Source organism: Phragmites australis, chromosome 2 (assembly GCF_958298935.1).
Source record: "Phragmites australis chromosome 2, lpPhrAust1.1, whole genome shotgun sequence".
NCBI lineage: Eukaryota > Viridiplantae > Streptophyta > Magnoliopsida > Poales > Poaceae > Phragmites > Phragmites australis.
Window position 1 is genome coordinate 2,170,275 of NC_084922.1, and position 69,136 is coordinate 2,239,410.

Below are 69,136 nucleotides of genomic sequence, written 5' to 3' on the forward strand. Positions count from 1 at the left end.
AGTTGTAATCAATCCATAAGAAGTACAGTTGATTTTTCTTGTGGCACAAAACACACGAAATCATCACATGCCAAAATTCTATTGGCTAAGAAATTTTACTAAACTTGTTACATGCCAAATAGTTTTGTTTTAAAAAATTGATTGATGTGCCAAGTAGAACAAAAGAAAAAACCTGACTGTACAAACAAAGAATTAAATCAGTTTCTTTTTTGCTGTTTGTTAAAAAAAACTGACTACAATAATTAAGAAAAGCAGTCGATTTTCCTTGGGTTCTATTGATCCAGAATCTGACTGCAATCCGAAAGATAAATAGCTAAATGTCAGGTAGTTTGTCCCAATTTAAATCCATACCTTTTGCGAGGAATTTAAATCCCTACTTAAAATGGGAGAAACGGATTAATTTGAAAATTCGTATAGACAAGGTGTATCTGGTGAGCATCGATCTGACGTGACATGGAAAACAGGATGCTTTAGTCCTATTTCAGAAAAGAAAAAAGAAAATGGACTTAACTGCTGGAGTACATTCGTCGGGACTCAATGGCCTACATTTTGCCGTGCTCTCAGATCATGTGCCATTCCAATATCGCTTACAGATCTGCCGGCTGCCGCTATCCTACAGCACTGGAAGAAGCTTCTGGTACCAAAGTAGATCTCTGCATCAGAAAAACCGATGGCATGTTTATTTAGCTTTAGAACTCGTGAAAGTGTCATCCCACTAAATTTTATTACTATGTAATATAAGATTTTATAGTATAACTTGAATTATAAGAACCGATTTTCAAATGACAATTTATTTTTGTTTTTACTTTTAAGTTAGAATCCATAATGAAAATAAAAAAACAAACACAAACACGGCCTGAGACTCGTCGTCTTCGTCAACTCCAATTCTGTGATTCTCTGACGTGTTTTGTCAGTAGAAACGTCTATTAAGCGCATGCAAATCCTTGTAGCTGGTACTCGTTCGTCGTTCCAGAAGTAGCTGCTAGTAGGATGGAGGTGGCCCCATTCACACCAAACTTTTGGATTAGTTCACATTCCTGCAGCTCAAAGTCTGACCTCGAGTTTTGGAAAGCAATGACGTGCACTAAACAAAGCCGATTAGCGACCCTAAGCATGCGCACCTGTCCCGATTTGGATCTCGTCGAGCTAGAGTTCTCCTGGTGCGACTACGTGGGCGAATGCGCGACAAGCTTAGGGTCAAAGCAGGTAAAAGAAGCAAACAGTGTAAGATTTTTTATGCTAAAAAGATTGTTGATGTCAAACTCGATCTTTGATGTGGAATAGAGTAATTGAAGGTTATTGTTGTTTGCTTGTCAATTTTATTTAGTCAAAATTAATGTACACGCGTTTCAGTGGACGAAAATTTCTTGATTCTTACCATATATTGGTTGCCTGATGCAAAAATGTAAACAAAACAAAGCTTGAGAAAATTTGGTGTAGCTAATACCTGTCATGAAACTGAAACATTGGGTAACAGTACATATATATAACACGGACAAGATTTTTAAAGTATTTTTTTCATGCGTTTTTAACTGCACTGTATTTTTTTCACACTTTGGTGTTTCTATCATTTTGTAGCAGTTGTCAGACTTTCTGAAATACTCTACGTAGTTGCAAAAGTCATACTGCTTATGTACTGGTAGTATATCATTACTGAGACTGTCTGGAGTACTTCATGTACCTGCAAAAGCCATTTTGCTAACGCTTGTGCAATTAACATCCATACATATATAGAGTAACTCCTAGTCTCTTTCGAACAATAGCTAATTTTGACTGAAGAGTTCAACTATTTAATTTCTGAACTTCTTATCAACTGCCATGTCTGCTCATAGCATGATCTCTGCATTATATGACAAATCACCATTTGGTTTGACTTTCGCTTGTGCATGGCGCACAATTGTGGGAATAAATCAGCATTTTGAATCAGCATGCTTGCGTGCACATCCCCTTATCCGTGATTGCTCGAAATCGCTATGTAAACTTCGCAATGATATTCATGAACAAGGCAGTGTTGGTGAATATCATTTCAAAGTGTTAGAAACTTAGCTATCAACAAGCAACAGATCAATCTACCGATCATAGACGACGTCAAATGCATGATTTAACATTACATTACATAACTAATTTATAGAATTATTTCACACATATCCAACACAGAAAATACTCTCTTCACACATCCGGATAGTCGGTACATAAGTCTGCAGTGAGTGCAGAGCTCCTTAACAGTTTTAAAATGTCAAAAGAACAATCTAGTGAGGAAAATCAAATTGGAAGGATTTCCTTGTGCAAGTACAAATTAAGTGATCGATACATCAATAAATATCAATTCTCACAAAGCACTTATAACACCAATCTCCTACCTGTTACACAACCGCTGCAAAAAAAAATAAAAAATAAAAATAGTACACAAAATTTACATTTGTTTTGAATTTCCCCCCTTTTGATACGTACGCAAAGCAGTGTCATGTATGGATGCTTCCCAATACCACCCACAAGACCACAGCACTGCAAAAAGAATGTTTTGATGTATCACTGTATACGTATAAAATCCCTCTCACACGTACGTACATTTCTACATGTAATTGTACGGGCGGCAATAAGCCACAGACGACGGGCGAACGTGCATGCATGCGCACGCGTGCACGCGTGAAATGCGCGCCACGATCAGAGCTCATAGGCTCCGCGAGAGCTCGTCGGATTGGAGGCGTGGCCGCTCGACGTCGCAGACGAGGTCGCGCAGGCTGGGCTTGAGCTGCGACCGGAAGAATTCCTCGTACTCGGCGGCGCAGCCGGCCTTGCGCCGCACCTCCACCACCACTAGCTCCGGCGTGAGCTCGTAGATCTCCGCGGCCACCACCAGAGAACCGTGCTCGCCCTCCCGCGTCCCCTCCATGCTGATCGACCCGTCGTCCCTCTCGCGCACCGCCATGCCTGCCGCCGTCGCGGCCCCCTCCAGCGTCGCCAGGATCCGTTCCACCGGCGCCGCCGACACGAACCGCGTTGCCGCCGGGTGGTGCTGCTTCTCCGGGTCACCGGTCCCTGCCGCCTCGCCGTCCACGAACAAGCCTGAGAGATCGAACCCCCTCGAGAACGAGATGATGTCGAACGCGTTCAGGCTCGATCTCCGCCTACTACTCCCGCCAAGCCCGTTGGGCCCTTCCAGCTGCAGCAGCGACGGCGCCGACCCGCACGACGTCAGCCCGGACGCCTTTTTAATTAGTTGCGCGGGAGCGTTCCCGCCGTCCGTCCGCGGCGTGCCGGGCTCGGGCGGCGAGGTGGACGCGTCGATGCCTTCGTCGTCCAGTTCAAAGCAGGTGAAGGAGCGGTCGTCCTCGATGCGGAAGGAGAAGCGGCGGAAGCCGATCTTGAACCACTCGTTATCCATGATCTCGTCGGCGGTGGCGCGGCGCTGCGGGTTGGTGTCGAGGACGCGGCGGAGGAGGCGCGTGAGCTCGGGGGAGAACCACCTGGGGCAGCGGAATTCGCCCCTGTGGATCTTGCGGTACATGCCGACGAGGTTGCGGTCCTGGAAGGGGAGGTAGCCGGCCATGAGGACGAAGAGCACGACGCCGCAGGACCATAGGTCGGCCTTGGCGGCGGCGTAGCCGCGACGGGAGAGCACCTCCGGCGCGACGTACGCCGGCGTGCCGCAGAAGGTGTGGAAGAGCCCGTCGTGGCGCATCTGTTCGGCGACGGCGGAGAGCCCGAAGTCGGAGACCTTGAGGTCGCCGGCGTCGTCGACGAGGAGGTTCTCGGGCTTGATGTCCCGGTGGTACACCCCGCGCGCGTGGCAGAAGGCGACGGAGGACACCAGCTGCTGGAAGTAGCGCCGCGCGTCTTCCTCCCGCAGGCGACCCTGCGCGACGCGCTCGAACAGCTCGCCGCCGCGCACGTACTCCATGACGAAGTAGATGCGCAGCTTGGTGGCCATGACCTCGTAGAGTTGCACGATGTGCGGGTGGCGCACCCGCCGGAGCACGGCGATCTCGCGCTTGATATGCGCCGTCAGCCCGGACTTGAAGATCTTCTCCTTCTCCATCACCTTGATCGCCACCTCCTCGCCCGTGAGCACGTTGCGCGCGTGGTACACCTTGGCGAAGTTGCCCTGCCCCAGCAGCTTCCCCACCTCGTACCGCCCCAGCAGCAGCGTCGGCTTCTTCACCTCCCGGCCACCGCTGCCGCCGTTGTTGCCTCCCTTGCTTGCCATGCGCACCATTGACCAGCAAGAACTTCACTGGCTAGGCTAGCTACTTCAGCAAGGAGATGCTCTGGGGATGAGAGAATGGATCGGAGGAAGCAGAGAGAATAGAATTGAGGAATGAGAGGTTGCATATATAGAGAGTGCATGCTAGGGAGTATGCTTTAAGAAAAGTTAGACTTTTTGATGATATTCATTTTTGTACTTATTTTCATGATATTGAATTTTTCTTGAGAATAATTATGTATTTCTGGTACAGTTGTATGTCATGGGCTAGCACTAATTCAGACATGAATGATTTGGATTTATCTACATCCGTTCGATGTGGATTGCAACTTTATCTTGGCCGTTGGTTCTGGGTAAGGATACTTTGTGCTGCGTGGTCGGTGATCTGATGGAAGCTGGCGGGTACTTGTTTTTCTGCAATTTTATTTCTGTCATGACACGGACAAATTAGTTGGATAATGATTTTGCATCTAATTTTGTTTGACAATTCTATGCTTGCTCTATGCTTAGTTGGAATGCGTATTACGGAAAAAGTCGGTGCATTGTGACAGTTGAGCATTTCACAGGTAATTTGTTGCTATCCTCCACGCAGGAAAAAGTTGGTGGGGAGCTACTTAAATTATTCTATATTCTAGTCCAAAATGTCTGGATTCAGATTTAGATGCCATTACCACCTGTATGTCCTTGTGCCATCCAATTCTTTCAAGGACTACAATTTTATTACAAGATAAAAATAGTTAAGCAGAAAATGTGAGTTCTTATCAATGAAAACTAAGCAGAAATATCTGACTCTTGGGTTCTTATATTTCTACTCACGTTTTTGAAAGAACTCAAGAAAAGAGGTCGTGTGTAGCAGGGGAAAGCAGTGTTCAACAATGGATCTCAGAAGTTGTTAATTTTTTTCCACAGTTTAACAAGGAGTGCCCTTTTCATTTTCCCAAGGTCACTGGTCTCCTATACCTTCCAAAACACAAGGGGGCACTTTTTGTTGAGCCCAAACAAAGATGTGTAACCCCTATAGAGTTCATAGAATCACATCAATACTTTTTCCACAGTGTTATTGTTGCCTTTTTATTTTCTTTGAAAGCTGCATGCATTGCACGATGAAATGTTCGTGGCGAATGGGAAAAGAAAATAATTCTGATTGCTGCGATGACTATTTCTTGGAATAGAAAATACCAAAGAAACCTTCAACAATTGGGTAAACAATTTGTAAATGGTATACATAATAAGGATTAAGGAGGAATGTGATGCCCAGGATACAGTGTTACACGTTGGATCCAACGCACAAACGGTGCAGTGGAAGCAAAAGGATTTTTCTTACGGTATTTTAGCACCTTTTTGTCAACTGTAAGCTACAGGTAAGACATCAGAATTTGGAGGGCAGATTATTGACTGTAATAGTTATATAATCACTTGCGTGCAGTATAACGTTATTGTCATTAATTTTAAAACAAGCTGATATATGCTTAAGAGATACAGAAAACCGATACACCAAACGTACCTTTTGGACCTATATATACATCATCACAATGCATGATGCCATGATGGACCCATGCAAAACATAGTGATAGTCTGGCTCTTCACAGCTTCCATCCATGCATGAAGAAAAAATCACGCAGATGCAACACAGCAGAAGCTACTTATCATATCTTCCTAGTATGCATGCATGATACAGGAATGACATATACATGTTTGCAACAATATATCTAAGGAAAACAGATCTTATACACGTCATTTTGCAAATCTACAGACCAGCCTCTGGCCTCTTACATGCAGTGACAAACTGGCAATAGCAAAACACCATAAACCAAACATGCCATGTAACCGAAAGCCGTGTTGTCACTGGATAACTGCTGTAATGAGAAATTGAGAATCCAGAAGTTCAGAACCAGTGATTTATCCGATGAATTAATTCACGGTTTCATATACATCATGTAAATTCACAGAAAGCCAGGCAAAGTATGCTAAATGTGAGTTACATTCCACATAAAATTCAGTAATACTTGGATACTGTCAACGAGAGAGTCAGAAACGCTTCGGAGTTGGTTCAGCAGATAGAGGACACGAATGGCTCTAGAACCACGATACGCTGCACCATCAACACAACCATCAGCTATGACAAAACGCAACAAACTAGTAGGCAACAGAAACAAAACAACATTGGAATCTCATCTAAAATAAATGTAAGCACACGTATTAAGTATGCATGATGGACATCACACGACCAACAAAATACATAGTTGGAGAAAATGTTCATGAAGTTTGGCTCCATTCAGTGACACGAATTGAATCCACTTATAGTATTTTCTCTTGGTAGTGTTCCTACCAACAACAGCATACGTCAGCAACAGAAGTTACCCAGAAATGCTCCAAATTACAACAAATGATATGACTATTTGGCATCAAAGGATCAAATCACCATGGCAACATATAGACTAAAGAAATAAAAACTTCAGATTTTGTCTATAAGAACCAATTGCTGGCTTATAAAGCAGCTGGATTATTATAATTATGTCTTAGGCAGCACGAGTATGACCAACCAACCGGATCTTAAAGGCCTATACTCTTCTCGAACTTCTGGAGCTGATTCAAGAATATCCAAGTCAACTGCAAACAAAATCGAATTAGGTAAGTATGATAAAAACATGCAATAGGGAAGTTGCCAATTTAGCAGATAAATGCTTGCAATATTTGCATTACCATGACATGTGGTGCAATCCTGATGCAGTAGACGGGAAACCCAGTGTAGAACTTAAATGGGCCTCCACTCTTCAAGGTCTTCATGGCGCAGTCAAGAGACCCAGTGTACGGATACTTCCCAGTGGCATCTGGCTGCATCTTCTGAATCTGTGTCTTCACATAATCAAAAGGCAAACTGCAAGCAGATGCAAAGAATCCTGATACAGCACTTGCCCCTACAAGCAAATTCAAGATCTGTGAGGAAAGCAATGCTAAACATAAAAAGAAGTACCTTACTATCACACAAATAAAAGAAGCTAAGCAGCACAGTCTAATATGAACTCCCTCAACTAAAAGCTATTTGGGCAGTACAACTTAATAGTAAGTGATGCAAATATGTCAGTTGGAGCATAAACCAGTAAAACGGAAAGCTACTTTCAGCAGGCTCAGCGTAATACAGCCAATTTCAACAGGCCAATAAAGTATTCAAACCGGGGAGCACAACTGATGCTTATTGCTTGAACTAACAGTAAAAGTGAAAACAGCGGGTCTACATTGTCAAGTTCTTAGTTCATGCGCTCAATTCTTTGGTCCCCTATGCCACTCTGCTTCATGTCTCAAAATGCACGAACAGTTTTCACCACAGAATGCTATAAACAGAATATCATATGAGATCAGGACAATAACAACAACAACAACAAAGCCTTTGTCCCAAGCAAGTTGGGGTAGGGTAGAGACAAAACCCACAAAAGGATATGAGATCTGGACACAAAAGGAATATAATCTTACCAAGTACTGTAGAGATTTCTCCAGCGCCAAACTTGTCCCTAAACAACTCAACACTCTGATCATAGGAGGCAAGCATGCCCATGTTTAGGGACATAGCTCTCACTACAGTTGGACCTGCACCCTTCCAAAGTGCCAGAACACCTTCGTCAGCAACAATACGGTAAAGCGCATGAAAAGCATTCTTGTAGTTACGCCGTTGGGCTGCTGGCAAGGATGAATCAGCCTGCATCCTAATGAGTGCCAAATCTGCAGGACTACCAACACATGCTCCAATTGCTCCAGCAGTGAGACCAATAACAGCTTTTTTCACTAGAGGCAATGGCTTTCCCTCATTTGCTTCAACTGCTTTATTTGTTAGAACCCTGAGAAAATACACCATCGAGATATAAGATATCAGGCTGGATTCAGTGCCAAACATCATCTGTGGTGAAAGCAGACCATATTATAAGTGAGAAATATTTCTGGTAAAAAAAATATAGTTGAGAAATAGTAAGTGATTTCCCGGTCTCGCTTTAGGATCATAGTTAAAAACTACACCTGGCTTATCCTGCTTCACACATAGTAATGTAGAGAAACATTATCTGTTGATGTTATATGGTAGCTTCAATGGTCATGTATTACTCCAACTTCAGGAATGATGGACATGTTACCTTCACATGGGCATTCCTTCTTGTAAATAAAAACTTTTAAAGACAACTTTGTAAATGTTGTGAGAGAAAACTTTAAAGAGCACATGTAAATTCAGCATTAATCCTAAAAGTTATTAGTCATGCTGAAGTGTGCACAGCTTGTTATATATGCTTTGACTGAACACCCCCCGGTAGCAGTATGCATGCAACAATTCAAAATTTTCAAAACATATTTACTGAAACCACAAGTTTCCGACACAAATTACTGAAGCCAATACTCAGTGATCGTCTTGTATGTTCATTTGGAGATTGGTTGTAAAATATGTAAACACCTGAAGGATCCAAGACGAGCAGTCGTGTATGTGGCCTGCCTTAGCAAACCAGCTGATAATCCCTGCGTGAAAGAAATGTATAAGAATCCAAACTGACAAGCCAACTCATGATTGCAACTCAATTCCAAAACTACTGAACATAATTCCTGCGGAGAGAAATAGCTGTGCCCTTCTACATTGGCAGCATGATAGCTTTTAAATTGGCTATTTGTTAATCCATTACTCCATTTTGAGGGACTGTAGAAGTAAAAGATTATCTATTGCCACGAAACAAAATACAATATAATGAATATCATCCTAAAAAGCACTTTACTATAACCATCAGTTTTGTATGCCCAACAACTCACGAAACCAAGCCATCACATTATGCTCTCGGAAACACAGGTTCGCCATTGGATTTTAGTTCATGCTACATTGCTACATCTACATGATCAGGTATTAAATACAGTCACTATAATCCGTGAGGTAGAACACCTAAAAGAACAAACCTTGTAAAAGGAACCAATTCCCTCATTAGCAAGCATCTTCTTGGTGACAGTAGCCGCAGAGCCCTCGCCCAACTGGATCTTAACCTGAAATATAACCAAAACATACCTTAATCCCGGACCAACAATGCATACCTTAGAGCCTATACTTGGATAAGTACCTGGCCTCGGACCGGTATTGAAAATCCCCAAGCCTTATGTGGACTGAAAATAAGGACCCATGCACTAAGAATCGCAAGGCCTCGCCAAGAGCAAGCCTTAAAAACCTCAGACTCGGAGACAACAGTCACTAGACAATTTCCCACAAGAAGGTCAAATGAGCTACTTGCTACAATCCTAAGCCATGAAAAAAAAATCCCATGACTGCATGTTCCCGAAGGTAAACTAAACAGTCGAACGAATGATATCTGCTGTAATATACTCATGAATGCAAAAACCACTTCTAAACCTTGTTGGATTTGTCCCTTTCACAGTTCATTAGCAATAGACTACTAAGACCTTAAATCCACACAGTAAGTGTATCACATCCTCAGGCGTCACTTGGTACTTTCCAAATTCCCAACACTTCCAAACCTCAACACACTATTTCCACCGACCTAAACAAACAGAGCGAGCACAATTGTCCTCCGACGCAATCCATCAACAGCTCTCCTCATCAAAATCCCATTCGAACCACCACTCGTCAGGAACCAACCCATAGCAGCTCAACAATCTGCTCGCTCGTAGCCCATTCACCGTGCACCTCGTGAGGCCAATCCCTCTGGATTCTAGAACCTGCCTATATTCGTGTACCAGTTCGCGCCCAAACCTCCTAAGCCCCCGGCGCGATGCCGAACGGGGAATGCCCTGGGAGAGAGCGGAGCGCGTGCCGGTGCGCACCTTGACCATGTCGATGGGCTGGATGACGCAGGTGGCGAGCATGCCGGAGGCGCCGCCGTTGGCGAAGGGCTTCACCGTCTTCCACGCGGCCGCCTGCGGCTGCTGCTGCTGCTTCGCCTCCGCCATCTCCTCCTCTCCTCTCGGCTCCCGAGCTCTCCCAGACCGAGGAGTCCTGTGGAGAGCGGAGCGCTTGGGCGCGCAGAGAAGGGGTGGTGGACTGGTGCCCGGGAAGGAGGCGATAGAGACCTGCGCAATCCCACGCGCCGGTTGAAGCTCCCTCCATCCATCCACGGAATTTTTTATTTTTTAATAAAAAATGCAAATATATACCAGACTCGTTTTAAAATATTGCAAATATTCCAACGGGCAAGAGGTCAACTGAATTTTAAGGAAGGAAATTTTATGAGATATTTTACCAAAAGATCTCTATAATATTTGGATTCATGTCGTTCTTTTCTAATTTAACGATTGTCACGTGTAACTGAGAGAAAATAGAGAGACACGTGACATATATAAGAAAAGTTCTTTCTGTAAAACCGGATCTCGTAGAATTTTCTTCCATACTTTACCGTGGCCAACTCGGCCGTTAAAATGAGGTTAACACGGCATGTCACCTGTTAGAAGTGTGTCGCCTGAGTATACATTTGTAATATTTTAAAACGGACTTATAAATCTATAATTTTTTAATTTAAAAAATATTTACTCTTCATCGACACAAGGCTTCTGGCTTCTTCGCAGTCCTGGGCCGATGGAGGTGGGCCAGCTGGGTATCCGCATTGGAGTACCAAGATCGGTCGTGTCGTTCCTTCTTGCCTCCCAGAGGAAGAGGATGTGCTCGGCGAAAAAGAAAAGGAATTTTTGCTTTGCAGAAAAGTATTTTTTTGGCTCTCAGGATTCGGATTTAAAAGATGGTATCTTGTCATTTGCACCCTTCCGAGGTTTCGTCTACTGTTGCTACGCTATGCTATGCTAAAATGTGAAATCTAGCTAATTGCAGTACATGTATATATTCTATCTTTTGCATGTGAGTAGAGGAGTAGATGCACAAAAGTGAAAATGACTAGCAGAAATACTCGTAGCCAGGCATTTAGGCATTTCAACTATATTATCAACAATCTGCCTGAAAGCAACACATTGCTGGCAAGACTCAAATGAGGACAACTTGAGAAATCACTTCTCTTTCCCATACCTCGTGTCTTGTGATATGATACGTGGAAGCATGAGATCTGAATCCAGAGCCTGAGCCAGAAATACTTGGATGATATGTTTTCCAGGATAGAAGGTTCAGAACTGAGCAACTGATATATACATCGAAGCACCAAATGATGAGCAGCATCAGAATCAAGAACTTCGTGCACTGAACAATTCAGGAAGACGGGAGGGGAATATGCCACAGTTTTTTCGCAGAGACATGATCTCACACCAATAAACTTGTCAGCTTATTATTGGGAGAAGAGAGTTTGGACCATTGATAATGGGCAAGGCCAGAGAAACGGGCCATGGTGATGGAGGTTTAGCATGTTCTCTTGGATCGCTTTTTCTGATGTCACTGCCACAAAGACGAGTGATCGAAATCATGAGTGGGCTAGGCCGCGCTACACAACAATCCCGAGTTCAACAATTGGGCCGGAGCTAGATATTGCGAGTTTTTTATTTTTATATTTTTTAGTTAAAATTTAAATAAATAGATTCCCAGCAAAAATATTTACAAAACTAGACGTCCGCAGCCCTCCGAGAGGGCGGTTACGGGTCCTAACTGCTCCCTCAGAGGGCGGCTAGGGTCTTCCCGCTCGGCCCACGAGCTTACCGCCCCTGAGGGGGCGGGTAGAGCTCCTTACCGCCCTCTCAGGGGGCGGTAAGGGCTCCGCCCACCCCGCCACGCCGCACCAGCCCCCCGCGCCCTCTCGGCTATAAATAGCCCAAAAAATAGAAAAAAAAACTCATAAAATTCGGAAAAAAATGAAATTTGAGAAGAGAGGGAAGTAGAGAGGAGAGGAGAGGGGAGGAAGAGAGGTCGGCGAAGTTCTGCTGCATTTGGGCTGTGGATTTGAAGAAAAAATTCAGGTAATTTTTTTCCTTTTTATTTTTTTAATTAGTTCAGTAGTAGTATATGAAATAGATTTTAGACATTTATGACCTAAGGTTTAGAAAATTGTCAAATTTAGTTAGAAAATGGTACGATAGCAGTTAAATATAGAATATTATTTTTAGTATATTATTTTTAGTATATTATTTTCAGTATGTTATTTGTAGTATATAGTTTTTAGTATATTATTTGTACCTGCGGACGTATGAGGCAACATTAGATAATAATTTGCGAACAAAGGGTAGCATTTAAAAACTATTTTATCCGATAATCAGAAATATAGTTTGTTGTCTTAACATGGGTTATATTTGCGGGTGTTTTCAGGAATGGCAGATAAATTAATTTTTCAGATATATTATGGTGAGGGTGAAATTAGGTACGGTCTCAACGGTGTAGATCTCTCTGGATTTCGTCATGTCATGAAGGGACTTAGTAAGGCTAATGAGAGGACTATTGTGGGTGTATGCAAATAGTTCATGCGGTTTTTCCAACTGGATCCGCAGCAATATGAGCTGAAGTTGAAAGGTGTTCTGAGCCGTACTAGTCAGGGATACTTTGGTGAGCTTGTTCCCATCGAAGCCACATCAACTTGGAGGCAGTATGTAGATATATGCTGTGAACGTGGCCTGCCGCTTGTTTTATTAGCTGAGGCGTACTTGAAAGATCAAAATGAGGTGAACTCTGCAGAAGCAGTAGTAGGACCAAGTGAGGCAGTGGAAGATGAGTCAGAGGCGGCTAATGTAGGGTCCAGGGAGGAAGTTGGTGATGTTCCAGAGCTGCAGCCGATGGGTGTAGTTGATGAAGGGGAGCACATCCCTAGCATCATTGAAGATATGGATTTGGAGGCTGAAGAGTTGGAGGAAGGCCTTGCCGATGGGGATTCGTCTGATGAGGAGGCTAATGCTCCAGTTCCTGCAGAGTGGCGGGATCAAGAATTTTCGAAGTTGGTGGTTAGCGAGGCTGACCAAACACCATGGCAGTACCATGAGAATGAGGTGTCACAGGGTGCTATGTACCCTACAAAAGAGGCAGTTATTGATGCAGTGAAATTCTGTTCGTTGTCTCTTCGTAGGCAATTCAAGGTTGTTAAATCAAGTAAAAGAGAGTATGATGTGAAGTGCTTGGTTCCTTAGTGCCCTTGGCGGGTGCACGCATTCAGAGGGAAATAGGCAGACTACTGGCAATGCTCAATAGTTAAGGAACACAATTGTCACATTGAGGAAATAGAGTTCGCCCACCGGAACCTGTCTTCTGCTTTCATTGCAAATGTTATGTATGGAGAGATTGTGGACAACCTAAGGTATGAGCCACGATCAATAATCCGTGCTGTTGAGCAAAGGTTCCAGTACACAATAAACTATGCGAAGGCTATTGAGATGAGGTTCGGTACATATGAAGATTCGTATCACAATCTACCTCGTCAATTAGCCACAATTTGTGCAAGAAATCCAGGCAGCTACTATGATATCAAACATTACCCCTCTACTGATGTGGAGTACAGCGAAAAAAGAGTGTTGCAGCGTGCTTTCTTTGCATTCGGTGCAACTATCAAAGTATTTAGATATTGCCGACCCATCATATGCCTAGATGGAACATTCCTGACTGGAAAGTACAAATGGCAGATTTTGTCTGCAATAGGGGTCGACGGTAACAACCAAGTCCTACCACTAGGGTTTGCGTTCGTGAAGAGTGAGAACGGGGACAGCTGGTATTGGTTCCTAGAGCGGGTGAAGCATGCAATTGTTCTTGACCGACCAGATGTGTGTCTCATTCATGATAGACATGCAGGATTGTTGCATGTTTTGCTGGATATGCAAAACGGTAGCGTGCGACGGGGTGTACCAGTACAGTGGCCAGATCTCAAAAGCAGGTGGTGCATGCGCCATATGGGTGCGAACTTCTACAGACAGTTTAAAAACAAAGAATTAATGAAGCTCTTCAAGAAGTTGTGCAGTCAGAACCAGCAACGTAAGTTCAACGCATTATGGGCAAGACTTGATGAACTGACTCTTAAACAAACTGCGGAGGCTGCACCTAACGGTGAGGAACCAATAGCTCTCGGTCCTCTCCCAACCGATACTCCGCAGATTGTAAGGAGATCGGGCTCATCTATTAGGAGCTTTTCACAGTGGATACGCAATGAGCCGAATGAAAAATGGGCTCTGCTGTACGACAGTGGTGGTGCCAGGTACGGAGTAATGACTACAAACCTTGCAGAGGTTTATAACTGGGTTATGCGTGGAATAAGGTCCCTACCACTAGTTGGAATTGTAGAAGACATTTTGCATGGGACCTGCAAGTACTTTATTGATCGGTATGCAACTGCTAAGGTTGTAATGGAGGACAATCGTATGCTTTACGGGCGGATACTATGTGAGTATATGGAGAAGGCAAATAGGAAGACCCACATGCATCGCGAAAATCAAGAGGGCACTGCAGAGCACATGTTCAGTGTCCTGTGTCGGGATAAGGGTCGGAGGGGGGGTAGACGTGAGCGGCATGTTCAAGAGTGTGTGCTAAGGAGTGGGACATGCATATGTAGTTGTCAGAAGCCACAATTACTCCACAAACCTTATACACACGTCATAGCTGCGTGCGCGGAGCACCATATGCTTCCAAGGCAATATGTGTCACAATATTTCATGAAAGATCAAGTACTGAACACTTGGAACCAGGAGCTGTATGGTTACGGCATTGTTGACACTTTTACAAGTAACCCAGGACCTGCAAGAATATATGTGCCTGATTTGGGAAAGATGAAGAACGCACCGGGCCGAAGACAAACTCGTCAGATTCGCAACGATATGGATGAATCCGAGGCTGGCCCCAGGATTAAGCGATGCAGTCAGTGCAATGAAGTAGGTCACACTTACAAATATTGTCACAAAACTGCAAGCGGTGATGCACCTGTTGTCTAGGTGAGCTTCATGTGTGTTCAGCTAGTTTTGTATCATTTTAATATGTGTTAATTTCGTATATAGTTAATTTGCATTCAAAGTATATTGTTGTTGTATTTATTTATCAATGTATTAATGTACATGTCTTTCAAATGCAGAGATGGCTCACCCTTCGACCCCGGAGCTTTTGGACCCTGCCGTGGACAAGAAGCATCGCAGCTTCTTATCCGTCGAGCACCAGACGGAGCTAGGAGTGTTTCGCCCACGAGGCCCCAGAGAGCTGCTGACGGTAGACGAGCGATGGACCCACAGGTACTAAGAAAAATTGATACGAAATTGTCATATCACTGCTGTTGTTACATATTATTGATGTATTGCAATACTTATAGGTTGGCAGCGGCCGGACTCCTACCGCTTTGCCGGTTGGTCGAGGCTCGACCGACGGAGAACGCCGAGGTTGCAACCCTTCGTTTCTACTTCGATCGATCGCTGATAGCAGCACTGGTCGACCGTTGGAGGCCGGAGACACATACGTTCCACCTACCGTGCGGAGAGATGACCCCGACCCTGCAGGACGTGTCCTACCTCTTAGGCCTTCCTTGCGCGAGAGCTGCGGTTGGGGTCATCGATATGCAGGCTGACTGGATCAACGATATGCATGAGCGATTTGGGCCGGTGGAGCGAAAGGTGAACACACCCCCCTACGTGCCTGAGTTCTTATCCGATGCACGAGGGCCAACGAAGAAGTGGATCCTACAGTTCCAGGTACGGTAACATGGAACCTATCGAATACTAACAAAGTATGTCGTAATGATCCTTTCTGACACCAGTCATATTTGCAGCCGGCATACACCCACCCACACGACAACGCATACGCGGTCTCGAGACATTTGGAGGCCTACCTCCTTTGGTTGTTTGGGTGGGTGATGTTCACTAGTGGCCAAGACCACCTGGTAACGAGGACACTTGTGCCGTACGCCCGGTCGATAGCGGACGCTGATGCGGAGGACGTACCGCAGTTCAGCTGGGTATCCGCTGTTCTTGCTGCGACGTACCGGGCGCTCTGCGACGCATGCACGAAGAAGGAGGCACTAGCCACTTTCGCCGGGTGTCCACTTCTTCTTCAGCTATGGTCGTACGAGCATTTCGCTATAGGTAGGCCGGTGGTGGATCGCTCCCCGTACCCAGAGGAATGGTACGACGAGACAGACGAGGACGCGCCCACAATGGTCTCGCTGTGGTGTCGTCGACGGGTACGTATTTTACATTAACAGTTTCGTTCGTACTATGTTAGTCGCTGAATATTTGTATTGATGTTTGTCACTCAGCCACACTGGGCCCACGAGCAGTCTCGCAGCGCGTACCAGCATTTTCGTACCCAGTTCGACAGGCTACGTCCCAACAATGTGGTATGGAGCCATACAGCGTTCGGTCCGTGCATACACGGGCAGGGTTGGGTTTGTCACCCTTGTGCACCCGCGACGAGGAGTACTGGCTCACCAAGGCGCCCCTTGTCTTCGACATCTACGTCGAAGAGTACTCACCGCACCGCGTCATGCGACAGTTTGGCCGTCACCAGGCATTCCCGCTCGTCCCCATCCGTACCGTCCCCTTGCAAGTCCACAGGTACACTTGCAAAATTATAGTTTGAGTAACCTTCAGTTCAGTTTGACTTACATTTGCCGTGGTATGAATGCAGGTACACGCGGAAAGGCCAGCCAGCTGGCAATCTCTGGGCGGACCGCTTGGCCCCTTACTTGGCAACATGGGCCCAAGCGCTACAGGACGTCGTTGATGAGACGCATCCCCACACCGAGGGGAACTTCAGGGAGTACCTATGGTGGTACGTACCACATACGCGGGCACGTGTCACCTACACCCCTGAGGATGTCCGGGCCCACATCGCATTGACAACGGAGACATACCCGGTGCATTGGGACGAGGACACCGCTTTAGCAGTAAGTAACTTTTTGAAGTCCGTACTCCATATTGAACATAACCGTATACTTTAATTGTTCACTTTTGTTCGTATCCACAGATAGATATCATTTATGACGTAAATAGAGATGTAGCTGCTGCCATGGACCGCGTCCGGCAAGGGCATCACCTAAGTGCGTCGGATGTTGTGAGCTTCATTAGACGGGTTTTCGACAAGACGACGCGCGCCTTGAAGCTCACCTCCTGCCGATCTACCACAGATGTAGCAGGGCCGCCTCCCAGGACGAGTGGTGTGCACGTCGAGTCATCTCGGCCGTCAGACGTGCACCGACGTTCTTCAGTGTCGGCACCCACACTACCCCTTCTATCATGTCTTGGAGGGTCCGAGCAACATGGTACGAATTATACTTTTGAATAATATTGACCAATATCCTTTACTTATTGTTATTAAACATTAATTAGGTCCGTTTGCACAAGTCTCGACGCAGCCTCGCAGATGGAGCCCTGTGCGTCCACAGTCAGGTACTCCGGGAACTCTTCTTCCTAATTTCTAATACATTCAGCAGAATAAGTTAGTACTATGCTCAGGTTACTTCGGTGACGAGGCCGGTCCGTCTTCGGCGGCCCCAGGCCCTACCCCCCCGGCAACGTACTACGGCACGTCAGCGTGGCCTTCTTCTGCTGCACCGTCGTACCACGCAGGTACAATTATACATTTTTTACTACTTTCAAAACCATATTGCTCGTATCTAATGTGATTATTTGTTCACAGGCCCCTCCAGCCAGTACACATGGACGCCTGCCGAGCCTTCACAATCCTCGTACCCTAGTCAGGAGGATGAGCCTGGCCCCGACACCGGATACGACATCGTCCGTGACTTCTTCGGGGGCACACCTGACTACGACGTCCTTCAGCGGTCCCAGGTTTCCAGTGCACCACTTCGGACATAGCCCACGCACGATGAGCCCTCGACACCGGTGGTCCCTACTAGGCCTACTAGACACGTCGGCCCACCCGACCCCCTCACCTACTCCAGGGGTCACGTGAGGGTTAACCAGCGGCATCGGGACCACGATGGGGCGCAAGGGCGACGGCAACGAGGGAGGCATGAGTAGCATTTTACATTTTTTGTAACTAACATATGCATATTCGCTTCGTGATGTACTCCTATGTATTAAGATACGTTCACTTTGTATGGTCGACTTAGCATTTCGTAAATGCATTTCATATTCAGACACGTTCAATGAAGAAGTGACCACAGCACTAAACTTTAACCATGACTTGACAACACATGCCTCCTGCCGCAGGCTTTAAACAAGACGTGACAACACTACCCAGCTTTTTCAAATCAGTAAATGACAACACGGGTACCAATAAATATGGAATCTCTGACCATAGGCAATGACAAAACTTTCCCATTCTTCAAGATGGAATCCGATGCTTCTCCCACCAGCTACGCCCATGCCCTCACTCCTTTCTTCAAGAGCGAATCCAATGCTCCTGCCTCCCCCAACTATAAATAGCCGAACCTCCTAACGGTGAAGCATTGCTCATTTCTCATATCTCTCAAGTGCAATATCTTCCTCAGCTCCATCGAGCCCACCAAAGAAACATTGGGGGACTACCATACCTGAAGGTCTCAAACTACCAATGTGCTTCTGTGGTGATCTTTGTAAGCTCCGCGAGTCACAGGACATCTCATACACCTATGGACTATGCTTCTTCATGTGTGCCAACTACGAGTATGACAAGTCTCGCCATGCAACAACTGGTTATCGACCGGTACGGTAACAGATATCCGCCTCATCTCTTCCGATTACGCACCCTCTTTTACTAACCGCTCATCTTGTTCCATTTGTTCAGTCCCCTCCACCGCTCTGTGATTTTATTCAGTGGCTCGACAATGAGCAAAATGACTCAGAGAAGCTGTGGGTCGACATGAACATGAGGTGGAGAAGGGAAGCCTACGCACGTCGGGAGTACGAACAACAGCAAGAGGAACTTCGTTTCAAGCGGGAGGAAGAAGAGCGTATGAGGAAGGCGGCGCACGACCGTACCGTGGCTCAGGCTCGAGAGGCTGAGAGGGAAAGGAAGCGGGAGAGAGCCCGCCATGCTAAGGCGGCAGGTCCCGATGCCCTCCGAAAGGGAAAGTATCCTAGATGCACGCAGTAGAGAGTACCTAATGTAACCCGACATACTTTCCTTTCCTAAGGCATGTTATGATTAGGATCGGCGCACTAATAAGTAGGTCTTAGTGCGAACCGTACATGCCACCTTTGTTTCCTCATCGTATCGTCGCGGTTACAGTGTCTTATAATGTTTTCACTATGTGTTCAATATTATGTTTGTCCTCGTTCCCACCTCATACCCACGTAAAATGCTGCAACTACTAATTATTGATTTTTTTCTCCCGTTATTACATAACCTACTCCAAATTTAATTTCTTAATTTTCTTACACCCCTTCCTTTTTTATTTCTTTAATTACAAAAATAATACAATTTTAGAGGATACAATGGAAAAAAAAATTAATTTTACAGGAAAAAATGGCCCTAACCGCCATCTGAGAGGGCGGCTAAGGCTAACCGCCCCCTCAGGGCCTAACCGTCCCCTCAGAGGGCGGTTAGCCCCTCTTGCCACCCTCTGAGGGGGCGGTTAGGCCTACCGCCCTCTCAGGGGGCAGTTAGGACCCGTAGCTGCCTTCTCAGAGGGCTGCGGGCGTCTAGTTTTGCAAATTTTTTCACCGGGAATCTATTTATTTAAATTTTAACTAAAAAAATATAAAAATCCATGGATTGGACATCTTCTCCAAGCTTCAATGCAGCCCAAGCAAACCAGATTCCCTTCCTCTTCAAGAGAAAGAAAGAAAGAAGTCAAATCGTTCACCCGCTGTCAGTGTCTGCTTATAATGTAATGTTTGTTCTCAATTATGGAGTGCCGACCCAGGGGAGGGGCCAGAGCTGCAGGCATATTCAGCTTTACTTTCACAGCATCTCATGACAGACGAATGAAAACCTGCTTTTATCCTCAAGCATGCATCGTTACAGTTGAAATGCTATCAGGGTGCTGCCTACTGCTGTAAAATCAGTGTGTTCAGCTCAGTTTAACAGTTTAACCGGAGGCGACGCGGTGTCAGGTCAGGCACACGCCTCATCTCACAAGTCGGAAATGGCAAATCCAAAGCACTCCGAATCAAGCCGACTCACTCCTGTGTGCTGCGGTAGATGACTAGATGCATCCGAGGTGAAGGGAAGAGAAGACGCTACGAGTACGAGTAGTGCCTGGAAGACTGGAAGTAACTACTGCACCGGCAAGTGAGATAGACGCATGCCATGTACGACGACGTGATCCACGCTACAGCGTCGCATCTCTCGCATAATCGAACATGCCGTTTCACGGGGGCCCGGCCGGCACGGCACGGCACGAGGAGCTGCTGTGGACGCCAGGACAGGCAGGGCTCGCATGCCCCGCCTCTCCTTTTCGTCCACCATTTGGCTGCCCCTCGCCTCTGCAGTCTGCAGCCCGCACAGTGCGCGCGAGCAGTACGCTCCTGTCTGCTCCGCGCGCCGATCTAGCGCAGCTGGATGGCTGCATAATGCATGCATCAGTTTCAAGGTCAAAAAGCCTGAGCCTTGACATCGCAATCAGATGGCCAGATGAGCTGTTCCCTTGGATAGAAAGCAGGAGAAGAAAATCCAGCGCAACATCAGCGATTCCGATCTGCGTGTTCTTTCCTCGTGAAAATGACCTCACGTCACGTACTTCTAATTATGCGTCTGTGAAACGTACACCAAGTCACCAACAAGGAAAGAACAGACAGATCGGAATGGTGCTGCGTGCAGCTCAGTTCACTCGCCGGCAGTTGAGCCGGACCTCGCCGCTCTTCCCGGCGGGCGGGCTCAGGTTGCCCAGCCTCACCATCGCCGCGGCGAAGTCGGCCGCGAAGGCCGTCGCGTTGGCAGCGTACGCGCGCACGAGCGCGTCCGTGGTGCCGTTGCCCGCGGCGCCGTACAGCTCCTGGTCGGACCGCAGCAGCACGCGTCGGGCGATGAGGTCCCGGAAGTAGCCGTTGTCGAAGGCGTTCGGCGCCTGCGGATCCAGCGGCGCGAGGTTGCCGTCGCCGCCCGTGGCCGGGCAGACGCTGGCGCGGAGATCCGTGGCGAAAGTGGCGTTCACGGTGGTGTCGTTGTAGATGTGCGAGCGGAAGACGACGCACCGGGCCTGACCCACGGTGTGCGCGCCGGACAGCGCAGTGAGGTCGCGCGCGTCGAGACCCTTGGCGCTGAACCTGGACAGGAGCGACGAGAGACTCGCGTCCGGCGGCGGCAGGTTAGTGTTCGCTGCGTCCTGGCTGGTCAAACGCGCGTCACGCCGCCCCAGCGGCACCGTCCAGTTCGGCCCGCCAAGCTGCATGCATGCACACGCGCACCAATGACATCGATAACTTTACTCTCAGTGGAGCCTTATTTGTTGGGAAAGAGGAGCAACCGAGACAGTAACTGACCAGGCTGACGGCGTCGCGGGCGGCGAGGGCGAGAATGTCGGCGCAGGAGACGGTGGCCTTGCAGGAGGCCTCGACCTGCGCCTTGATGGCGTCGATGACCTCGTAGCCGCGCAGCGAGTTAGCGTTGGGCCCCGCGTTCTTCTCCCCTGTGAAGTTGCCGGGCACGTCGTCCAGCAAAACGGAGGCGTCGCACCCCTGCGAACGCAAGCGCACTCGATCACACGTCAACGCAGGTGTAATCCGCACGTGAACTCGTCAGTTCCATCCAAGCTCAGCTCGATGCCTCGGTCGTAACAATGTTACAACAAGAAGATCGTTGCTCATCTACGTACATTGACGAAGCAGTCGTGGAAGAACAAGCGGAGGATAGAGGCCCCCATGCGCGGCTCCCTCCGGACCGCCCGCGCCATGCCGCGCCGCACGACGGACGGCAGCGCGGGGCACGTCGCGTTGTAGAACGCCGGGGACAGCTGCGCGCCGGCCACGGCCGCGAGGACCGCGACGACGGCCGCCGAGAACCACAGCGCTCGAGACAGCCCCATCACGAACCAGGCAAAGATAGATCGAGTGAAGTGTTAGATGAAGTGCTCGGCTAGCTGCTCACGCGCACGGACGTGTATATGGGCGCGCGCATCGCAGTTGCTTGCGTGCAAGTGGAGTGAGGCGATCGAGATAGGACCGTGTCACTGTGTCTGCGTCCCTGGGTGTGTCTGCGACGCACTCATTATCTACTCGCAAGGTGACAAACGGGTTAGTGTCCGGACTCCAGACCAACTATCGAGGGAAAAGCTCAGACCTACAAATGAGCTCACGTAGCAAAACAACATATGTAAGGTCTAAGGATCTTTTTTAATATTTATACTCTACTAAGGGTGAAGAGGAATTTTCACATCCCCTCATAGATATAAAGTAGCTAAGAGCATCTCCATCCGGCCCCCTTTCCCACTCCTTATCCTATTTTTTTAGGAAAAACAGTGCAAAAACCTCTCCAACCGACTCCCTTTCTCACCCCTCATCTTTGAGGGACCCCAAAAATTGCATCTTCGAACCTCATCTGTAGGAAGTGTGTACCGAGCCCCTATCCATCAACGACCGAGCTTCCCGCGCCGCCACGGACATCTCCTCCGCCATCCACGCCAGGTACACCTTCACCCCCCTCCCCTGTCCCACCGCCTGGCACGCCGACGCCTCCTCCGCTTGCCCGGCAGCCGGCTCCTCCGTTTTGGCCGACGCAGCCGCCTCCTCCGCGTGCCCCACGCCGCCGGACCCTGTGGCCGCCCGCGCCGCTGGCCCCCTTCGCCGCTCGCGCCGCTGGCCCCCTGGCTGCGCCGCTGGACCCCTTGGCCGCCCGTGCCGCTGGCCCCCTTCGCCGGCTCCCCAAGCCGCCTCAGACATCTCCTCCGCCATCCACGCCAGGTACACCTTCGCCCCCCTCCCCTGTCCCATCGTTTGGCACGCCGACGCCTCCTCCGCTTGCCCGGCAGCCGGCTCCTCCGTTTTGGCCGACGCAGCCGCCTCCTCCGCATGCCCCACGCCGCCGGACCCCTTGGCCGCCCGCGCCGCTGGCCCCCTTCGCCGCTCGCGTCGCTGCCCCACCGCCCGCGCTGCCGGCCCAGCACCTCCGGTGCCCCGCCCAGCAGATCTGAGCGAGAGAGGGACTCGGAGAGGGAGGGAGTCCGGCACAGAAGGAGTCCGGCTGGAGAGAGGGAGGGAGTACGGCCGGGGAGTGGGAGAGAGGAGGAGGGAGGCGACTGGGAGAGTGAGGCGACGGGGAGATATTTGGAGCCGGCTGCAGAGAGGTTTGGAGTGGGCCGGCTGTAGAGAGAAATGGTAGAAATTGATTATGTGTAAATTTTGCAATGCTAGAAATTGATTATATGTATACAATTTGTGTTATGCAGGTGTAGGTTACAACAATGGATAGTTTTTTGGATTTGATGAGTGATCGAAACATTGAAGACAATGGACCGTATTGGGATGATAGTCAATTTGCAAGCCCACTTGAGGAGCAACAAACGCCACATGTAGAAGCTGGTGCATCCCAAAAAGCAAAAAAGGCTAGATCAAAAAATTTCAGTGTAAAAGAAGACAACATGTTGGTGTCGGCATGGCTAGAAGTTAGTTTGGATGCTATACAAGGGAATGAACAATCACGTGCTACGTATTGGCAAAGAATTACTGATTATTTTCATGAGCACAAGGACTTTGCATCTGATCGTATTTCCAATTCTCTACAGCATCGTTGGTCTGTCATACTAGAAGGTGTTAACCGATTTTGTGGATGTTATGTTCAGATTCAAAACAGGAGGCAAAGCGGGGTGACAGAACAAGATAAGGTATAATGTTCTCTTCTTTATTTGATTGCCATTTCATATGGTGGTGCAAGTCTAATAAGGTGTACTTACATGTGTAGGTAATGCATGCATGTGAATTGTATAAGTCAAAAGATCCGAAAGGCAGATCGTTCAGATTGTTGCATTGTTGGAATATCTTGCAGCACGAGCAAAAGTGGAAGGATAGGTGCGGCGAGAAAAAACAGAAGACATCCACCACTGGAAGTCCATTGTCCAGTCCTGGGACCAATGAGAGTCATCTAGAGGTTGATGGGGAGGGTCATACTTCAGAGCCCGTGGTTAGGCCAGTAGGTAGGAAGGCGGAGAAAGAGCGACAGCGGCGAGGTAAAAATCCCATTTCTTCTGGAGATAATCTTTACATGGAAGCGATGGAAAACTTGTGGGCTAAGAAGAAAGAGGCAGAAGCCTTGAAAGAGGTTGCAAAAAAAGAGCGCAATGATGAAAGACTTGCACTTGAGAAGAAAAGGATTGAACTGAAGGAACAAGATATTGAGTTAAGGAGAAGGATTGAAGATGATAAGGTGATGAATATGGATCTTAGTGCTATGAGTGAGCGACAACGACATTACTATACGCGCTTGCAGGATGAGATCATCGCTCGGCTGTTTGGCACAGGCTCGGGTTGAGCTACTTCATATATAGAACTTTAAGTATTTTGTTGGCACTTTAAGTATGTTGTATAAACTTTAAGTATGTTGTATGAACTTTAAGTATGTTGTACAAACTCTATGTTAGTTTTATGGACTATCTATGTTAGTTGTACGGACTATCTATGTTAGTTGTTGTGTGATGAAAAATCTGCATATATTACCATACGTTATTACAACTGCATACATAATAGGTACTGACTACATTATTACAAGTGCATACATAATTAAAACAGTACATGGCAGGTACCAACTATATTGGTACAACTACACACTACGCCCCTCCATATTTTTTCCACAGGTGCTCGACTAGATCATCACGAAGCTGTGAGTGAGTTTCCTTGTTAGTAATGGCTAGATGAGTTCGAAGAAACGCTTGCAGTTCAGCCGTAGGACGATGAGAAGCTGTCACAACTTCTCCCATCCCATCGAAATGGTGGTCACCTTCTGCATCTCGCTCATCTTCAACGATCATATTATGCATGATGATACAAGCTGTCATGATTTGTCCTAGTATGTCTTGATCCCAAAATCTTGCTGGCCCACGAACAATGGCAAAACGAGATTGCAGAACTCCAAATGCTCGTTCCACCTCCTTCCTCACCGCTGCTTGTACTTTCGTAAAATATTTCCTCTTATTCCCTTGTGGAGATGGTATTGGCTTAACAAATGTGGCCCATTGAGGATATATGCCATCTGCAAGGTAATACCCCATTGTATAATTATGACCATTAATGGTGTAGTTCACTTCTGGAGCGTGCCCTTCAGCTAGATTTGCAAATAGGTGAGAACGGTGCAGAACATTAATATCATTGTGAGATCCTGGTAAACCAAAGAAGGCATGCCAAATCCAAAGATCATGTGAAGCAACGGCTTCTAGAATAATGGTGGGCTCGTGCACATGACCGGTAAACTGACATTGCCATGCTGCAGGGCAATTCTTCCACTTCCAATGCATGCAATCTATGCTCCCAAGCATACCGGGAAAACCCTTTTGCTCTCCAATTGCAAGTAATCTAGCTGTATCATTATCATTTGGGGATCTCAGGTACTCATCACCGAAGATTTCAACAATAGCTTTCACAAACCTTTTAAGACTCTCTACAGCAGTACTTTCTGCAATCCGAATATAATCATCAGTAGCATCTGCTGCTACTCCATAAGTTAGCATCCTAAATGCTGCGGTTATCTTCTGCAAAGGAGATAACCCAAGACGTCTGATTCTATCTCTTTTCTGCACAAAATAATCATCATGTTGTTCTACAGCTTGCAGTATGCGAAGAAATAGAGAACGAGACATTCTAAACCTGAAGAAAGTAATAAGAATCAGCCGAACCCCAGAGGATGCACAAAAATAATGAACAAACAAAAACAGATACAAACCTGCGACGAAAGAAAGTTTGACCGTAGGTAGGAGCATCTGAAAAGTAGTCTTCGTATAGCCTCCAATGCCCGGCTTCTCTATTGCGGTTGATATACTGACGTCCAGGCACAGAACCCACAGGTCGTGCAGCATTCAAAAGCGCATATTGAGTGTGTGCTTGATGTAGTGTAGCAAGAATGAATTCGTCGTCATCATCCTCCGACGACGACGATGAATCTACCAGAAAACGATGACTCATTTCGATCAGAGAGGGAACTACAAAGGAGTGTGACTTGTGAATGGCAACCGGGGACTGGCCGGGTTTACATAGAGTTGGAAGTAGCTGTTAGAAAAAACTAGCCGTTTGAAAAAAGTAGCCGTTGAAAAATAAATAGCTGTTGGACAAAAGAGTAGCCGTTGGGAAAAATAGCCGTTGAAAAAAAAACCGTTGAAAAAAAGTAACCGTTGCAAAAATAGCTGTTGGGAAAAAAACCGTTAGAAATATAGCCGTTAGAATTAATTTGGTAGTTAAAGGATAATATTAAAATATGGGTGAGTGAAATATAAGGGGTCAGATTTAGGGGGTCGGTTGGAGCGCACAGAGAAATAGGGGGTCAGTCTGGATAGGAAGAACCCCTATATGAAGATATAAGGGGTCAATTTTAGGGGGCCGGATGGAGATGCTCTAAGTGGTCAAGAGTGGAGGTTGATTTTTTTCAACTCCATTCTTTATTTTTATCTGGAATGAACTCCTTTCATACTTTAGCTTAGAAATAATTTTAAGAGTTGGCGTCGATCATAAGGCCCTCTCCAACAGGATCGATAAATTTGAGGATTTTAGTGCTACAGTACTTTACGGGGGTACTGTATCACTATAAATTTGTCTCTGCCAGTGATACAGTACTGCTACAGTGTTAGAGATAGAGGATGCTGTAATAGTGATAGGGGATGCTATAATAGTATTTTGAGGATGAAAATTTAAGATAGTTGTTAGAGATGATCTAAGATCTAACCGGAGGGGCCATCGGCAGACAGCGAGGGAGAGTGGATGTGCGGCCGTGGAATCTAGCGCCGGACCGAGCGCGCACACGGCGGTCGAGGTGAGATGGGCAAAGCCAGCTCGGGAAGTCAGTCACGGACCAATGGGCCGCGGAACGTCGCATGGCACCAACCAACAGCAGGCATCGATCAGTCAGGCCGTGCAAGTTGCAGCACTGCCCGGGCATGTGCGGCTTGTGGATACGCACAGCTACAGCGTATGCCTTAGAAGGGGAAAAAAATGGTAAAAAAAACCAGGTAAACTTGGTTTACCGGTATTACAGGTGGGTCCTGACAAAATATTAAGTTGATTAAAATATTTTGATTAAATTTGAATTTAGGAGCGTATAAAATGAACCAAGCAAGTAAAGAAGAAGAAACAACCTTATGATGTAATGGCAAAGCACCGTTTCCCTAATAGACTTGATTAGGTATTTGAGTCCTGCTAAACACGTTTTTTTTAGGAATTACATCTTGACATGTGGATCATACAATCAAGCGGTAGAAAATATTAGGAACAAACTTTGAATTCGAGACCTCGTATTTCGTTTATAACTAGGCTAAGTAACATCTTATGTCCGTATGGTGTTTCTTTGTTTTATCTCAAAGTTGAATTTGATTATTTTATGTTCAATTTTTTAATTTGATTGAATTGGATTTGATAAATTTGATATATCCAGCAAATCATGTTTACAGCGACCTCCCGTAAATTTTATTTACTAATAAAAAATCTCTTTACAAGTCAGAACAGTGCAGCTCAGGCCTTAGCGCACCGTGTGTGACGGGAATCGGCGCGCGATGCGCCAGTTGCGCCGTGCATAGTGCTCTCTGTTTCTTGCCGTTTTTCTATCGGTTCGTGCGCACCGCAGCAACAGGTCTTTCAAAGTGCAGGGTTTGTAGCTCAAAATATAACTAACCCCAAGAGAGTCTCCGACAAATGGCTAAACCGGTCCGGCCATGCATCTGTCCTCATTTGGGGTCTCATAATCAGCATGATACGTGGTTTCGTGCGTGCATGACTTGGAACGTACTGGATATAGTATACTACATGTGGCCTATGGGCAATGGCTGCTTGTAAGTAATCTCCAATCTCAAATATTAGTCTATTACAGCATCTACAATATAACACTTTGACGAATCATATTTATAAAACTATATTTTTTCAATTAAAAAGAGTTATATGTTATGAATGTATTTTTCACGATGAATTTGGTCATAGCAACCTTATATTGTTAATCTATATGATTTTTTAGTTATTCATGGTTAAAAATAGTTTTTTATTTAGAATAAACTTAAATAGATTTGTATTTGGAATGGAAGGGAGTACAGTGGAGCGCAAACTGCTGCTAGATGCTCCTAAAGGGCAGACCACGATTAGCATTAGTCAATCGGAACGTGCATGCATGTTTGCTGCGCCTTTGGCATGGCTTGAAGTCTACGGCAGATGATGTGCCATCAAGTGGTATCTTTGCCTGAGAAGATTGACCACTATCCTACGTGAAGCTTGCAGAGAAATTCCGTAATTAACTCTGTTGCTTCTCAATCGCCAAGATCTATAGATATATACCCGTGCAATTATGGAGTTCTCGTGGCCTTTCGGCAGAGCAATTCACATTCTAGCCTAGAGTACCAGATAATACGTGTCCAGGACAGTAGACAGCAGTGCTAACAGATAATCACTACTTAAGAAACTATCAAAAATAGATAAGTCATTAGTGATGGCTACTCAATACACATCACTAATACATTATTAGTGACGAGTTAAATAACAACATGTTGCTAATGTGTGGCTCAGGTTAGGACTCGGCTAAGACCCGTTACTAATAAGGGGTCATTAGTAACAGCGAGCGAACAACTCGTCACTAAAGATAGTAGTGACAGGTCATCTTAAAATTTATCACTAATAATGGAGTCATTAGTGACGGGTAGAGAGAGCGCACTCATTAGTGACAGATGACCTTAAAGCTCGTAATTAATGATGTAGTTATTAGTGACGGATAGAGAGAACACACTCATTAGTGATGGGTTATCTAAAAATCCATCACTAATGAGTCAGTCATTAGTGATAGGTAGAGAGAACACGCTTATTAGTGATGGGTGATAAAAACATCCGCCACTAATAGCTAATTTATTGGTGACGGATATTTAGGTGACCCATCACTAATGATTGGTTGAATCTCGAGTCATAGCTGACCGTGTAAAATATTCATAACTTTTTATACTAACTTAGATGGGAAAAAACTTTCTATAAAAATTATAGCTATTGACGAGATTTACAACTTTGTAGTTGATCACTTTTTTATTTAAAGCCATATAGATGTATAAATAAATATATAAAAATTATCAAAGGAACCATACACAGGGTAGCAAACTAAAGTATTAGATCTAATGTAAAACTAGTAAAAATAATTAAAAAGATATATGTAAGGACACAAAGTTAAAAATTATAAATTTAAAGATTTTTATCATAAGTTTAGTAACTCGGATTGATGAAACATCTGCGCGGTACTAACTTTCAGATGTAGCACTATATCTCTAAAATATTTTAGGCAAATAAGAGAAGGTCAATTTTCGATAAATTTAGTGATAAGTCTGAACTCGTCATTAATAATACATATTAGTGACATGTTAAAAATAACAGATAAAAAACCTATCTTAATGAATAAGACACCAGATTCTTACCTCATGATGACTTGAGATTCTTACCTCATGATGACTTGAAGTGGGTTCAGTGTACCGGACACTAACTGATCCAGAAAAGACATATCAAACACACTTTTCCATTTAACATTTGAACTATGTGTATGTTCACTCGTCCATCAATCCAGTTAGAAACATTTTTATAAAATATATGGATAATAGAATTTCATTAAATGTCTATAATTTAGGATTAAAAGATTATTGTTGTGCGTATATTGATCTTGTTTTCTTATTATATTCCTCTACTAAATGAGAGCCTTGCACAAAATTATTTTTCCCTTTTCCTTGTCACATTCATAATATTCGTTAATATATGTATGACCATTCATAGTATAATATTTCATTTATTTAGTATGTCTCCAGACTCTACCACATAATTGAGAGAGTGCCTAAATTAATATTTAGATGAAAAGCATATGGAACGTTGTAAGGCAGCGATGCTTTGGGTTAATTTTGTTATAATGGTAGTATGGGTAAGTTAGTAGCAGATATTTGAGTTCTTTTGATTAGTTTTTTTATTCTGCCTTATGTGGGCAATTTAGAATCAGATATTGGGGTACTTTGGGTTAGTTTATCCATAATAGCATATTTGGGTAATTTAGAAACATATATCGAGAGTACTTTGAGTTATTTTTTTTCATACTAGCATATGCATGTAATTAAAAACATGTTAGATCCAATGACTATTATTGTCAATGATGATTAGAGTTCACCAAATCAACGGCTATTTTTAGAATTTTTTAGGAATTCTATTTTTTTTAGCGTGACTCATATGAGGATTAATGTGAAGGAAACTACATTTTTGTGTGGTTTCATGGTTGGTATTTCATTCCAATAAATTTGAAGCTCAAAGTTCAAATATCGTTAATTTGTAAGTAACAACTAGCAACTGGGCATTCATATTAAAAAAAAACTATGTTAATTTTGTAGAGTCAGGAAGTTCTACTTTCTTCATATAAGAACAAGGTCTTTTGGTGGAACTTGTCCACCCAAATTTGAATAGACTCTGTGAGGTGCTCATATTTATAAAATAACTATATAGAGATGGGGAGTTGCATTTTCTTCGTTACAAAAGCAACTGGGCATTCATTTTCAGACAGAGACATTCAGGCCAAGTATGATCAAAATAACGAAACATAAATACATGATTGACTCGATTCTCTCATAAAACTGGGCGCAACCATAAGCCAGCACGAGCCCAAAATGGCCACCAGCCCAAAGCGTTCCTTTTGTGACGACTCCAGTTAAATCTTAGCCCATAGTTGATCTGAGCTTGGGCTATAACCGAGTTAGTAAAAAAAGCCCATTCAATACCTTTCGTACCCAAGAGCATATACATCATCTTCGAATCTTTTCCTCTCCTCTTTTAGATAACGGAATACTTCATTATCCTAGCTTCTACATCAAAAAATGCTTATAACTGCTCATTATTACAAAATCAAAATACACGAAGCATTGATATAAAGGATACAAAATTGCTCTCGGAGGACATATAAGATGAACAAAGACTCAAATACAAATTCTATTGCTAAACTCTCAGCTATGCTCAGCAAAAAAACTTCCATCACTGTACTCTCCAACAGACGACATGCAACCTTCAAGTAAAAAGATTCATCTTCCTTCTACAAACCAGCTCAGAAACACGTCTAATATGTGCCCTGAAAACAACCTGTATGGTAGATTGAACTAGTGAAAACTACAATATTTTCACTCAACCAAATTATCTAACATATTGCACTTGCCATAACAAGAATTTGTTTCTATAGTTTATGATTAAGTCCTCTAATCAAGTACTTAGCATATTAATTATATTAGTTGAATGACTCAAATCACAAAACGTTTTAACAGCCCGCCAAATAAATCTAGCAAAGAGACATTCGAATTCCTAGTTCTACCATATTGTAATGAACTTCCAAATCTCTTCGCTTACGTGGCATGGTCGGCATGGCCGAAGAGGGATAGCTACTTTCTCTTCCAGTTTACAAGTTTTTTGAATTCCATCGTTTCTTTTCAAAACGGAAAGTGGTTGCGACACTCTCATTCTGCCGCACAATTATACCGACGTTTAACCGTTCATCAGTGTATTACCTTTTCTTCTTGTGAAATAGCAGTACCCGTTTGGATTTAAAAAATTCTGCAATAGTACGTACTTTCGAAATCCAATCTTTATCTCCTCCATTTCCAAACAGGGATGGTGGCAGTATTTTCGGCAGGACTGAAACATTTCTTTGCCCTACCCAGTTGCGTGCTAGGCTAGCAGGTGGTCATGGGTTGGATGCTGACTGAGCCCGGTCGACACATCAACGCCGAGGTCCCTGTTTTAGCCGATGCACGATGTGACACCACCATCTGTCCTGTATTTGCGTCTCGAGGGCGAGCGATGGTGGCCCACCACATGATCCAGTATTTCTGTTCCGTGATAATGGCATCCTGTGATTAGTTGTTCGTACTTTAATTGATTGAATCTCAGTATGTATAAGTGTATGTAAAAATTAAAGTTGTGATTATTTATTTATATGAAGTTAAATTTGTGACACTGATAGGTGTGATCGTCTATATAAATAGGTGTAGGAGTTTGTGTTTGTCACATCTGACTATATATGTATATTTGTATTCATCAAACCAAGTTGAAATAATACATGTGAATAACTAAACACATTTCTTCTTAAAATTATACGTATTTATTGGATCAAAATCCATCTGTGCAGACAATAAAACCCTAAATCTCAACAGTACTATATCCTCGAGTATATCCTATTGTATTTCTAGAAGGAATAGCACTATAATAAACAACCAATCATTTGGGGCGTGTTGAAACTAAAACAGGAGCAGTCGTGGTGGATTTAAATTAGATAGAGGGAATGCGGTTATGTGATGGAAAATTCATTCCAAGCTGGTGATTTTTTTTCGAAGAACCTTCAAAAAGGGTATGAAGTTCTTACAATTCACTAAAGAAAAATATAGTTAATCCAGATTATGAGAGAAACTAAGTCTAAAAACCTTACAATCACACGGTTTATTAATAGGAAAACTGATGAAAAACCCTGATAACAGTAGAAAAGGGCCAGGACAACCAACTAGGGTGACTCGTCACCACTCACCAACAACCTACAAATGACGAAGCCCGACATGAGTCGTCGTTAAAAGGTCGAGATATCGCTTAGAAGGGGTGAATAGGTGTTCCTACAAAATAAAACTTTGTAGCAGATTAACAGAATCCGAAGCTTTCAGGTTCAATCCAGAACTTCCGGACTCAACCTAGAGTATCCGGGTATAGAACATAAATTCAAAATTAAAATGCCCCTTAATTCTAATGGTTATCACATGTTCCAAACGATGTTTAAAGACTTTTCCATGGTTTTCATGTAGTCACAAGCTCACAATCAAGTAGATTAGGCAAATCACCCAAAAATCAACTAAAATAAATATGAACTCAAGTAAACAATGAGACAAATATTTGTTTCTCGAAGTTCGGATACCTCCACTTGAGGTTCCTATTTCTAATTGAGGAGCTCCAAAGAACTGGATCTCTTTCAACTCTAATCCTCACCAAACGACCACCTAGATCGAGCTTGAGCTTACTAAAAAATGTCCTCTTCTCTTATGAAGGTGATAATGAACCTTCACAAACGTCCCGAGGTACACTACAAGCTTGGGTGCTCATCGGGCGACCCCTAGTCGTTTAGGAGGATGAACCTCCATAGCAACAAACATGATATCGAATGGCTTGACAATAAACTTGAGCGATGTAAGATGGGAATGACGCTCACTAACACTCTTTCTCAAAATCTCAACCCAACTCTCAAATCCTTGCAAAAATTAAAGCCAAGAGGAGATGGGAGAGCTTCTAAAGGGGCTTTGAATGCTTTGTCTCAAGGTAGTGCAACAACAAATGCAAGGTGTGGATAATAGGGTATTTATATCTAGCCTCTAAAAACTAGCATTTACAATACTTTCTAGACTTACCTGAAACTTTTGGGTTAGCTATAGACTTAGCAACCGAGGGCCCCTGCTTCGAAACAATTCGAAGGTTCTGTCACCCAGAACTTCCGGGTCAACCTGGAACTTTCGGGTTAAACTCAGAGGCCCTAACCGAGCACCTGTGTCCGAACTCAATTCAGAGGTTCTGGCTACCCAGAACTTTCGGGTCAACCCAGAACTTCTAAGTTGGAATTAAAACACCAAACCGAGCACCCCTCATTGGAGCTCCATTCGGAGGTTCCAGCAACTCGGAACTTCCAAGTTGCACCTGGAACTTCCAGGTACACAGAGCAACAAAGAAATTCCCGGTGTTCGTGGGGTATTTTGTATCTCTTGTTTTTTTTTTAATCTAAAGGGTACTTTGAGCACTGAGATATCTTCAAGTAGATCTACACGTACCCCTCTTGATAGTACGATATTCCTAAACTCAAATTTAAAAGTAAAATAAATTTAAATCTATAGAGTATTCACATGCTACTTCTTTTTTCCTTTCTGATGGTTCCTATCATCATATAAATTTTTCATAGGACTAATACCTATTAGTAAACTCATTTAACTTCATTAGTTCTTTAATCACTTGTCATCAATTATCCAAAACTCATACGAGGGGCCTAGATGCATTTTCAATATAACTTTTTTGATGATTGATGACAATACAATTAAAACTTATAAAAGATAATTGAATTAAAGATTTTGAGTCTAAGATATATTGTGAGCTCCCCCTTAATATGTTCATTGATTAAAATTTGATTTTGACTTCACATGCACATATTTAAGAGAATTTTGTGAGAGCTCCCATATATCTTAGCATTCATGAGGCGCAAAAAGTGTGAGTGAACATATAAACCCGTGATGCATATGATAAGATATATCACACAATAAAAGAGAAAACATTGTTGGTGCAATCCTTATGCTCTTTGATTTTTACTGCATTGTGAGTGCAAACATTGAAAATTGCCTTTGACATAGCACAAATTGGCGATGAAGAGGATGAAGACCGATGTAAAGGAGGAGAAGGACCCCTTCGAGGAGCTTCTTGAGAAGACCATTGAGAGGATGGCATAGAAATTGATTTATTGCTTATCAACTTTATTCTCAAAGGCTCATGTTTGACTTCCATACAAAACTCCTTCTTTGTCACCTTTCCTATCTTAAACATAATGTAAGTAGCATATGCACAACTCTTGCTTGGAGTGTGGGATGCTTTAATAATCTCTTCCCAAAGAAAATCAATCACATTAAAGGGATCACTTTCATTTGACATCCTAGCCAGTAAATTTCTTGTAATCGATTATATACTAGTAGAATCACCACTTTTGGGAGAGAGAGGCGCGGAACAAGAGATATAGATATTTGTAAAATGATATCATGCCCTTAGTTGTTCTATATTTCACTTCACCAAGATTATGAACATACATGAAATCCATTTTATCAGTGGTGAGTTGTTAGTCAATGTGAACTTTTGACTTGTTAGTGTCACGAACATCAAATCCAAACAAATGACCAAATATATTGTATTTGATTTTGTACCTTTTGCCTTCAATCATCCAATTCATAGTTTGGTTCTCTTCATGATCATAATGGAGAGTAGCATAAAACTATGCAATCACCTCAACACTCTAATTATACTGGAATCCTATGATTTGCTCGATTCTCTTGTGCTCACAAGCGGCTATGACTGCATTGAAGAAAGGATCATTCTTATTTTCCATATAATCTCAATCTATCCATTGCATGTGAGTGACAGACTTCTTCTTTGAGAGGATCACGGTTTCATAGAAGTCAGATTGGAAGCATTCTAAAACCGAGGATCCGATGCATTCTTCTCATACACAAAAAGATCTTCATATCTTTCCTTCTTTCATTTGCCGGACTTTTTCATGTAATTTATCACTCTTCTGGGTATCGGACCAAGATGCACACCTTCGTGTAAGGTTTGCGAAGCTTCAAGGGTGACAATACAATCCTTTCTCCTCGATCGCCCATATCCTCTTACATCTCTTCATCTTGAGCTCGAGAGCTAGAGACCACTGTCTTTCCTTTCCTCTGTCTACACATTTTCCTCTTTCTAGGTGGCACAAAGTACCACCATGACCCACATTGACGGCTTGAGCCGTCTCGTCAATGTGAGTACCGCCAGACTGAGACAGTGGAACTTTTTGAATAGCCTTGCGGGCCCCATGCTGCGTATGCTCACTGCCATCATCACTGTCACTGTCATTTCCTTCTGAATCGCTTGATGCTTCAACTAGGGGATCATGTTGAGCTTTTGTTCTTCTTTGGCAAGATTGAACAACAAACCTCTTACGTCCCATCTCACACTATCTTGAGATACATATGAATGACATGCTTGAGATAGGGAAAAGATCGAACAAGAATTGGAATTGAGAAACATGATCTTGATGGCAGTTACTGGCCAACCCAGAACTTCCAGGTTTAATACGGAACCTTTGAGTTGCCCAAGCATGGGTAAGATTTAGGGTTTTGAGGAATTTAACAATAAAATTTCAACCCCTTAAGGAACATGATTCTAGAATAGACAAGGAACCAAAATACCAAAAAAGAATCGACTCTAAAGCTTGGCATTGAGAGATAGGAAAAAACATTTTTGAGATGTACCTTGAGAAACAACCGTTGAACCAGAGTCGATTCAGAGGATTGTCCGGAGTATCCGATCTAGGGAGGGATACCTTGGGCGTAGATCTTGAAATTTCAACAGAGAAACATGAGGATCTTCGTGTGGGGCGCCCTTGGTAGAGAGAGGAGAGTCGGTGGAGAGAGAAAAATAGAAGAGGGGTGGAGGCAAGGGTTATCTCTCGGGTAAGGGTTAAAGACCCTAGAATCCAGAACCTCCAGGTGGGACCTGAAACCTGTAAGTTGAGGCAGAGATAGAAACCGAGAGGGGTCACCCGGAGGAGAACTCGGAGCTTCCAGGTGAACTGATAGAATCCGGAACTTTCGAGTGAACTCGAAACTTTCGGGTTATGTCAACACGACAGAGACAGCTAGATAGCCAGGGACTTCCAGAATCCGAACCTTCTAGATTGAGGCCGGAACTTCTGGGTTCTAGAAGATGACAAAGATAGATTTTGAGCTAAGATTTGATCCGGATTTTGAGAGATTTGAGAGTTGAACATATAAGAGACTTTTACCACTTGTGATCAGCCAACAAATAACAATTATCATAAGTAGCAAAATATGATCATAAGATCAAATAATCAAATCCTTTTGAAAATAAAACATAAAAAGACGATTTTTGCAAATTTCTAGTTATCTAAGCTACTCAACTAAAACAATCAATTGTATGCAACACATGAAGCCATGTTGCGAGAATATAGGATATTTAGCTCACTTCTTAACTCGCAAAACCTTTGCTCGTCTAGTTGCTTGGTGAGGATATCGGCTGGTTGTTTTTGGGTTTTCACATGGTGAATATCGATATCTCTTTTTGGTTGAGTGGCCTCTCAAGAAGTGATGTTAGATATCAATATATTTGGTTCTTGAGTTCTATACGGTATTATTGGCTATTTTTATGATACTCTCATTGTCACACAAAAGTGAATTTTTAGTTATGTATAGCCATAGTCTCTCAAGGTTTGGCTCATCCAAAGTAGTTGAGCGCAACAAGAACACGTAGCAACATACTCGGCTTCGATGGTGGATAGAGCTATGAAATTTTGTTTCTTTGAGGAACAAGAGATTAAGGACCTATTCAAAAATTGACAAGTCCCTGATCCACTTTGCAACCGGCATAATCGGAATCCAAATAGCCAATAAGGTCAAAGGTAGATTGAACATTTAGGATACCATAAGCCAAGGTAAATTGTATGAATCAAATATCTAATAATTCTCTTAACGACCATTAGATGTCACTATTTTGGAGCACTTTGAAATCTTGCACACACGCACACACTAAGCATTATATCACGTCTAGATGCATAAAGGTGAAGTAAAGATCCAATCGTAGAGTGATATACCTTTTGATCCACGGTCTTGCATTCTTCATTAAGATCGAGATGTCTATTTGTTTGCATGGGGGTCTTGATGAGCTTGACATTCTTCATATCAAATTTCTTGAGCATATCCTTGATATACGTGATTTGACATATGAATGAACATTTCTTGAGTTGTTTGATTTGAAATTCTAGTAAGAGCCTCAACTCCCCCATCATTGACATTTCAAACCTCTTCGTCATAATCCTACTAAACTCCTCACAAAATTTTTTATTAGTAGAATCAAATATAATGTCATCAATATATATTTGGTAAATAAATAAATCATTATCAATATTTTTAGTGAAGAGAGTAGAATCAACTTTGCCTATCTTAAAACCCTTTTTGATGAGAAAATATCTAAGACATCATACCATGCTTTAGATGCTTGCTTAAGCTCATAGAGTGTCTTATGGAGTTTATACATATGATGAGGATACTTGGGGTCTTTAAATTCGGGTATTTGCTCCACATACGCCAATTTAGATATTGGTCCATTGAGAAATGCACTCTTCACATCTATTTGGTAGAACTTGAAATCTTGGTGAGTAGCATAGGTAAGTAATATACGAATTGACTCAAGCCTAGTTACGGGAGTATAAGTCTCACCAAAATCCAAACCACCGTGTCTTATTTCTTATCATATACTGTTTTTATCTTGCTTATTACGGAAGATCTATTTAGTGTCAATCACATTTTGATTAGGTCTTTCCACTAACTTGAAGTTATTAAGATTTCCTTGCATGGTCATTATCTAATCCGGATCTCCAAGTATATCGTCTACCTTCAAATGTTCCAAAAAAGAAATAAAAGAATAATATTCACAAAAAATTATAATTCTTGAACGAGTGGTTACCCCTTTTGTATATCACTAAGAATGTTGCAACCGAGTGATCTCTTTGGATACTTTGATGAACTTTTGGATGTGGCACTTTGGATTGAGGTTGAATATTTTCCAATTCATCATCATCATTAAGGAATTTGTTGGAGTCACCATGAGCTTGATTTTGACTTTGGTCTTGATTTTGAGTTGATGTAGGTGGCTCTACTTGAGTTGATGAAGAGGGTTGATCTTGATTACTTTTGGTTATTTGCAACTCTTGGGATTCTTGAGACTTGATTTTACCAATTGCTATCTTCTTGATCATCTCGTTTAGAATTTCTTCATCCCCTAAAATATTTAGGTCTACTTGCTCTACTTGATAGCCGTTAGATTCATCAAATGTTACTTGGTCAACTCCTCAACCTTACCCTTCTCTTCAACAAGAATCTTCACGAGTCCAAGGTTTCTCTCATTTTAAAGAATGAGCAAGTCAGCTTGCTTCTCAAGAATCTTCTCTTGACTCTCTATTGTTTCCATTAATTCTTTATTTTTGATATGAAATTTTTACTTAGACCTTTTAGCAATGATTCACAACCATTGTCTCTATCGCTATCGCTATCTACGAGCTTAGGTACTGATTTTACCTTGCGTTCTTTTACCATGAGACACTTGGGAGTGTCATCGTCATCGCTCATGTCGCCAAAGGGTGACTTTATCGGTGAAGAGGAGCGGATGGTGATGGTGGTGACCCCTTCATCATCAGAGTCAGAGTCAGAGTTGAAGTCTCACTCATCACTGATGTGAGCTTGACCCCAATAGATCTTCGCGTGGGTCTTGTATTATCCTTCTTGTAAGACTTGCCATCTTCTATTCCTTGTCTTTGTTCTTCTTTTTGTTAGGACACTCGGCGATGAAGTGGTCAACCTCGCCACACTTATAGTAAGCCCTTTTGGATGGTCTTCTTTTGGATTTGTTTTTATTGTACTTCCTATAGCCATCATTCTTTATTAATTTCCCAAACTTCCTTATAAAGAATCATCGGAGCTCTCTTCTTCACTTCAGCTTGATTTCTCATTTTGTTTGATCTTGCTTGCCTTCAATGCAATATCTTTGATCTTAGAGGTTGAGCTTTGCTTTACAAGGTTCTCGACTTCATTGGCTTCCTCATCCATGAGCTCATGAGCAAGAATTCTACCAAGTGCATCACTTGCTGTGAGTCTCTTGTAGTCTCTTCTTTCGCGGATGAGAGTTACCAAGGTGGGATTCCTCGGTGCAAAAGCTCTAAATAATCTTCACACTACCTTGTGGTCATCTAGTTCTTCACTTCCAAGCCATTTAATCTTGATCACTAGCACCATCATGTGGTCATACATTGCTTGAGGGGTTTTATCATCTTTCATAACTGAATCTTTCCAATTTTCCTTAAAGCAACTCTATATTTGATTCTCTCACACTTGTGGTGCCTTCATATGCGACTTGGAGTGTATCTCATATCACATTGGTTTCCTCAAGCTTATCCACCTTGTTGAACTTCTCGGGGCTCAATGCACCAAGCAACACGCTTAGGGCTTGTGTATTGAAGTAGAAGTTTTGTTCTAGTTCAGAAGTGAGCTCTATGTCTTTATCCAATAGTTCAAAATCTATACACACAATCCTCTAAATACTTGGATGAAGATATATTATTTGCAAGTTTATTTTGTGCCTCTAAGCAACATAATTTGTGCCATCAAAATATGGAGCACACCCGGATGACACAGAAATGTAAGAATGAGATTTATTTAATTTATCATAGTTGAAACATATTTCAACTCCCGTGTTCTTGTCGTCGCCCGATGTTTCATCCTTTGGACTCTTTGAGCTTTTTGGACTCTTCTCCTCGGATGTTGACATCTTCTAATTCTCCAAATAGTGAAGCTTTGTAGGAGATTAGGCCTACAGGGGGGGTGAATAAACATTCCTATAAAATAAAACTTTGTAGCGGATTAATAAAATCCGGAGCTTCCAGGTTCAATCTAGAACTTTCGAAAGTTCTGAGCACAACCTGGAGTATTTGGGTATAGAACACGAATTCAAAATTAAAGTACTCCTCAGCAAATATATTTAATTCTAATGGTTATTATAGTTCCAAACGATGTCTAAAGACTTTTTCACGGTTCTCCTGCAGTCACAATCTCACAATCAAGTAGATCGGGCAAATCACCTAAAAATCAACTAGAATAAATATTAACTCAAGTAAGCAAGGATACAAAAATTTATTTTCCAAAGTTTGGACACCTCCACTTGAGGTTTATATATCTCCGTTGAAAGCTCCAAAGAGTCGGGTCTCTTTCAACCCTAATCCTCACCAAGCGGCCACCTAGATCAAGCTCGAGCTTACTCAAATATCCTTTTCTGTTACGGAGGCGAGGATGAACATTCACAAACGTCCTGAGGCACACTACAAGCTTGGGTACTCGTCGGGCGGCGCCTATCCGTCTAAGCGGATGAACCTCTAAGTGCAATAAACGTGATTTTGAACGGCTTGATGATAAACTCGAGTGCTCAAAGATAGGAATGACACTCGCTAGCACTCTTTCTCAAAATCTCAACTCAACTCTTAAATCTTTGTAAGAGTTAAAGCCAAGAGGAGTGATGAGATCTTCTAAAGGGGCTTTGAATGCTTTGCCTCAAGGTAGTTCAGTAGCAAATGCGCGGTGAGGGTGAGGAGGTATTTATACCTAACCCCAAAAGCTAGCTGTTATAATACTTTTCGAGTTTAACCTGAAACTTCCGGGTTAACTATAGACTTAACAACCGAAGACTCCTGCTTGGAAACAATCCAGAGGTTCTGGCACCCAGAACTTTTAGGTCAACCCGAAACTTCTAGGTTAAACTTAGAGGCCCTAACCGAGCACCTTTGCCCGGACTCAATCTATAGGTTCCGGCTACCTGGAATTTCTGGGTCAACCCGGAACTTCCGGGTTGGAATTAAAACACCAAACTAAGCATCCCTGCTCGAATCTCCACCCGTAGATTCCGGCAACTCGGAACCTCCGAGTTGCACCCGAAACTTTCGGGTACACAGAGCAACAAAGAACTTCCCAATATTCATGGGATGTTTTGTATCTCTTTTTTTTTGTCTAAAGGGTACTTTGAGCACTGATATAGCTTCAAGTAGATATACACGCATCCCATTTGATAGTGTGACATTCTTAAACTCAAATTCAAAAGTAAAACAAATTTAAATCTGTAGAGTATTCACATGTCATTTTTCTTTGCCCTTTTTGAGGGTTCCTAGCGTCATATAAATTCTTTATGGGACTAATACATGTTAATAAACTCATTTAACTTCATTATCCCTTAATAACTTGTTGTCAATTATCCAAAATCGATATAGGGGATCTAGATGCACTTTCAGTCATTGCGAGGCATGTCAGAAGCAACAAAGCAGCTTCAATTTCCCACAGCGGACCTCAGCCCCTAAGTCCTTCTCATCGTACCCAACACACACAACTACCACTAACACCAGCTAGAACGGGCATGTCGTATGTCATTGTTACCGAGCTTCGTCGCACCCCACGACGAAGCAGTTCCGACTTCACACAACAGGCTCCCTCCGCACATATCAGTCATCCACTGCGAAGTATGAGACGATTCCGAGGGAGTAGAGGCATCATCGAACGTCTTAACCCTGTGACTGACCAGCCCCAAACAGTAGTGCAGGACCTCCAAGGTGACGCCTCTAGGGAGCAAACGACGCCAAGACGTCACCATCGTCCGTCTAGAAATTGGACAAAGCTTTCACCTAGAGAGTCCCGTAGGGTGAGTGGGGGAGGCCCCACAACAACACCCATATAGGGGAGAGTGGCATCAAGAGCGTCACAGTTGTCGGCACGAGCGAAATGTCGGGCTAGGCTTTCGTCTGAAGCCTTCCCACCTCCTTTGCTGCGAAGATCTACGACCTGCCACTGCTGGCCCCCACCCACCATGGCCTTCACCACAAGCAAGTGGGCATCACCATCGCTTACACCTCACGTTGTCGAGGACGCTGTCCCACGCTGCTGGTGAGCTGGTCCCCTGAATGCCTACGACAACCATCCACCAACCAAACCATGCCTTCTTGCTCCCGTTGCACCGCAGCAGCCCCACATTCGCACCATCGAGATGCCCCCGCGCTTCGGCGCTGCACCTCCCGGCCGCCCAAAGCGCTACCCAGTCGACGTCCATCACCATCGCCCTCCATTGTAGCCGACGTGGGCTCACGTCGTGGCCCCGATGCCGTCGTGTTCCTTGTGGCAGCACACTGAAGGGTTGCGGGTAGGCTACGCTAGCATAAAATAAATTTTCTCTACCGCATTCAACCAGGAAGCCATGCGAGTAGGGGATCATGAATCGTTACCACTTGACGAGCAGTGCAGCGGAAGAAGAGTTGGAGCAGACCAATCCAACGTCGTGCGCGTCAAGTAGTCGATCGTCAACCTCGTCCCGAGCACGTCCCGAGCACCTTCCGAGTACTCGCGGGTACGTCCCGAGTACTCCCGAGCAGATCAGCACCGCAATAGTAGCAGCGCCTCTACGGTATCCACACGTACAAGGATGGAATCGCCGTGCGCCGGTGTGCTAGCACCGCGCGCCCGGCTAGGGTTTCGAAGGGAGTTCGGGAATAGGAGGCGGCCAGGGTTTCTAAAAAACTCAATGCGCCTTGGCCCCTGCCTATTCTTATATAGAGCACGCTAATGGGCCTTTAATCAACATTAAAGCCCATTATGACTCTAAACCCTAATGGTCCTTTAATCAATATTAAAGCCCATTAGCAGATCCAATCCGCAAACTCAATCGCCTCTAGGGCATATCACCAACAATCTCCCACTTGCACTAGAGTCAGTACAAGTTTTATATTCCATCCCCTTAAGTGTGTGACCCGTTAGGTTCATGTGTAAACGGCCGCTATCCGGAAACCCTTTTCCGAATTGCAAGTCAATAGCGGTACCTAGCAGGACATATTGACTCCCGAATGCACACAAAGATCATATCGGCTGAACCTTGATATACTCATGCACCAATCCCTTTACCACACGATACCAGTCAAGCTCAAGGCAAGATTCGTGCCACCCTTGTGATAGCTCGACCATTCACTCGATCAAGTAGTGGATTCACCATGATTAACTCTTTAATCACATTGGCATGGCCATGCACTTTCCAATCCAACTACCTCGAGGGGCCCAGAGATATCTCTCCCGTTATTTAGGAGGGGTAAATTCCATCTTGATCACTCACATCCCACGACATGTTTCATAACATACCCGAAAGCAACCTTTATAACTACCCAGTTACGGAATAGCGTTTGGAAGCCCCTAAGTGTGTTAATACACATTCTGGAATCAATGATGATCTCAGGTCAAAGGATTCTGTAGGTACACCATTTGAGATAACAACTGATGGCACATTAAAAATAACAATCCCAGCAGTATCTCAGGGTGGGTCTATCCAACATCATGTTCTCTAACATGTGTCCACATTACTGATTTGATATCTCCATATCTATGATCCGTGAAACATGATCATCATTCAGTCAAATGTGCTAATCTATAAATCATTATTGTCCCACACAATGATATGAGATTATGGACTATTTAGAATAACATCATAAAAACAAAGAGTTTCACAAACAAGGCACATACTTGCTGATCAATGTAAATGATAATTATTCATGGAACCAGATAACAATTATCCAAAAGTACATTAGCATAGACAGAACACATTCTCTCACATGCACTAGAGTCTATCCCGCAAGTATCTAATACCCATAGAGCTCAAGTGTGCCTCATGCTTGGGCTGTGGGAGAGGCTTCGTCAACGGATCAGCAATATTTGAATCCGTGTGCACCTTGCATATCTTTACATCACCTCTATCAATAATCTCTCGAATGAGGTGATAGCGCCGAAGTATGTGCTTGGACTTCTGGTGCGACCTAGGCTCCTTGGCTTGTGCAATGGCACCACTATTGTCACAATAGAGGTCCATTGGACTGGACGCACTAGGGACCACACCCAACTCAGAAACAAATTTTCTGATCCAAACAGCCTCTTTTGCAGCTTCCGAAGCTGCGATATACTCGGCCTCCGTCGTGGAATCAGCAACCGTTTCTTGCTTGGAACTCTTCCAACTCACCGCACCTCCATTAAGGCAAAACACAAAACCAGACTGCGATCTCGAGTCGTCCTTGTCGGTTTGGAAGCTAGCATCGGTGTAACCATTTACAACGAGCTCCTCCTCACCTCCATAGACTAGGAACATATCCTTAGTTCTTCTCATGTACTTGAGGATACTCTTTACTATAGCCCAGTGACATTCACCTGGGTTCGATTGATATCTGCTCGTAACACTTAGAGCATAGGAGACATCTGGGCGTGTACAAAACATAGCATACATGATGGACCCGATAGCAGAAGCATACGGGATCGCACTCATCCTCTCGAGCTCATCAGATGTCTTAGGACATTGATTCTTGCTGAGAGTGATGCCATGTGACATTGGCAAGAAACCTTTCTTGGAATCTTGCATATTGAACCGATTCAATACCTTGTCAATGTACGTGCTCTGGCTTAATCCGATTAGTCTTTTCGACCTATCTCTATAGATCTTTATGCCCAATATGTATGCTGCCTCTCCTAAATCTTTCATTGAAAAACTCTTTTTCAATGAAGATTTGACAGCATCGAGCATTGGAATATTATTTCCGATCAATAATATGTCATCCACATATAAGACCAGAAACACAAGTGCGCTCCCACTAGTCCTTTTGTAAACACAAGGCTCTTCTTCATTCTTGATGAAACCAAACCCTTTGATTACTTCATCAAAACGAAGATTCCAACTCCGAGAAGCTTGCTTTAGTCCATAAATGGACTTTTGCAGCTTGCAAATCTTCCCAGCATTTTTCGGATTGACAAAACCTTCAGGCTGTGTCATGTACACATCCTCACTTAGGTTTCCATTAAGGAAAGCCGTTTTGACATCCATTTGCCATATCTCATAGTCGAAATATGCAGCAATTGCTAGGAGAATCCGAATACACTTTAGCATTGCGACGGGCGAAAACGTTTCATCATAATCAACACCTTGAATTTGCCTGAAACCTTTCGCCACCAATCGTGCCTTACAGATGTGAACATTTCCATCAACGTCTATCTTTTTCTTAAAAACCCATTTACACTCGATAGTTTTCACACCATCAGGTGGATCGACCAAGTTCCAAACTTGGTTTTCTCGCATGGATTCTAACTCGGATCTCATGGCTCCAAGCCATTTTTCGGAGTCTGGTCCCACCATTGCTTCCGAGTAAGTCTTAGGTTCATCATTGTCCAACAATAATATGTCGCGCTGCCCCGTGGTTAGGAACATAAACCGCTCGGGTGCACGACTGAACCTTTCCGACCGACGTGGGGCTGGTGTCTCGACAATAGGTTCTGCAACATCTTGCATACCGAGTTGTGGTTCAATAGGAGTTGAAACACTTTCAAGTGGTTCCCGAATTTCTTCGAGTTGCACCGTACTCCCACTAACTCTCTTCGCGAGAAACTCTTTCTCAAGAAAGACACCATTCCGGGCGACAAACACTTTGCCTTCTTCCCGGTTATAGAAATAATATCCTTTGGTTTCCCTAGGATACCCCACAAAGAAGCATTTATCAGATTTGGGAGTGAGCTTATCAGACGACAAACGTTTTACATAAGCCTCACAACCCCATATCTTAAGGAAAGACAATCCGGGACGCTTCCCGGTCCATATCTCATATGGTGTCCTCTCTACAGCCTTAGATGGAACCCTGTTTAACGTGAAAGCAGCAGTTTCTAGAGCGTATCCCCAGAAGGACAATGGAAGATCAGATTAGCTCATCATCGACCGGACCATGTCTAACAAGGTTCGGTTCCTCCGCTCGGACACCCCGTTCCATTGTGGCGTACCCGGTGGAGTCAATTGTGGAACGATTCCACATTGCCTTAGATGATCACCAAATTCATGGCTCAAATATTCGCCTCCACGATCTGATCGCAGAAATTTAATTGTCTTGCCTATATGATTTTGTACTTCATTCTGGAACTCCTTGAACTTTTGAAAGGATTCAGACTTGTGCCTCATTAGGTAGATGTAACCATATCTACTAAAGTCATCGGTGAAAGTAATGAAATACTGAAAACCACCTCTAGCTGTAGAACTCATCGGTCTACATACATCTGTATATACTAGGGCCAATAATTCATTTGTCCTCTCACTTTGACCAGTGAAAGGCGTCTTAGTCATCTTGCCAAGTAAACAAGACTCGCATGTATCAAATGATTCGAAATCAAATGAATGTAGAAGACCATCTTTATGGAGCTTCTGCATACGCTTCTCATTTATATGACCTAATCGACAATGCCAAACAAAAGTGGGATTCAAATCATTAAGCCGAGGCTTCTTTGTATCAATGTTATAGATAGTTATATCCTCAAGATTCAATATATATAATCCATTTACTAATGGACAATTACCATAGAGCATACCATTCAAAAATATCGAACAACACTTGTTCTTTATTATGAATTCATAACCGTCTTCTTCCAAACATGAAGAAGAGATAATGTTTTTGCCCAAGGCAGGAATATAATAACAATTATTTAATTCCAAAACTAATCCTGAGGGTAGCGATAAGGAGTAAACGCCAACGGCCAACGCAGCAACTTTTGCACCATTGCCGACGCGAGCATCCAGTTCGCCTCTTGCACACTTCCTAGTCCTTTTCAGTCCCTGCAACGATTTGCAAGTATGAATCATTGATCCGGTATCAAATACCCATGAATCATCAGGACGAGTAGCAAGATTAATTTCAATAACATTTATACCTGAAGATGAAGTCTTACTTCCCTTCTTCTTTTTGAGTTCTTCCAAGTACAATTTGCAGTTCCTCCGCCAATGACCAGTCTTATGGCAGTGGTGGCAAGTGTCAGAAGCGGCAGGGCTAGCCTTGGGCTTTCCAACAGGTTTAGGCTTAGAACTCGAGATCTCATCCGAAGTTTAGCCTTGTCCTTGCGCTTTCTCTTCTTGCTATCCTTTTGAACCATCATCACATGACTAGAGCTCTTTTTAATGCTTTCCTCAATAGTTTTTAGCATCCCATGCAATTCAGCCATGCTTTTCTCCATGCTGTTCATATAAAAGTTCAAAATGAACGGCTCGAAGCTCGTAGGGAGCGACTGGAGAATTACATCCGTAGCCAACTCAGGGCTAAGGGGAAAACCAAGTTTTTCCAGGCTTTCAATGTAACCAATCATTTTGATCACATGAGGACTGACTGGACTGCCTTCTGTTAACCTGCACGCAAACAAGGACTTTGAGGTGTTGTACCTCTCGGCCCGAGCTTGGTTCTCAAACATGCCTCGGAATCCCACAATCATATCATGGGCATCCCTGTTCTTATATTGCTTCTGAAGCTCAGAGGACATACAGGCAAGCATGAGGCAGCTAACATCCAGTGAATCGTTGGTGTGCTTCTCATAAGCCCTCCGATCCGCGACAGGAGCATTATCAGCTGGTTCATCAGGATAGGGGACCTCTAGAACATATTCCTTTTTCTCTTGTTTGAGAATAATTCTCAGATTTCTATACCAATCAATAAAGTTTGTTCCAGAAAGCTTCTCTTTTTCAAGAATCGATCGCAAATTAAAACTGGAAGTGTTACTAGCAGCCGGTGCCATGATCTACAACAGAAAATGCAGGTTCAGCAGTATGCCTATGTGAATCTTCTATTAAACAATTTAACAAAAGATACTCCACTATATGTGTTTTCCCTCTAACAACATATAGAGGATCAAGATCCATATTCAACTAAGTTCTAGTGAGCTTTGGCATCACTGCTAGAAACTTAGTGACATAGGTAAGCAACGCCTTGCTAATCACATCCCTATGTGACTCTTGTTTGCTGGGTGGCATCGAATGCCCCGGCGCCCAACATCATGCCCCAAAGCCCAAAACCATTTTGATAGCTTTATCAAGTAAACCAATACTATGCGTGTGGCTGTCCGACATCCACTCTAACTGGTTAAGATAAATGATGGCACCCTGCTTTGGCAGACCTACCACACAATGATCAAAACCTTTGTAGGTGCAGCTATTGGAAGGGCATCAATTACTCTTGATTTTTCTGAGGGAAACTACTCTATCATGAAAATCATATCCACCACATATAAAACATGAAAGAATAGTATGACAGGAACATAAAAACATCACAGGCAATCATATTAACTGTGACATAGTATGGCCCCTTCACATGGTGATCTTCATCGCCACGGTTCCTGTCCTCCGGGTCATCATGCTTCAAATCTCCATGATCTTGTTCTAGTCTATTACACCTAATAGCACTAGATAAATTACATGAGAAGAAGCATCACAAGTCGACACGCAGGCCGTTATACAATAACATGACAGCCTTGGGCTGCAATTAACCATGACACGCAGGCCATGAAAAATTACACACATGCATCACATATCACAAGGCCATACCAGTCACAACATTCTCTGCAAAAACGAGTTAAGCGTAGAATCGAATTCTAATGTCGTGATGGGATCATGTTATTACAACAATCTATGCGTGTACGCGACGGCGGTCCCGGAAATACATAGATCGCATCTATGAAATCGCTATGAAAATCTCATCGGATCGATCGTATCGAGCCAATTCCGAGTCATTCATAATGCCTCAATTTCCATTAGATCAATCCCATTGATCATCGCGTGAGGTTTTTCCAGAAACGATGACAGCACACACGACCTCGATCTGCTGTTCTCCCGACCATGTCGCGATGCACGCAGTTAGCCCCGATGGTGATTCCAGCCGGTAGGGGCAAGTCGCATGCAAAACCAGGTGGGAGATCGAGCTAATCTTTTTGGCTATGTGGTTTCATTGACTGGCATCTCATCCGATCTCTAATTCACCAACCGTGCATTGATCAATCCATCATATGAACTGATCAAAAACAATAGATCTAATCTATTTCTATCACATATCTTCTATATGTGACTGATCCAGATCGAAAACTACGTAGGATGGCTCTGATACCACTGAAGGGTTGCGGGTAGGCTACGCTAGCATAAAATAAATTTTCTCTACCGCATTCAACCAGGAAGCCATGCGAGTAGGGGATCATGAATCGTTACCACTTGACGAGCAGTGCAGCGAAAGAAGAGTTGGAGCAGACCAATCCAACGTCGTGCGCGTCAAGTAGTCGATCGTCAACCTCGTCCCGAGCACGTCCCGAGCACCTTCCGAGTACTCGCGGGTACGTCCCGAGTACTCCCGAGTAGATCAGCACCGCAATAGTAGCAGCGCCTCTACGGTATCCACACGTACAAGGATGGAATCGCCGTGCGCCGGTGTGCTAGCACCGCGCGCCCGGCTAGGGTTTCGAAGGGAGTTCGGGAATAGGAGGCGGCCAGGGTTTCTAAAAAACTCAATGCGCCTTGGCCCCTGCCTATTCTTATATAGAGCACGCTAATGGGCCTTTAATCAACATTAAAGCCCATTATGACTCTAAACCCTAATGGTCCTTTAATCAATATTAAAGCCCATTTGCAGATCCAATCCGCAAACTCAATCGCCTCTAGGGCATATCACCAACACACACTACCATGCTCGTTGTCCCGCCGTCGCCCACCGTCCCCTTCGAGGCTGAGCTCGTCCCCGCTGGATCCTCCGCAAGACTCTAGATCCGGTTGTGAAGGCGTCGGATCCAACCGCCATCCTCATGGCCACATCCACTGCGAAAGCTTTGCCGCTGTCGTCTCCCCGCGTCCAATTACATGACGCTCGCGCGCCACTCTGAAAGTGCATCTAGGCCCCCTAAGTGGGTTTTGGCTTATTGATGACAAAACGATTAAGAATCTAATATGTTTATCTAAGTCATGAATAGGTTTAAGTCTAAGTTGAGAAGATATATGATGTTTGACGCCCTTCGAAAAGAAAAGGAGAAGAAACTAGGAGTACTCAATAGGATTTAAATTCTTTTATTTTTAAAATTGAGTCTAGGATAGCCGCTCTATTAAGAGGGTTACATTTGATTGCTTGATTAGTGTCTCAATGCTCAAGATATCCTTTAGAACCAATAAGTTGAGAGACACACTCAACAACGGACACCGGGTTTATTTTGCAAAGTTCACTGAATCCGGAGTCTCCGGTGTTCACCAGATACTCCGGTACTCAGTATTTAGTCCGGAGTCTCCGAGGTAGACTCCGGCAGAGGGTGCTCGGTTCCGATTTATTTTTGTTGAAAAAGACCGGAGTCCGATAGTTGGTGAGTTTTAAGGCCGGAGTCTCCGAGGGAGACTCCGCCAGAGGTCAATCGGTTAAGTCTTTATTTTTTATTGAAAAAGATCGGAGTTTCCAGTGAACATTCGGTGTTCATCGGATACTCCGGTAGGAGAAAATGTTTTAACCGGAGTCTCCGAGGGAGACTCCGGCAGGGGTGTCTCAGTTAGCATTTATTCTTTTTGATAAAAAGACCGGAGTCTCCGGTGTTCACCGGATACTCCGGTACCTGGAGAGGCCGGAGGGTCCGGCAAGTCTCCAGACTTAGTATATTCAATAGCCCTATCAGGACCGGAGACTCCGGTGTTCACCGGAGACTCCGGTAACTTAACAGATTTGTAACGGTTAGTTCTGACACGTTCTGTGACCGTTCTGACGCCGTTTTTGGATTTGGGACCGGATACTCCGGTGTTCACCAGATACTCCGGTCAGGTCTGACAGAACAGTAACGGTTAGTTTTTGAGAGAGGGCTATAAATACTCCCACACCCCTTAGCATTAAATGCTTGCTATTGCTGGTGAACTCTAGACTCCTTGAGCATTCTAAGAGCATTCAAAGTCCCTCCAACCACCTCTAGTGCAAAGTTTGCAAAATTTAGTGAGTTTGGGTTTAGAGTGAGATTAAGCCACTTGAGCATTGAGTTCTTCCTCGAGCATTCGCTGTGATCTTTACTCTTGAAGCTTTGTGCTTCTAGACGGCAAGGCATCGTCCGTAGAGCACCCAATCTGTGTGGAGTGCCACGGGAAGTTTGTAATCGACTTCAAATTGAGTAAGGAAATTCTAGCTTGATCTTTGTGGTCGCTAGAAGAGGATATGGTTGGAAAAGACCCGGCTCTTTGTGAGCTCCTCAATAGAGACGTAGGCATTTCTTTGTGAGGTGGCTGAACTCCGGAATAAATCTCTCGCGTTCTTATTTGTGCAATTTACTTAATCGTGTGAATTTGTGAATTTACATATAAGTTGTCTTAGTGATCATCTTGCTAGTACTAAATGTGGTTTTAGCTCTGTGATAACTAGTAGACGTAGCTATACCTTTAGATTCTAGCTGCTCGCTTTAATTCATAGTTGTTCTTGATTTCCTGTATAGACCAGAGACTCCGGACTAGACCGAATACTCCAGACCAGACCGGAGTATCCGACCTTCACCGGAGTATCCGGCAGTTTTAATCCGCTGTTTTAGTTTTAATTTTCAGAAAAGTCTATTCACCCCCCTTTAGTCACTCACACTCGCGATCCAGATTTGGGAGGGAGTTAGCCCCACCACCATCGTCCTTGCGGTTGCCGAGCTTCTTGCAACCCACTCAGGCAGTGGCGAGGTGAAAGAGGAGGGGGAGGCGGGCGGGTGGCGGCGTGCCTTAGGAGCCACCCGTGCCGCCCCTTGAGTGACCTGGGGCTAGGGATGGCAACGGGGCCAATCCCTGCTCTCACTGTGGAATGCTTCCCCATCCCCATCCCAATCCCCATTTTGCTATCAGGGGGAAAATTTTTCCCATTCTCATCCCCACGGGGAATTTTACAGAGATCGGATCCAAATGAGAATGTAAAATTGAATTATATTTGATTATTTCTATATATTAACAATGTGTACGTAGTATAAATAAGTAATTTATTGATGCATACGAGAGCAATTAATACAAGATTGATTAAATATTGTAGGTTAGATAAAAAATAATAAGAGTAATTTATTATTTACTCTACGTAATATAATATTTGTATATTTATATACTTAAAATATATATATATATATGTAATATCAGAGATATAACGGTGAGTAGAGACGAGGACTATGAGTATCTTCCCATCCCCATCCCAATATAAATTCGTGAAAAACGAAATCTATCTGTCTCTATCCTAAAAGATAAATTCCGAAAAATCTAGAATCAGATTCCCGTTGACATCGCTACTGAGCCTACTTCCAGAATGTAGCCTCAGAGGACACGGATCCTCTGCATTAATGATGATTAATGCAGAGGATTACTGTTTACACAGTAATATGAGTCTGCTGCTACAGTTCTCTGTATTAATTAATCACTGTTTACTGCGGATACTGTATCAACAGTGCTCGATTCTACTGTAGCACGAATCTGTACTGTATCATCAGGTACTGTAGCGTTACTGTAGTGATTGATCCAATCCATCCATATCCAAATCAAGGGCTGTGGAGTGCTCCTAATGCACTCCACTGTAGCTCTCTGCGGCAACTGCAGAGGATCTGTGTCCAGCCCCAGATGCTCCAATCAGGACTTGGAAAAATGGAGCTTGTTGTGACTTGAGAGGCAAGGATAATATAATTTTGGTAGCCTGTTCGTAATCTCCTCCCCAACTGCTGCTGCTAAGAGCTAGCACAAGTACACGAGTGAACAAGATAGCTGGGCCGTCGGTACGTCAAGTCAATGCAGCCAACGCAAATTCTACCTCTAGTCTCCTATGCTTGGAGAAAATTTAGGAAATACCATTTTAAGGAGTGGAGGTTTGAAAAGTATCACTTCAAACATTGTAATTCATTGTATCATGTTATCTATAAAATACAATGATCTCTACTTTTTAATGTTTTCTCTTACTTTTACAATTAAGTTGATTGTTTTACCTCTACATCTATCTCATGTAGAACACAAACATATATTTTACTGCTCCTACCACTTATTTAAATAGGATGCAATGTAGTATATATGATCAGATAAAGAGTGCACCACATAATTAAATACATAGTATCATAATTTTACCGCTACATTCACCACATATATTTGCATAAAGCTTAGTATACATAAGTAAACAAAAGAGAGATCTTTAAATTGTTTGTAATCCACAGATGCACCACACCTATTAATAAGTACATTATAGATGTAAACAAAACAAGGTATCACATCACAATATATCCATAGATGCACAACCAACGAGGACCCGACCACCATAACTATGACTGCCTACGCCGTCGATAGGGACCCCATCACCATGCCCCTGGTAGGTTTCATCCAGTCGATTTGGGAATTTTGACCCATGGGCACATGTCCTTGTTTGACTAGAAGCTTTTTTCCTTTGAATCCAAGGGTAAAAACCTCCGATCAAGTGGTGCAAACCGGGAAAAGAAAGAAAAGAAGAAAAAAAATAAAATAAAATATTAGAGATCATTGTATTTTATAGACAACACCTTAGATACAATTGTATTTCTCAAATTGCAATATTTGAAATAGTATTTCTTGAACCACCATTTTAAGTAGTATTTCCTCAATTTTCCTGCAGCTGCTGCCGACGAAGCTCCTAACAGAGCTGGGTCAAGGTCGGCAAGTGAGCTGCTCCGAGTCACGCAACGTCGCTGTGAGCATTCACATCAGGGAATGGCTTTGCTTGCAGCTTGCGACTTGCAACTGCTCTCCCAGCAGCCGTTTAGCAGGAACCAGCGATGGCAGAAAAAAGAACACTACTGCACTGCTGTGCACGGCAGAGAGAGGCTATGCATGTTTGAATGCAGTCAAAACCTATCTGATTCCCGGTCATGGCTGTAGCCCACAGCTGCGAGCTGCCACCGGTGCTGCTACCGACTACCGTGCTACAAGCGACCAGTGTGCAACGCAGGAGGAGCTGGTTGCTCCGGGTTTTCTGAAAGGTCCAAGTTTTCGGCAGATGTGAGCTGATTACCGACGACGCTTTTCATCGAAAGGTGCAATGCTCTAGCTAGCCTGAAAGTGGAGCGTAGAACTGGGCTCTAGGTGGTAAAGGAAACGAGAAAGCCGACGAACATGTGAGCGCTACATGGATTGGGTCGTCTTTGAAAGAGCGATTACCAGCCGAAAGAAGCGATTTTCTATCTACTACTCTACTCGTGTCTTTGTGGTAGCCTGCCTAGTTGCAGAGTTGTCGCTAGCTAAGCTTCCAGCTGCAGTGTCCCGACGAGATCCAAATGGCGACTAGACAAACCGGCAAAGATAGCTTGCTGAAACCAGCTTTGACCGCATAATTGGGCCGTCGAGAGCGGATTTGACTGCTAGCATAGCACAGGAGAGAAGGAGAGAGAGAGAGAGTCGAACGTCGATATCCAGGCTCCGATCTCAACTTTGACCACACAATGACACAAACCCGATCAAGTACAGTCGCAGTAACCGAAGATGCATGCAGAAACAGCAACACAACAAACTGGATCGAACGGCCTGCATGCACATGCGAGCGAGTGTGATCCGGGCCAGTTCTCTTAAACAACACTGAGCTCGTGAACAACGCTGGTCCATCCCATCGATCTTAGCTGGACTGGAGGCTGGACCATCCCCGTCGCGTAGAAAATCGAGATGCGTCGCCATGGCCCTCTTCCTCTCCGGCAGCCACTGATTGCATCCATCCAGATCCAGAGAGTGCGTTCAGGTGAAAGCCATCAGCCATGGCCCTCTTCCATGCGCCATGCCGACGCCGCCCACAGGCAAGCGCAGGCGGAGGCGGAGGCAGCGGCCGGCGACCAGCACCGCATCACAGGCAAGGAGAGTAGCAACGGTCGCCGGTGGGTGGCGCGACAGCGAGGACGCATGTGACGTGAGACACCCGAGGCCCGGGGGCCAATAATTAGGCGCGAATAATAATAATCGGACCAGGGCCGTCTAAACAAAACGGCGGTGGGCCCGCGCTGTCGGGGGGCATCATGATCATCACCGGAGGGCACCCCGGACCGGACCGGACCGGACCGGACCAGGGCAGTATCGGAACTCCTTACCCCTCCTCAGTTTTGACCCTTCACACCCCACACGCCGTCGGACACAGCGGCAGCTGCAGTTTTTTTTCTTTCCCCCTGATTCACTGGGGAGAGATCATTTGACGGAGCGTCATTACTCACACGCCGTGATGCATAACTGCAGTTGCGGTTTTTCGTTTTTCCCTTGGTTTAGTGTTAGCGGGGGAGAGATCATTTGACTAACAATCACCTCCTCACACGTCGTCAGCCACAACTTTAATTGTAGTTTTTCGTTTCTCTTGGTTCACTGAATGAGAGATTGTTTCACGTAATATTATTACTCACACGTTGTCAAGCAAAAATACAACTATAATTTTTCATTTTCCCTCTGATTCACTGAGAGATTATTTGACATAACATCACCACTCACACGACTCTATATATAGTGATAACTATAGTTTTTCTTTTCCACTAATTCACTATGAGAGAATTATCTGACGTAATATCATTAGTGATGTCGCCGCTAACCCACAGATGTCTGTGTTAGTAACTACGTCTACTTCAGCCAAACCGGTTCTCCGGTTCAGTGCCGGATGACCGGCGGTGGTTGCTGCGGTTGCCGGTGGTGCTAGCAGTTTCAGATGGGGAAAGTCGTACGTATACGATCGAGTATGAGTGTGCCGGGTGACAGGCTTTGGAGATTCAGCTACTGCTTTGGTTGTGGAGCATGTTGAATGAGCACGGGTCAAGTTTCAATGGGATTTCTTTCAGCGATACTGCTAAGGCTGGAGCGCTACATATACGACCTGGAAAATGCGTGAAAAAAAGAGAGAATTTAATGGCAGCCAAAATTTGTTCATGCGATTTTAGCAGTCAGTAAAAAGCAATTGATAACTAGTAGCCATTCTCCCCTCCCTCAGTTTTGGCAGCACAGGTAATGCACAGGGGCACCAAATTTAGCAGTAGAAAACGGCACTGCCTCCTCGCTAATAATTTTTTTTAGCACAAAAGTTACTGCTACGAGTCAGCACAGTTATCGCTCCCACCCTGTCCAGAACGGAAGCGGTTCCTCTCACGCTGACACGTAGGGCCCACAGAAAATTGCGTAGTGGGTCCCACGTGTCAGCGAAAGCAAAGCGAAGCGCCACCCCTCCAGAGTCCGCAGCCCGACCGGTCAAAAGCACAAGCACAGCACACCACCATCCCATTCCCAACCCGAGTCCCCAAGCGAACTGCTCCGTAGAAAGCAGCCGCAGCCGCAAGCAAGCAAGGTCAGCAGCTGCCTCCTCCTGTTCTCCAGCTCTTCTCCACCCCATGGAGGTGCCGCCGGGGCCGGAGCCCATGGTGCTGGACGCGGTCCCGCCTGCCGCCGTCGCCGCCGAGGCGGCGGCCCCCGCTGGCAGCGAGAAGGTGAGCTGTTTCATTGTTTGTGGCCAGATCTGGGGCTGGGGTCGGATCTGCGCCAGGGTTCGGGTCCGGGCGCCGCCCCGCCCGATCTGCTGGCTCTGCGGGCTGTGTCGCTAATGTTGGTTGTGTTTTTGGCTTTGGTGATGCAGAAGAAGGAGGGGGAAACGATGACGGGCCACATCATCTCCACCACCATTGGAGGGAAGAACGGCGAGCCCAAGCGGGTGAGCTGCGTTTCTCTCTTGCCTGTCCCGCGGATGTGTGGTTGGATGTTGCTGCTGTTAGTGCGCTTGCAGTGGTTTTGCTTGGTCTGTTGTTACTTGTTTCGTGGTCGGAATCGGGCACGATCTCTTGGTTTTGCTGAGGGATTTGTGTTCTCCATCAAATGTTTAGCTGCTTGTGCTGGTTTTTTTGATGAAATTTGGTGGAGTGGTTTCAGTTCGCTGAGGAATTGAGCTGCAGCAGCTAATTTTGGGGTGCTGGTTGGCCAGATATCGCGTTTTCCCCATGATTTATTATCCATTTAGTATTTGCAGATGGATTATGTGGCTGACTGTTCCATTTCGTGCTTAATTGCTTTGTTATTTGAAGGTCAGTGTGCATTTAGGAAGCCTGCTCTCCTTTAGCATTGCTGGCTTGGTGCTTAGTTTGTTATTCGCAGAACATAACATTTCCGCTTTCAATTTTAGTTAGCCGTGTGAGAAAATTTGGACTCCTGCAACCTCTGATGCGCAATATTTGAGCTGCTCTACATACTTTTGTTAGCGTCATCTTGTAATCAATTACTCATGTGCTGTTTCAACCTGAACTGCAGACGATTAGCTACATGGCAGAGAGAGTCGTGGGTACAGGTTCATTTGGGATTGTCTTCCAGGTACAGTGCCTGGTCTCATGACTTTTTCCTTTCTTTTACGGTGTTGTATACAGTAGTAGTTGATGCAATGCTTACTGAATTGGTTTGGACATGTAGGCTAAGTGTTTGGAGACTGGGGAGACAGTGGCCATCAAGAAGGTGTTGCAGGATCGACGTTACAAGAACCGTGAGCTGCAACTTATGCGCGCAATGGAACACCCCAATGTCATCTGTCTGAAGCACTGCTTCTTCTCGACGACAAGCAGGGACGAGCTGTTTCTGAACCTTGTCATGGAGTATGTCCCTGAAACGCTGTATCGCGTGCTTAAGCACTACAGCAACGCTAACCAGAGGATGCCTCTTATCTACGTCAAGCTCTACATGTATCAGGTTCGTGAACCATCATCTTAACACTTGTGCGGCTGCCAATACGTGCTTCCCTTGCTTTGCTAACGAATTTTCCTTTGCTATGTTTGCAGCTTTTTAGAGGGCTAGCTTATATTCATACTGTTCCAGGCATTTGCCACAGGGACGTAAAGCCGCAAAACGTTTTGGTACGTGTTATGTGAACACGATTATGTTCTTTCTCAGATTTGGTAATTGGTTCTGAATTGGTCTCTTCTTGCTTGCCACTACAGGTCGATCCTCTCACTCACCAAGTGAAGCTCTGCGACTTTGGAAGTGCAAAAGTCCTGGTATGTTGATTTTCCTCCCGTACGAATCTGTAGTGGCATCAGTACTTGTATGCAAATATTCTAATGAAAGGCTAGTCTTACTGTTGATATGGCATCAGTGGTTTCTGTCACTATGCTGCATTTATCATGAATACGCTGCTTTTGCCTGTTATGATCGATTTGTGATCTAAGTAGCTGTTCAGTCCTAAGGAATCAAATCATATCTTGAAGTTGGCTTAAATATATAGGAAATACACACAGATAAATTTCTCAATAGATTGTTAATACACAAATTGTCCATTTTCATAATTGATCTAGACATCTAATGGATAATTGGTGACTGCATTTGAGTCAAGCTTCCCAAATTGCATTAATCATATGCAGTTACCTTCATCGTGCTTGGTTTACTAGTTATTGCAATTGCTTTTGGTATAATGTTCGTTATAATGTTGGTTCTATTACTTATTTTTGTGCGAAGTTTGCATCTTGAACTTAAGCGATTGGTGACTGAATTTGAATCTTAATTGCTGGGCTCTTCAGTTTTTTATTTCCACTTATTATGATTTTAACCCATCTATTAATCAGTTCCTTGTGTTGCTTTGTCAGGTCCCTGGTGAACCCAATATATCTTACATCTGCTCTCGCTATTATCGTGCTCCTGAGCTCATATTTGGTGCAACTGAGTATACATCTTCAATAGACATATGGTCAGCTGGATGTGTTCTCGCAGAGTTACTTCTCGGTCAGGTTGGTTGTGTGGTCTGATAATTGCCTCCTTTTTGTGTACCTTGATTAGAACAAAATAATAATAATGTGATACTGACCATCTTACATATTGGGTATGTATCAGCCACTGTTTCCAGGAGAGAGTGCGGTTGATCAGCTAGTAGAGATCATCAAGGTACTGCAAAATGTTCCACATGACACATTCTTTTCTTCTGCTTGGGTGTTTCTTGTGCTCATGTCATCGTGTGATATTTTGTAGGTCCTTGGTACTCCAACCCGTGAGGAAATACGATGCATGAACCCCAACTATACTGAGTTCAGGTTTCCTCAGATAAAGGCTCATCCTTGGCACAAGGTATTCGTATGTTCAACTGTATTGGATCACATCCATCATGCCATTTTACCTATAGGGTATCATAGTTGTAGTCCACATGTTTTAAGGGCACTTAAAATAACTCGTTTCTGTATCATGTGTGAACTTTGACCTCAGAATGCGCCAGTGACTAACTTATTGCTCTACTTTCCTTTTTATCGTCCAGATTTTCCACAAGAGAATGCCTCCTGAAGCTATAGACCTTGCTTCCCGTCTCCTTCAGTATTCACCAAGTCTTCGCTGCTCTGCTGTGAGTATTTTTTTTACTTGGTTTGTACAATTGCTTTTTAAGTTATTGGTTGCGCCAAGTAGTAGGGTGATAAAAAAAGGAATGAAACGTCAAACTAAGCATTTTCTATTGCTTATCGTCTATTTTTATGTGTAATACTAAATTAACATATTACATGGTTGTGCTTATTTGGAAGGTTGAATTATTGTCAATTATTAGATCGTGACAAATAAAAAGGGGTGTGGAAGTATGTCCTCAATTCACAGCTTCTGGTCCTGCATGGATATTATAATTATGGTACCCAGTGGTCCAGAACACCAGAACCATATGTTGATGAGTGTGAGCTGATAAAGAGTGGGTGCAACTTCATATTCACATGCGCTTGTTTAGTATATTAGTTAGCACCCCACCTAAAAAAGTAACTATAGTGCTCATGCTGTAGCTGGAAAACAACATAATCTTCAAATTAGCAGTCTGTTGATTATTGTTTCTTATCCATCCATTGATTCTGTGCAGCTTGATGCATGTGCACATCCCTTCTTTGATGAGCTACGGGGGCCGAATGCACGCTTGCCAAATGGGCGCCCATTCCCTCCTCTTTTCAACTTCAAGCACGAAGTTAGTGACATGCCTCAGTCCACCCATTAAGATCCCAAAGAATTCACTTTAGCTCTTGTACTGTTGTGCTCATTGGTTCCCCCCTTTTTTGTTACACAGCTAGCAAATGCCTCTCCAGACCTCATCCACAGGCTCGTGCCAGAACATATTAGGCGGCAGAATGCCCACAACTTTGGGCATACTGGGAGCTAGGAGGGCAGCGCGATGTTCAACTTTTTGTTCGTTTATTGCCAATGTGCTGGGCCGATGGGAGATTGCACCATCTTTCGAGGTTGGAGAGACGGCACCCAGCAGTACCTGAGAAGTAAAATTATGTAAATTATCTGACCGAAGAACTGCCGCAAGTGACGGCGCATGTTGGTCTAGTAGTTAAGAGTGTAGGTGGAGACTGGTTAATGCCTAGGCTGTTTTTGGTTAATTGCCATTTTGTAATGTTTGTCAGTACTGGTCTGCAGCAGTGTAGCTGCCCCTGTTTTGTTCGTTCTCCATGATGTAAATGATCATCACCCAACTGCAATGACTGTTCTTTCGTTACATGGTTTGCCTCCTGATCGTTACCCAGTCCGGAGCAGCTCGCCAAAGAAGTCAGCGATCTTGATGCCGGCGTCGACCTCGCTCGTGTAGAGGAACCCGCATGACGCCCGCATGAGGATGGAGTCGTGCGCCAGCGCGAGCCCGCAGCCGGCGCCCGCGGCGTGGCCGGTGACGGCGGCGACGGTGGGCACGGGCAGCGCGAGGAGGTCGGCGACGAGGCCTTCCTTTCCAATCGATAAAACAGAAGAGGGGTATGTCCAAAAGTTGGTTTGTGCGGTGTCATGTTGAAGTTTGAAAAAAATCGTTTTGAGATGTGCAGATCGAAAAATCAAATTTGGAAGTGAAATTGCTCGTGTCCATGCTGGTTTTGATGTTTGTAAACTTCTGGAGTCGCTCTACAGTGAGGCTAGATGTGTAGAATACTCGAATGCAGAGCATATTAACTCCCCTTTTATCTTTATTTTCCGTCAGACTATCGGATATCAAACCTTCGAACTCTGTAGCTACCTGTTTCTAAGTAGAAATCGACGCGCCTTTTCTTAAAAAAATAAATCCAAATACCAAATTGGCTAACGTGCTTTTGTAACTATAGGACGTAAACTGGTCGCATAACATGCTGACTAGGCTAATTTTCCATTCCGTATGCTTTCATCATTTCATGGCATTATCTTGATTAAAAGTGTGTTCACGGAAATAATGGATAAAACTGCATAAAATCTCTTTTCTAGTGGTACGATTAACTTTGTGATAATGATACATAGAATGGTCCAATGAGGGAAGAAGCGCTTTCACATGGCATCGTGTCCAATTTAGTTCAATTGAGTTCAGGTTCAGTTCAGTCCAGTCCAACATTCTCGGGGCTGTATTGCCTTGCAAAGCACAATTGGATAAGAGAGACGCATAACAATGTCACCCGATGTTCCGATCAGGAGCGCTAGCATGAAACTGAAGAAATCATGCAAACGCCACTGCATATTTGCATTCATCATCACACCAGCTCATAAAATGCATGGTTTCTTCTCAAAACTAACAAACATAGCATTGCGGCAATTCAAAGACGAACTCGAATTAACAGTGCAGCTACAGCTAGTATGAATTGTGGCATAGCGGTAGAAGCCTCATGAATCATTCATGGTGTAGGACTGAACACCATGAATGATGCAGAATTGCAGATTTGATGCGCTTGAAAGAAGCATGCGATGCAACCGACTAGAGCGAACAGCAATCAAGCTTATCAGCTGATACAAGTGCATGATTTCTTCTCAAAACTAACAAACATAGCAGTGCAGCAATTCAAAGCCCAAGACGCATGAACAGGGCAGCCAGCATGAATTGGCAGAGTAGTAGCAACCTCATGAATCATGGTGTCGGATCGAACGAACAGCAATCAAACAGACCTGAAGAAGGGGAACGCACGGTAGCGCCTGTAGAGCGAGCCGAACATGCCGTCGTCTCTGTAGAGGATCGCGAGCCGCACCTTGTCGCCGCTCTCGAGGTCGTAGCGCAGCAGGTACTTGTTCTTGTCGACGATGATGAAGTCGCCGCACGCGCCGGCGAAGTCCACCGGCAACTCGTGGTTCCACAGAATTTTGAAGTACCAGGACGATACGTCGTCCACCACCGCCTCGTGCACCCGCCGCCATACCCCGGCGGCGTCCATCACCCACACGCCATGCACGCCCTTGATGTCGCCGTGAGGCATTATGCTGCTGCTCTTCTCGTCGTGGATGTCGAACGCGCACAGCCGGAGCCGCCCGCCGGCCGACCCCAGGGACCGCCCCACGCGCCCCTTGGACCCCTCCGCCTCTGGCGGCTCGCGGAGCACCGATGCGCGGCCGCGGGCAACGTCGTAGCGGACGACGCGGCCGCGGCGCTGGCTCAGCCAGTAGAAGCACGTGTCGACGAGTATCCCCTGGGAGGCGACGCCGAGGCAGCGTGCCAGGCCCTGCGCGGCGATCAGGTTCGTGTCCCACCTGCCGGTCTTGGACGAGAAGGTCTCCACGAGCACGTGGCGGCGGGGGATGCGGACCAGGAGCACGACGGTGAAGGATACCCACCCGGTTGCCGCGTCGAGGTCGTAGTGGAGGCCCGAGGCCGTATCGCGGGTCGGCGGGAAGGAGGACGGCGGGAGCGCGAGCCAGCGGTTGGCGGCCGGGTCACATACGTAGTAGCGGCTCCGGCTGCGGCCCAGCAGCAGTCGGCCGTGCGACGCCACGAAAGAGATGTTGAGCATGGGCACGGTGCTCTCGAAGAACAGCACATGGTTTTCCACTTCCACCAGCAGGGACTCCGCAACTTCCTCGTCATGGACGTCCGCTTCCGCTGCTTGGTCCACCGAGACGGCACCGAGACCCGCCGGCTCATCAGGCTCTTCAGGGGCCTTGTCGTCACGGACTTCGTCGACGGCGTCGCCACCCGGCAGTTGAGCACGCTCTTCAAGGGCGTCGTCGTCGCAGACCTCGTCGGCGCCGGTGGAGTAGAGACTTCTGAGGACGAAGTTGTCAACGGCGGCATCAAGGAGGGCAGGCGGTGCAGGCTTGCTCGCGCAGCGAGATTCCTTGGACTTGGAGGTGTACTTGGGGTTGAGGGGGAGGTTGAGGTCGACTCGGTCGGCGGGGTCGGTGGCGACGAGGGTGAGGTGCGTGTAGCCGACCTTGCGCCGTGGCTGGAGGATGAGGGCGTAGGGGCCGTCGTCGAGGAGGGGCCGCGGCCGCGGGGAGAGGTGGCGGGAGAGGAACCCCGGCTCGGAGACGATCGCGCGCCACCGCGGGCACACGACGGTGAGTCGGTACGCGTCCTTGGTCGGTAGCCGGTGCAGAATCTCGGCGACGACGCCGCCGTCCAGGTGCGGCACCGCGGGCAGCGCCTCGTCTCCGCCGCCGCCCGGCGTCGCGTTCCCCTCTGCCATGACACGTGTTACAGGTCAAGAATCTGGAGGTCTGGAAGGGTCTCATTTCCGTCCTTGGTATTTATGCAAACGGATCGTTCTGTGTGGACGGCGTGGCGGTTACGTCAACTCTGGGAGGTTTTTTCTTCAGATCGTAAATACAAAAACATTTTTGGATCATTAGTTCGATTAAAAAAACTAAAGATTTACTCACTTAATTAAATTAAAAAAATAAATTAAGTAGTAACTAGGACTATCCACTAAATGTTCTGCATCTTGTGCATCGTCGCTAGAGTATCAAAGCTACAAGAGCATCCGTTTATTCTTAGATCATTTCAATCATATTATCTTTATTTTGTTCCTTTTTTTTTCTTATTTTTTTTATTTCCTTTCATCTTAAACAGTTTTGTTTTTAGGAAAATCGCAAAGAAAAAAAAAATCCCATCCTGTAGAGAATAAACTTGAAAATCCTTTCGTGACGAGAATCATAAAGAGAAACTGTTGAAACGCTAAAAAAAACAAAAATCCTATCGTGAAAAAATTTTAAACTCTGAAAAGAAACCGTTGAGATGGTCTTACAAAAAACCTAGCATAGGAAAAGCAAGTAAAGTAAACACGAAAAGAAAAAATATCACAAGTAGATAACAGAATACGCCAGACATGTATCTATTGCTGCCACGAGGGTCAAACAGAAGTGGCCATTAAGCTGAGAGTACAGAACACCCGAAAAGAGATCCAACTCAAATACAGGCAAAACTGATAAAACATTTGATTTCTTCTAATACAAATCCAACCTCCGGATAAACTTAATTAACTCCAGTTTTACAGAGGGACAAAGCTCGTCTTGTGATGCCTTATTAGGTGTTGGCATGGGCCTTGTTGAGGATGACACCCTCATACTTGACCTGGAACCACTTCATGGCGTCCTCCCTGGTGACCCTGTGCTGGATACCAACACGGGACTTGCACCTGCGACGGCGGGCAACACGGTAACCGGCACGCTCAAGGACGACATAGAAGTCCATGCCATAGATACCGGTGGATGGGTCATACCTAAGATAAAGCAACAAAAAGGTCGGTTATTAATCGTCAACAAAATGCAACAGAAGCAAAAGCTATGCTGGCACAATGAGTTGCTTGTGTGCAAAAGCTATGGCAGCATAGTATGTGAAGTAAATCCCTAAGGCAGGAAGGAACTAGCCACAAACACAATGTGACAGCTAAAAAATCAGAGTATAATCTTCTAAAACAAAACTGAAATCAAATGGCATGACAAGTGCTGTTCACTTCATGGAGACACCCCAGGGTACCAAAAACTGTCAAATAATAAATACCCAATCAAATACAATTGACCATAGCAGATCCTGGAAAGCATGCTGGCATGCAACAAATCAGTGACTATATCACAAAACCGAACATAACATGACAACACAGCTACAGGCCTATAACACTAGACTAAACTTTAATGAAATATTACACAGAGGTGCAGCAGTTTATGAAAAAGCAAAAAAACAAACTCAAACAAAATATACGAGATAATGTCGTGTATCAATGGCTTCTGCTATATGGAAGAATTTTGGACATAATAAATTGAAAATGACCATTCGGCCATATTAGTATATCAGCAAATGGATTCAGCTACCCAGAAGTTACTTTAAAGCCCGAAACACCCTGGAGATGGGATCATCTTACTTGATGCCAAGATCAATGTGCTCCTGGATGCCAAACCCGAAGCACCCTGTCTCGCTGAAGTTCCTCCTCAGCAGCTCGTACTCCTTCACCTTCAGGCCACTCTCCAGAAGCTGCATCGCCTTCTCTCCCCTCACTGTCACATAGCATGCGATCTTCTCGTTACGCCTGATGCCAAACGACCTCACAGTGTACCTCGCTGCAATATCACAACACCATCGCTATGAGCACCATCAACCTAAATCACATCATACTGATACTTCAGGTTCAAGGAAATCACCCTTGGAGAACACTGGTGACTGCCCGCTCAGCTGCTCGAGCACCTAATAAATAACCAACGAAGGTTAGATATACAGCCCATGGTGAAGGTTGTTAATAGACAACAAAGAACAAGGCCTCATTTCTGGAAACCGGGTTTGCATTGAAAAATCAAGGCAACATTGATGACATTGAACAGTCTCTAACTGAAACTATGTGAACAACTGCTGTAAGAAGCAATTGTACTCCTTAGCGTTTGGACGGCATAATTTAAGCGGGGCTAACAAAAACACGTGATTGATTGGACGGCTAGACGAGTTGAGGTTAAACTACAGAGCATAACTAATACTCACCAAAACAAAGAAAGAAAGAACGCAACTAGCTACGATTCTGACATACATGCGCTCAAGGAAGTAAACTAAGTCACACAAGCGCAGAGCAAGCACATGAATCAACGCGCAGAACCTAGTGAGAACTATTGGAGTGGGCAAATACCTTGGCGGCACGGGTGAGGCGATCACCGCTCTCGCCGACAGAGATGTTGAGCACGAGCTTCTGGACCTTGATCTCCCGCATCGGATTCAACTGCTTCTTCTCCGACGCCTGCGCCGCAGAGGCCAAAACCAATCACATCGTCAGAATGGCACATACGCACGAAAGGGACGAATGATTACAGGGGAGGAAAAGTAAAATAAGACAGGGCCAAACGCAATGAGTCGCTGGCCGGCGACCTCACCATGGAAAGATCTGGGAGGAAGCGGCGAGGCTGGCGAAGAGGGTTTCGCAGCGGGCGGGGCGGCGGCGGCGTAGGGGAGGGCTTTGTAAGGCAAGGAAACCCTAAATCCTACTGCCGAGTGTTTATGTCGTGTGCAATTACCATCGTGGCCCCGTGGAATGCAGTGAGTGGAGGGGTATTTTGGTAAATTCATACGACGGATTAGCCAAAAAAATTTCCGTTGCCGGGGTCTAAACCCTAAATCCTACTGCCGAGTGTTTATGTCGTGTGCAATTACCATCGTGGCCCCGTAGAATGCAGTGAGTGGAGGGGTATTTTGGTAAATTCGTACGACGGATTAGCCAAAAAAATTTCCGTTGCCGGGACTCGAACCCGGGTCTCTCGGGTGAGAGCCGAGTATCCTAACCAGCTAGACTACAACGGAGTTTCTGATGCCTTCAGAGTTGTTACTTATATATAATCATTTCCTAACTAAACCACCAGCACACCAGGTTCACAAATCAGTTGAGCGATTGGTTTGGTCCCATCAAATTTCAAGGAACACAAAGCTTTCGTGTAGAATTTTAGTGGTGGACAAGTCGAGTTTTGAAAAATTTATATTGTACTTCATCTTTTGTTAGCCAAGGTATCTATGTGGTATAACCTGACTGATGTATACTGTAGAAATGGTATAGGTTGATGATCATTGATGTATATCAGAATGGTGAAAGTTTAAATTTTCAAAAGAAGAATACTAAAAGTTTCGGTGTAAAATGTCTCAACTGGCCAATTTACACCAGTACTGCTGTAAGTCTGTAACTAATCATCATCACATTGCGTTGTTCATAACATATTAACTTCAGTTGCTTTTGAAGCCCGTTTTCATTCTTATTGATAAACGAACACTGCAGAAGATTTCAGAGAACAACAACCATACGGCCTGCATGATCATACACTTTCTCATGAAATCTCATCTTACATTTGAAGTTTACACTGATAGTAAGAACATGTGCAATCTCAACAGGGTCAATTGAAGTCGAAGAGGACACCAATCTAGTTAGCAGAGTTATAGCAAGTCCCTGATATCTGTCTGTTCTGTTCTTGATCCTGTAGAATTTTACAGAACCCCTTTCAAACGAGCAAGCAGCTCACCCTTCTTTAGCTTCGAGTAACCCCTCATCCTTCTCGCCCTCGCTAGTTCTCTCAGCTCAGCCATCTTCATATCATCCAGATTTATTACCTTTCCCTGTTCCTCTGAAGCATCACCGGTGCCGCCATCGTCTATGTCTTGCGAAGAATTACAGAAAATGTGATCTAGAGTGGGAAAACAAATAGCCTGTGCTTCGTTTGATATGCTTGCAGCAGGACTGATGAGCTCTGATGAGTCATACATAGCTCATAATTCTTTGTCGCAACTAAAACTAACAAAATGGGCTACACATTGCATTTTGCAAATGGCAATTTAGAACGCAGCTCCAACATTCTGCACATGAGAAAGATGGCAAGCTGAATGTTACCACGTACCGTATGACTGCTTCCTCTTGTCAACCTCTTCAAACGGGTCAGGCGATCGCTTCCTCGTCCTCCTGGAGGGCGAGCTCTCGGCAATGGAGGTCTGAATGCCTTTGAAGAAAGCAATCAGCTCCTCCTTGCTATGCTTTCTGACAGTTTTTGGCGACGCAACCCCATTAACCTCTGATCTGATGGTCGCGCAAGAAGAGCGCGGAAAGCCTTGCCGCGGAGTACAGAGGAGGAGCACATCTGCAAGTTCTACCAAATTCAGTGGCTGGACCAAGAGACAGTCCTACAATCTCAGTTTCCTGTCATTGCATTGTAATGTGCAGTTAACTGCAGTTACATGTCAGGTGTTGATGCATGCATATGCGGTTGTTTTTACACAACTTTTATTTGTTTGGCAAAGAGCAGGATGAGAGATGATGTAAAGTCTAATTTCATCATCAAGATGGAATTGCCAAGTAAAGATGAACACAAGGGAATTCAGAAATACAAATTGCCAAGTCACCTTTGTGAAGAGCAAACGATCCTGGGAAGGATGTCTTTTGCAAAGGATTTGGAGAGATTTGGTGGTGCGGCAAGACCATGCCTCCCATTTCTTCTCTCTTCTTGCTCCACCAAAGAATAGCAGAAGACCTCCTGCCTCCTGCCCTCTAATGGAGACAGTTTGGTGGCCTGCTTCTATCCACTTCCTCACCACATGCAAATGAGAGATGATACAGGCCACGAAAATTTGCAGAAATACCCTCCTAAAAATATCAGCGGGCAAGAGAGCAAATGGACAACCTAATCCAGAGAGCCATCCATTACATCCATTACAAGCAAGCAAACCAAACTGCAACCGGGATGATGACATTTCGCAGTAAAAATTGAACTCTTCTTCTTCCAGCTCCCATGGGTATCTCAAGATTTTGCAGTCATTACCATGAGGCTGCCAAATTCATATTCAAGATGCGCAACAGAGAGACCATTATGAGAGACAATGTAGAAGCCAAGTGTTCTTGGTTTGTTCACAGTAGAGTGCATACGTTGCTACTAGTAGCACCATATCAGCTTGCATACAGACAATGATTGGCCTTTACAATTTGAAGAGGTTGACATCAGAACTCTGCGGGAAAGTGCGACAGCAAGTTTGTGTCAAGAAACAACAGTAACGATGGAAATGAAAAGCTGGACACATTTCAACAATGACAACCTTGTCTACCAGGACAAACAAGCTTTTTCTGAAAGCCATAAATTCATTTCACCATGCAACAAAGATACACATGACGAGTCTAGCTAGCAGCCTATGGAAGTACAAAAATATCACAGCGAAGTAACATTTGTCTCGATAGATTCAGATAGTTTTGTTTGGCGAAT

At 44.6% G+C, this 69,136-nt stretch overlaps 9 protein-coding genes and 1 non-coding gene across 13 annotated transcripts in view; 2 read left to right on the plus strand and 8 right to left on the minus strand.

The window, feature by feature from the left end:
• Positions 1–2,409: 2,409 nt before the first annotated feature.
• Positions 2,410–4,502, minus strand: LOC133893349 (putative CBL-interacting protein kinase 13). Its single transcript, XM_062334353.1, has one exon. It carries the CDS (start codon positions 4,214–4,216, stop codon positions 2,672–2,674), a length of 1,545 nt encoding a protein of 514 aa, XP_062190337.1. The 5' UTR covers positions 4,217–4,502; the 3' UTR covers positions 2,410–2,671.
• A 1,582-nt stretch (positions 4,503–6,084) lies between these two features.
• On the minus strand, positions 6,085–10,261 carry LOC133893368 (mitochondrial dicarboxylate/tricarboxylate transporter DTC-like). 2 transcript variants are annotated; one of them, XM_062334377.1, is made up of 7 exons: positions 10,001–10,261; positions 9,125–9,208; positions 8,637–8,698; positions 7,676–8,037; positions 6,908–7,122; positions 6,752–6,814; positions 6,085–6,296 (listed from the first exon to the last, which is right to left on the minus strand). In XM_062334377.1, exons 1-6 carry the CDS (start codon positions 10,124–10,126, stop codon positions 6,758–6,760), a joined length of 906 nt encoding a protein of 301 aa, XP_062190361.1. In that variant the 5' UTR covers positions 10,127–10,261; the 3' UTR covers positions 6,085–6,296; positions 6,752–6,757. The 2 variants fall into 2 exon arrangements, with proteins under 2 accessions (XP_062190361.1, XP_062190358.1); XM_062334374.1 differs by lacking the exon at positions 6,085–6,296 and having other exon boundaries at positions 6,460–6,814.
• Positions 10,262–20,566: 10,305 nt separating this feature from the next.
• On the minus strand, positions 20,567–22,098 carry LOC133893358 (peroxidase P7-like). Its single transcript, XM_062334363.1, has 3 exons — positions 21,757–22,098; positions 21,425–21,619; positions 20,567–21,327 (listed from the first exon to the last, which is right to left on the minus strand). Exons 1-3 carry the CDS (start codon positions 21,964–21,966, stop codon positions 20,764–20,766), a joined length of 969 nt encoding a protein of 322 aa, XP_062190347.1. The 5' UTR covers positions 21,967–22,098; the 3' UTR covers positions 20,567–20,763.
• A 1,242-nt stretch (positions 22,099–23,340) lies between these two features.
• LOC133910289 (glutathione S-transferase T3-like) lies at positions 23,341–24,422 on the plus strand. The gene is made up of 2 exons (XM_062352798.1): positions 23,341–23,760; positions 23,838–24,422. The coding sequence occupies exons 1-2, from the start codon at positions 23,341–23,343 to the stop codon at positions 24,402–24,404; spliced, it is 987 nt and encodes a 328-aa protein (XP_062208782.1). The 3' UTR covers positions 24,405–24,422.
• Positions 24,423–24,699: 277 nt separating this feature from the next.
• On the minus strand, positions 24,700–25,729 carry LOC133910290 (uncharacterized). The gene has a single exon (XM_062352799.1). It carries the CDS (start codon positions 25,723–25,725, stop codon positions 24,700–24,702), a length of 1,026 nt encoding a protein of 341 aa, XP_062208783.1. The 5' UTR covers positions 25,726–25,729.
• A 30,758-nt stretch (positions 25,730–56,487) lies between these two features.
• LOC133893380 (shaggy-related protein kinase GSK1-like) lies at positions 56,488–60,713 on the plus strand. Its single transcript, XM_062334389.1, has 12 exons — positions 56,488–56,709; positions 56,856–56,930; positions 57,521–57,580; positions 57,677–57,949; positions 58,039–58,113; positions 58,198–58,254; positions 58,840–58,980; positions 59,084–59,134; positions 59,219–59,314; positions 59,499–59,582; positions 60,078–60,179; positions 60,279–60,713. The coding sequence occupies exons 1-12, from the start codon at positions 56,614–56,616 to the stop codon at positions 60,369–60,371; spliced, it is 1,203 nt and encodes a 400-aa protein (XP_062190373.1). The 5' UTR covers positions 56,488–56,613; the 3' UTR covers positions 60,372–60,713.
• Positions 60,714–64,244: 3,531 nt separating this feature from the next.
• Positions 64,245–66,423, minus strand: LOC133893390 (large ribosomal subunit protein uL5-like). Its single transcript, XM_062334400.1, has 5 exons — positions 66,284–66,423; positions 66,043–66,150; positions 65,570–65,612; positions 65,293–65,488; positions 64,245–64,653 (listed from the first exon to the last, which is right to left on the minus strand). The coding sequence occupies exons 1-5, from the start codon at positions 66,284–66,286 to the stop codon at positions 64,458–64,460; spliced, it is 546 nt and encodes a 181-aa protein (XP_062190384.1). The 5' UTR covers positions 66,287–66,423; the 3' UTR covers positions 64,245–64,457.
• Positions 66,424–66,634: 211 nt separating this feature from the next.
• On the minus strand, positions 66,635–66,707 carry TRNAE-CUC (transfer RNA glutamic acid (anticodon CUC)). The gene has a single exon. It is a non-coding gene; the product is annotated as a tRNA-Glu (tRNA).
• A 418-nt stretch (positions 66,708–67,125) lies between these two features.
• LOC133893422 (uncharacterized) lies at positions 67,126–68,493 on the minus strand. 2 transcript variants are annotated; one of them, XM_062334439.1, is made up of 3 exons: positions 68,286–68,493; positions 67,787–68,023; positions 67,126–67,543 (listed from the first exon to the last, which is right to left on the minus strand). In XM_062334439.1, the coding sequence occupies exons 1-3, from the start codon at positions 68,371–68,373 to the stop codon at positions 67,380–67,382; spliced, it is 489 nt and encodes a 162-aa protein (XP_062190423.1). In that variant the 5' UTR covers positions 68,374–68,493; the 3' UTR covers positions 67,126–67,379. The 2 variants fall into 2 exon arrangements, with proteins under 2 accessions (XP_062190423.1, XP_062190415.1); XM_062334431.1 differs by having other exon boundaries at positions 67,126–67,549; positions 68,286–68,491.
• A 502-nt stretch (positions 68,494–68,995) lies between these two features.
• The window catches only part of LOC133893399 (uncharacterized), a 4,517-nt gene continuing 4,376 nt past the window's right edge, over positions 68,996–69,136 (minus strand). For both annotated transcript variants that reach the window (XM_062334412.1, XM_062334419.1), the window contains exon 11: positions 68,996–69,136. This exon is cut by the window's right edge and continues 290 nt beyond it. The gene's annotated coding sequence lies outside the window, so the exon portion shown is untranslated.

What these genes read in the sequence shown, in the direction of transcription:
- LOC133910289 (XM_062352798.1), top strand. Translation starts at nt 23,341, where the DNA reads ATGGATAGTTTTTTGGATTTGATGAGTGATCGAAACATTGAAGACAAT. An exon ending in GGGTGACAGAACAAGATAAG is followed by an intron (nt 23,761 to 23,837) that starts GTATAATGTTCT and finishes TTACATGTGTAG; the next exon opens with GTAATGCATGCATGTGAATT.
- LOC133910290 (XM_062352799.1), bottom strand. Translation starts at nt 25,725, where the DNA reads ATGTCTCGTTCTCTATTTCTTCGCATACTGCAAGCTGTAGAACAACAT.
- LOC133893390 (XM_062334400.1), bottom strand. An exon ending in GCCTCACCCGTGCCGCCAAG is followed by an intron (nt 65,613 to 66,042) that starts GTATTTGCCCAC and finishes GTTATTTATTAG; the next exon opens with GTGCTCGAGCAGCTGAGCGG. An exon ending in GTCACCAGTGTTCTCCAAGG is followed by an intron (nt 65,489 to 65,569) that starts GTGATTTCCTTG and finishes GTGATATTGCAG; the next exon opens with CGAGGTACACTGTGAGGTCG.
- LOC133893368 (XM_062334377.1), bottom strand. Translation starts at nt 10,126, where the DNA reads ATGGCGGAGGCGAAGCAGCAGCAGCAGCCGCAGGCGGCCGCGTGGAAG. An exon ending in AGCCCATCGACATGGTCAAG is followed by an intron (nt 9,209 to 10,000) that starts GTGCGCACCGGC and finishes GTTATATTTCAG; the next exon opens with GTTAAGATCCAGTTGGGCGA. An exon ending in GCTCGTCTTGGATCCTTCAG is followed by an intron (nt 8,038 to 8,636) that starts GTGTTTACATAT and finishes GTATTTTCTCAG; the next exon opens with GGTTCTAACAAATAAAGCAG.
- LOC133893380 (XM_062334389.1), top strand. Translation starts at nt 56,614, where the DNA reads ATGGAGGTGCCGCCGGGGCCGGAGCCCATGGTGCTGGACGCGGTCCCG. An exon ending in TCAAGCTCTACATGTATCAG is followed by an intron (nt 57,950 to 58,038) that starts GTTCGTGAACCA and finishes CTATGTTTGCAG; the next exon opens with CTTTTTAGAGGGCTAGCTTA. An exon ending in TTGGAAGTGCAAAAGTCCTG is followed by an intron (nt 58,255 to 58,839) that starts GTATGTTGATTT and finishes TTGCTTTGTCAG; the next exon opens with GTCCCTGGTGAACCCAATAT.
- LOC133893349 (XM_062334353.1), bottom strand. Translation starts at nt 4,216, where the DNA reads ATGGTGCGCATGGCAAGCAAGGGAGGCAACAACGGCGGCAGCGGTGGC.
- LOC133893358 (XM_062334363.1), bottom strand. Translation starts at nt 21,966, where the DNA reads ATGGGGCTGTCTCGAGCGCTGTGGTTCTCGGCGGCCGTCGTCGCGGTC. An exon ending in TCCACGACTGCTTCGTCAAT is followed by an intron (nt 21,620 to 21,756) that starts GTACGTAGATGA and finishes TTGCGTTCGCAG; the next exon opens with GGGTGCGACGCCTCCGTTTT. An exon ending in CCCGCGACGCCGTCAGCCTG is followed by an intron (nt 21,328 to 21,424) that starts GTCAGTTACTGT and finishes GCATGCATGCAG; the next exon opens with CTTGGCGGGCCGAACTGGAC.
- LOC133893422 (XM_062334431.1), bottom strand. Translation starts at nt 68,373, where the DNA reads ATGGGAGGCATGGTCTTGCCGCACCACCAAATCTCTCCAAATCCTTTG. An exon ending in ATCGTTTGCTCTTCACAAAG is followed by an intron (nt 68,024 to 68,285) that starts GTGACTTGGCAA and finishes TAGAACTTGCAG; the next exon opens with ATGTGCTCCTCCTCTGTACT. An exon ending in CAAGAGGAAGCAGTCATACG is followed by an intron (nt 67,550 to 67,786) that starts GTACGTGGTAAC and finishes ATTCTTCGCAAG; the next exon opens with ACATAGACGATGGCGGCACC.